This window comes from Lytechinus pictus, chromosome 3, assembly GCF_037042905.1.
Source record: "Lytechinus pictus isolate F3 Inbred chromosome 3, Lp3.0, whole genome shotgun sequence".
NCBI lineage: Eukaryota > Metazoa > Echinodermata > Echinoidea > Temnopleuroida > Toxopneustidae > Lytechinus > Lytechinus pictus.
Genome location: NC_087247.1, coordinates 79,332,098 through 79,404,186, shown reverse-complemented (window position 1 = coordinate 79,404,186; position 72,089 = coordinate 79,332,098). Strand labels below are relative to the sequence as shown.

General features: G+C 35.7%; 3 protein-coding genes across 5 annotated transcripts in view; 1 reads left to right on the top strand and 2 right to left on the bottom strand.

Annotated features, from left to right (window-relative positions):
• Positions 1-12,029: 12,029 nt before the first annotated feature.
• Positions 12,030-26,834, top strand: LOC129256652 (RNA exonuclease 4-like). Of its 2 annotated transcripts, none has more exons than XM_054894813.2 (8): positions 12,030-12,093; positions 13,647-14,504; positions 15,192-15,253; positions 16,611-16,730; positions 17,386-17,585; positions 20,343-20,431; positions 21,595-21,669; positions 22,162-26,834. In XM_054894813.2, the coding sequence occupies exons 2-8, from the start codon at positions 13,701-13,703 to the stop codon at positions 22,330-22,332; spliced, it is 1,521 nt and encodes a 506-aa protein (XP_054750788.1). In that variant the 5' UTR covers positions 12,030-12,093; positions 13,647-13,700; the 3' UTR covers positions 22,333-26,834. The 2 variants fall into 2 exon arrangements, with proteins under 2 accessions (XP_054750788.1, XP_063953846.1); XM_064097776.1 differs by having other exon boundaries at positions 21,595-21,704.
• Positions 26,835-33,109: 6,275 nt separating this feature from the next.
• LOC129258016 (D-amino-acid oxidase-like) lies at positions 33,110-46,877 on the bottom strand. 2 transcript variants are annotated; one of them, XM_064097777.1, is made up of 9 exons: positions 46,573-46,877; positions 40,276-40,476; positions 39,566-39,683; positions 37,814-37,899; positions 37,142-37,207; positions 34,873-34,927; positions 34,624-34,725; positions 34,004-34,078; positions 33,110-33,336 (listed from the first exon to the last, which is right to left on the bottom strand). In XM_064097777.1, exons 1-9 carry the CDS (start codon positions 46,791-46,793, stop codon positions 33,208-33,210), a joined length of 1,053 nt encoding a protein of 350 aa, XP_063953847.1. In that variant the 5' UTR covers positions 46,794-46,877; the 3' UTR covers positions 33,110-33,207. The 2 variants fall into 2 exon arrangements, with proteins under 2 accessions (XP_063953847.1, XP_063953848.1); XM_064097778.1 differs by lacking the exon at positions 34,624-34,725.
• Positions 46,878-69,490: 22,613 nt separating this feature from the next.
• LOC129258018 (D-aspartate oxidase-like) overlaps positions 69,491-72,089 on the bottom strand; it is a 19,957-nt gene continuing 17,358 nt past the window's right edge. Inside the window, exon 9 of the mRNA XM_064096109.1 lies at positions 69,491-70,706. Within this exon, the coding sequence (XP_063952179.1) occupies positions 70,578-70,706 (129 nt within the window). The 3' untranslated portion in view covers positions 69,491-70,577. The remainder of the gene's footprint in view (positions 70,707-72,089) is intronic.

The window sequence follows — 72,089 nt, the reverse complement described above, 5'->3', positions numbered from 1 at the left end:
CTATTGATAAGTTTTTCTAACCTACCGGTACACATTTTTTAATCCTGGAGTTATATACTGAATGAATTTGTTTTGATGTTCTGAAAACTTAAAAAGTGTCCCTTGGCCGCCACCTTGACGGCCATCTTGGATTCTGACGAAAAACTCTTAACAGAACTGTTTAAATCAACATCATAGGAAAACAAATTACAAATGTTTTGAGGGTATTCTGAGTATGAGAAATTAATTGAGTAGGTTATCTTTATTCTTTACGTTTTAAATTAAACAATTATGTTACATTAAAGTGCCAAAATGATAAAGGGAAGGTCTTTTTGGTACAATGAGATGTGTATGGTTGTGTTATTATTCTATTAACTATTTTCACTTTTAGGTGCAAGATTGTAGATTTAGACTTGTATTGGTGAACTAACAATAGCATATTAACCATGCCAAAATGCATAAGTAGAAAAATGTGGTGACGAATCAGTACCAGGGAAAAGGCCTCCTTTAAATTGCATTTTACAACTTGCAACAATCCACTTATATCATGTCAAAATGTAAGCTTTATGGTTCTTAGGGAGGACTTAGCCAAACTTTGACAGACAGGCAGTCAATCTTAGAACTCATTGGCAGGCTCATGTGCTAGATTTGGGCGATCTTTTTTAGCTAAAACTTTGTGCCAATGTGATCTTGAAAGATATATTCCTGATCCAGAAGTTGTAAACTTTGGACTGGAAAAGCATTTTTGCTTGCTGCAAAATTCATAATTTTATTCTCTGTGAGAATTTTCTTGGTTGCCATCCGGGCAACCATGATGGCAGTTTTGGTTGCCAATGTCACCCGGGCAACCGCTAATTTCGAGCCCTGCTTGGAGTGGGGATGGTGGATGGAATTTCCCTCACGTGTGATCTGTTCCTTCTCAAGATTCCTTTGTTTGGCTTTGATACTTCGTAAGACCTGGGTTCCTCACAGACTTTTGATACTTTAGCTGGTATCCAAGTGTGGTCTCTTGGATGTAGAACTCTCACTGGCTGTCCTACATGCAGATCAGAACTTGCATGTCGATAATACACTTCCTTCATCTTGTCTTGCCTATTCAAGAGAAAATCAGTGGTAGTAGAATCTCTTGAGAAACAGTGACTTGGCAATGTGGTTCTGATGGGTCTACCAAATAACATTTCTGCTGGTGATCTCAAGTTACTTTCGACTGGTGTTGCTCTCAGGTTCATCATTGCTAGTCGACTGTCTTGGTCAGTCTGAGAACATTTTGTCAACAGATTCTTGACTGTACGAACCATCCTCTGAGCTAATCCGTTTGATCTTGGATAGTGTGGAGAAGAGGTAATGTGCTTGATATTCAACTTCTTTTCTTCTGCTGCCTTGCTTGATGTTTCTCGCATGTTTCACACTGCTTTATCAACTGGTCGATGTCCTTATTGATGTTTGGCAAGAACACTGTCTCACGAGCAAGTCGTCTCGTACTTTCGATTCCCATGTGTCCTAGGTGAAGCTGTCTAAGGATATCATTCCTCAGTGACTTCGGTGCGATGACTTGACTTTCCTTAAAGAGGACTCCATGTGATAATCCGATGTTATCTCTGTACGACCAATACTGCCAAAGGGATTTCGGTAACTCTTGGATTGTTTTAGGCCAACCATGAGTAACTATCTGCCATAATGATCTGAGAATTGAATCATTAGCCGTTTCTCTCTGAAGTTCTGTCCTCTTGTGTTGTCCGAAGAGTAAGTAATAAGTCGATCGCATAGTATGCGAATCTTTAATCTCAGAGCAGATGAATTTAACTCCAACATCTAACGGTACATCGCATGCTTCCTTGGGATTAGGAAGTCGACTCAACGTATCGGAAAGAATTATGTCTTTTCCAGGTCGGTAATTGACTTGACACCTATTTCCTAGGACTTGGATAAGCGATCGCTGTAGATGTGGTGGTGCACTTCTAAGAGGTTTTTTTCATATAAATTCAAGTGGTCTGTGATTGGTTATGACTGTGAATTCCTTCCCGAACAGATATGTATGGAAGCGTTTGATACCAAACACTAGGACTAAGATTTCCCTCTCTATGTTTGAGTAGTTGGACTGTGCAGTGGAAAGACTTTGGATGCAAACGCAACAGGTTACCTTCCTGAAGCAGGCATGCTCCTAGATCTTTCATTGATGCATCTACCTTGACAGTTGTCTCTTTCTCTGTGTCATAAAATTGTAGACATGCACCTGATGATACTGCACATTTCAGGCTGTTCAAGGAATGTTCATGATCATCGTCCTAGATGAACGGTACTTCCTTGTGAAGAAGTTATCGAAGTGATGCTGACTTCTCCAAGAAATTAGGAATGTATGCTGCTATTAGGCATTTCTGAACATCCTCTTTGTCCTTGGGTAATAGTACTTGGGTAATGTGTTGGCTTCTACCTTGCTAGGATCTGGGTAGATATCTGATCTAGTGCACTTGGAGCCAAAGAAGTTGATAGCTTCTTTCTTGATTGTGCACTTGGAGCTGTTGCCTTCTTGCTTTGCTGTCTCCCTGAATTAGTACAGATTCTTGTCGTGTTCCTCCTCCGTTCTCCCTACAATAGCTGTCATCTGCAATGCATATGCAACCTGGCACCTTCTGGACAATCATATCCATGTGCTGCTGGAAGATGTCTTGGCTATTGCATAAACCAAATGGTAATCTTTGGAAGCAGGATCTTCCAGATGGTGTTCGAAATGTGGTGAGGTCTTGGCATTCCTCAGCCAGGTGAACTGACCAGTAACCAGCCTTTGTGTCTAACTTGGAGAAGTACTTGGGTCTTCCAAAGGTAGGTTGGACCTCTTCTAAGGTTGAAACCTTGTGTGGGCATCTCTTCAAGGCGTTGTTTAACCTCCTTGGGTCAAGACAAATTCTGATAGAACCGTCTTTCTTCACAACAGTGGTCATGCACCAATCGGCGTGGTACTAGATTTTCCTGGTGACTCCTTGCTGCTCCATCTTGTCCAGTTCAGCCTTGATCTTGTCCTTAAGGCGTGCTGCACTTGCGTGGTGCGTCTATGGTAGGTTTAGCGATGTCCTTGACATGAAGCATCGCTTTTGCTTTGAAACTACCAATAGCAGCGAATTGCTCTGGAAATACTTGTTTGAGATCCTTATTACTTGTGATAGGTGTTTGTTTAGGTTTATTGTTAGGTGTATGTGTGTCATAATTGTGCATTGAGTAAATTGTGATGATTCCAAGGTCAGTGCAACCTAACAACCCTAGGATAGCTGAATCCTTGACATCTGCTACATAGAATGTCTGTGTTGACCATTTTGGACTGTAACATTTTATGTCTAGTGTACCTTAACATTTAATTGGAATCTCACCATAAGCTTCGTTTTACTGGTGTTTTGTTTCACTAATGATTCCCACTTTGAACTTCATATTGCCTTGGCGGCACGTACTGTGATAGTGTTAGCATTTGCACTTGAGTAAACTCTTAGGTAGAGCTTATGTTGACCGACTCTGTGGGCATATTATGTCAATGTTAGCAAATGCTACTGTACCTTCTGAATTTAAAACTGTGGTTGGCCCATTTGTGTGTATTGTGTCAAATTATGCAAAGTTGGATGGACTGCCTTTAGACTGATAATTATCATGATCTGTGATAGTATCGTGTGCTGTGTCCATTTCGCTGATCGGTTAGTTCTTTCAACCTTTTGATTTTGATCGTGATTTCTTTTGTTTTGGTTAACGATCATCAGATACCATGTCAGATCTTTGGTCATCTGAACTATGATATAGTTTTCGACTATGATCACTTTTTGATTGACGACAGAATTTCGCCCAATGACCTTTCACTGTGGAGAGCCAATTCCATTAATATTGACCCCAAATTGTTCATAATTGTCTGAGAATGATGATTAAGTTTTTTTTCCTTCATTATGAAAGAAAAAGGAACAGAGTAGTAAACATAACAGATATGAAATATAAATAGAATTTTTGAATTTTGGCTCTTCATAAATTTAGAAAAGAGTTAGACTGTGTTCGAAAATAAACCTGATTTTGGAATACAGGCCATGGATTCAAAATACAGATAAGGTGGGGGTAGCTTTGACATGTTCCTTTCAGTTGTGTATTGATGTGTCAGAACTTCATCTCTATTACCTGCAATGCTAGTGTATCTTATGACTGCTTACAAGACTAAATTTCTTTATGATGTAACAGGAACGCCTTTTTGTCTTTACATCCTACTGAATCATATACATTTCTATTACCATGCACATGTTATGTACCATGTACATTACGGTGTGTTAGCCATACCAACACAATCGATGCGAGAGGCTGATCAAAGCTATTGTATTATTTGAATGACATACCATAATCACTTTGCAATCGTTTTCATGGGTGTGACTGCCACACTGAGGTTGCTTTTTGGCCTCACTTTAGCGCAAAATCGGTTAATACATTCAGCATATTTTCCTTCTATCTGAAGTAAATGAAGATACTTATGGTGGCATGAAGCCTGCCAATATTCTAGTTGATACCTCCTCTTTCATATCGAATGTTGAGATTGTGCATTTATTACTGCTATTCATAATAAATCTGATCAATAACAGTGCATGTGCATTTTTTTACCAAAAACATACAAATTTTGGCCAAAAGTCTTAGTTCTTTCAAAAACTATATCAACCGACATTAAATTGAAGAAGAAAGGGATTGTAGTAAATTCTACCAACAAAATAATAGATAATTTCACTTTTTATTAAGGCCTATTTCCATTTTCTGGGTTGAAAATGTGACAATATACATTAGTATATCCAAGTCTGCGGTATGCAGTAAAAAAGCTAAATTTCTGAAAATTTAATTTTCAAGTTTGAGACATTATAAGTTAGTAAAAAAAAAGATATCAATTTGGAATTTCTTCCACTTAATAGTTGTATATTAGGAAAGTTTTCTAGCAATTTTCAAGGCAATCCCATCATTTTCATTAGATTTATGGTAAATCATGTATTTCGCAAATTTTCAATTTTTTTGAAAAAAATCTCAAAATTGCTCTTTTCTTATAAAAATCTCAGCCGAATTATCTTTTCATCATCAATGAATAGTATCAACATGTAGAAAATTTATTTATCTTTCATATGACAATTCATAATTTTGTGGCAAATGAATGTTTGTGTCGGAATCTATGTACGAAAATCCAATTTCCATGAATATGGCGGCCATTTTGGACGCCATCTTGGATTTGAACCCCATGGGACAATATTTTGTTTTGGGAACATCAAAATTCATTCACTAGACATCTTAAGGATTACAAAAATGTAGGTCTAAAAAATATAAATAATTTATTGGTTGGATTGCTTAACTAAGCTAGTCGTACAGACTGTTTCACCCTAAGGCTCATTAGTAGGGGAGAGAGATAGGGTTCCCATGCACCCGAATGATATATTTTTTTAATCTACATTTTTGTAATCCTTAAGATGTGTAGTGAATGAATTTTGATGTTCCCAAAACGAAATATTGTCCCATGGGGTTCAAATTCAAGATGGCGTCCAAAATGGCCGCCATATTCATGGGAGTTGGAATTTCGTACATAGATTCCGACACAAACATTCATTTGCCACAAAATTAGTGTCATATGAAAGATAAATAAATTTTCTACAAGTTGATACTTTTCAGGGGTGATGAAATGGTAATTCGGTTGAAATTTTAATAAGAAAAGTGCAATTTTGAGATTTTTTTCCCAAAAATTGAAAAATTGCGAAATACATGATTTACCATAAATCTAAGGAAAATAAAGGAATCGCCTCGAAAATTTCTAGAAAACTTTCCTAATACACAAATATTAAGTGGACGAAATTCCAAATCAATGTCGTTGTTAGTCACAAACCTATTATGTCTCAAACTTGAAAATTCAATTTTCAGAAATTTTGCTTTTTTTACTGCATATCGGAGACTTGGATATATTAATGTATATTGTCACATTTTCAACCCAGAAAATGGAAAAAGGCCTTCATAAAATGCAAAATTATCTATTATTTTGTTGGTAGAATTTACTACAATCCCTTTATTCTTCGATTTCAAGTCGGTTGATATAGTTTTTAAAAGAATTGAGACTTTTGGCCAAAATGTGTATGTTTTTGGTTAAAAAAATTGCACATGCACTGTTATTGATCAGATTTATTATGAATATCAGTAATAAATGCACAATCTCAACATTCGATATGAAAGAGGATGTATCAACGAGAATATTTGCAGGCTTCATGCCACCATAAGTATCTTCATTTGCTTCAAATAGAAGGAAAATATGCTGAATGTATTGAGCGATTTTGCGCTAAAGTGAGGCCAAAAAGCAACCTTAGTGTGGCAGTCACATCCATGAAAACGATTGCAAAGTGATGAATGGTATGTCATTCAAATAATACAATAGCTTGGATCAGCCTCTCGCATCGATTGTGTAGGTATGACTAACACACCGTAATGTCCAGTATGTAATGTGCATGGTAATAGAAATGTATCTGATTCAGAAGGATCCAAAGACAAAACAGGTGTTTCTGTTACATTATAAAGAAATTTATTAAATATTGTCTCTTGGAAACAATCATAAGATACACTAGCACTGCAGGTAATAGAGATGTAGTTCTTACACATCAATACACAGCTCAAAGGAATATGTCGAAGCTACCCCCACTTTATCTGTATTTTTAATATATGGCCTGTATTCCTAAATCAGGTTTATCTTCGAACACAAAATTAGTGTTATATGAAATATGAATACATTTTCTACAAGTTGGTATTATTCATAGGTGATGAAAAGGTAATTCGGCTGATCTTAATAAGAAAAGTGCATTTTGAAATTGTTTTTCCCAAAAATGAAAATTTGCAAAATACCTGATTTACCATATATCTAAGAAAAATAAAGGAATTGCCTTGAAACTTTCTAAAAAACTTTCCTAATATACAATTATTAAGAAATTGATTTTTTTACTGCATTTTACAGACTTAAATTACTATATTGTCATTATCTTTACCACCCCTTTTCACCACATTGATAAGTTTTTCTAACCTTCACCTTTTCAATCCTGGAGTCGTATACTGAATGAATTTATTTTGATGTTCTGAAAACTTGAATATTGTCCCTTGGCCGCCACTTTGACGGCCATCTTGGATTCTGACAAAAGAACTCTTACAAATATTTTGAGGGTATTCTGAGTATGAGAAATTAATTGAGTGGGTTATCTTTATTCTTTACAATTTAAATCAAACAATTCTGATACCTTAAAGTGCCAAAAATTACAAAAACCTCTTTCTGTTGACCAATGTAAAGAAGGGGAAGGCATTTTGGAACATTGAGATGTGTATGGCTGTGTTATTAATCTATCTAATATTTTCAAAAGTAGAAAATGTGGTGACGAATCAGTACCAAGGAAAAGGCCTCCTGTAAATTGCATTTTACAACTTCCAACAATTAACTTATATCATGTCAAAATGCAAGCTTTATGGTTCTTAGGGAGGACTTTGACAAACAGGCAGTCAATCTTAGAAGTCATTGGCAGGCTCATGTGCTACATTTGGGCGATCTTTTTGAGCTAAAACTTTGTGTCAATGTGATCTTGAAAGATATATTCCTGATCCAGAAGTTGTAAACTTTGGACTGGAAAAGCAATTTTGCTTGCTGCAAAATTCAAGAGAATGTTATTCTCTTTGAGAAAAAAAAAACATGGAATTTTCTTGGTTGCCATCCGGGCAACCATGATGGCAGTTTTGGTTGCCAACGTCACCCGGGCGACCGCTAATTTCGATTCCTGCTTTGGAGTGGGGATGGTGGATGGAATTTCCCTCACGTGTGATCCGTTCCTTCTCAAGATTCCTCCGTTTGGCTTTGATACTTCGTAAGACCTGGGTTCCTCACAGACTTTGGATGCTTTAGCTGGTATCCAAGTGTGTTATCTTGGATGTATAACTCTCACTGGCTGTCCTACATGCAGAGGTGGTATATCAGAACTTGCATGTCGATAATGCACTTCCTTCACCTTGCCTTGCCTATTCAAGAGAAAATCAGTGGCAGTAGAATCTCTCGAGAAATAGTGACTTGATAATGTGGTTCTGATGGGTCTACCAAATAACATTTCTGCTGGTGATCTAAAGTAAATTTCGACTGGTGTTGCTCTCAGGTTTATCATTGCTAGTTGACTGTCTTGGCCAGTCTGAGAACATTTTGTCAACAGATTCTTGACTGTACGAACCATCCTCTGAGCTAATCCGTTTGATCTTGGATAGTGTGGAGAAGAAGTAATGTGCTTGATATTCCACTTCTTTTTTTTCTGCTGCCTTGCTTGATGTTTCTGGCATGTTTCACTCTGCTTTATCAACTGGTCGATGTCCTCGTTGATGTTTGACAAGAACACTGTCTCATGAGCAAATCAGCTGGTACTTTCGATTCCCATGTGTCCTAGCTGAAGCTGTCCAAGGATATCATTCCTCAGTGACTTCGGTACAATGACTTGACTTCCCGTGAAGAGTATTCCATGTGATAATCCGATGTTATCTCTATACGACCAATACTGCATAAGGGATTTAAATAACTCTTGGATTGTTTCAGGCCAACTCTTAGTAACTATCTGCCATAATGATCTAGGTATTGGATCATTAGCTGTTTCTCTCTGAAGTTCTGTCCTCTTGTGTTTTCCGAAGAGTAATAAGTCGATCGCATATGCGAATCTTTTTCCTAAGAGCAGATGGATTTCACTCTGACACCTAACGGTACATCGCATGCTTCCTTGGGATTACAAAGTCAACTCAATGAATCGGAAAGAATCATGTTGTTTCCAGGTCGGTAATTGATTTGAAACCTGTTTCCTTGGACTTTGATTATAAGCGATCGCTGTAGATGCGGCAGTGCACTTGTAAGAGTTTTTTCCATATAATTTTCAGTGGTCTGTGATTGATTATGACTGTGAATTCCTTCTTGAACTGATATTATAGAAGCGTTTGATACCAAACATTAGGACTAAGATTTCCCTCTATGTTTGAGTAGTTGGACTGTGCAGTGGAAAGACTTTGGATGCAAACGCAGCAGGTTACCATCCTGAAGCAAGGCATGCTCCTAGATCTTTCATTGATGTATCCATCTCGACAGGCCTCTCTCTCTGGGTCATATAACTGTAGGCATGCACCTGATGATAATGCACATTTCAGGCTGTTCAAGGAATGTTCATGATCATTGTCCCAGATGAACGGTACTTCCTTGTGGAGAAGTTATCGAAGCGGTGCTGACTTTTCCAACAAATTAGGAATATATGCTGCTAGGTATTTGAACAATATTAGGCATTTCTGAAATCATCCTCTTCGTCCTTGGGTAATAGTACTTGGGTAATGTGTTGGCTTCTACCTTGCTAGGATCTGAGTAGATATCTGATCTAGTGCACTTAAAGCCAAAGAAGTTGATAGCTTCTTTCTTGATTGTGCACTTGGAGCTGTTGAACACTGAGCCTTCTTGCTTTGCCGTCTCCATGAACAAGTACCGATTCTTGTCGTGTTCCTCCACGTTGATCTTGTCCTTCAATTGATGTGCTGTACTTGCGTGGTGCGTCTGTGGTAGGTTTAGCAAATGTCCTTGACATGAAGCATCTTTTTTTCCTTTGAAACTACCAATAGCATCGAACTGCTCTGGAAATGCTTGTTCGAGATCCTCATCACTTGTGATAAGTATTTGTTCAGGTTTGGGTTAGGTGTTGGTGTGTCATAATTGTACATTGAGTAAATTGTGATAATTCCAAGGTCAGTGCAACCTAACAACCCAAGGATAGCTGAAACCTTGACATCTGGTACATAGAATGTCTATGTTGACCATTTTGGACTGTAACATTTTATGTCAAATTAGTGTACCTTTACATTTAATTGGAATCTCACCATAAGCTTCAAGTTTCACAGGTGTTTGTTTCACTAATGATTCCCACTTTGAACTTTATATTTCCTTGGCGTACGGACTATGATAGTGTTAGTACTTGCACTTGAGTCAACTCTTCGGTAGAGCTTATGTTGACCGGCTCTGTGGGCATATGTAAATGTTAGCAAATGCTACTGTGCCTTCTGAATTTACAACTGTGTGTGGTCCATTGGTATGTATTATGTCAAATTATGCAAAGTTGGATAGACTGCCTTTAGACTGATAATGATCAGGATCTGTGATAGTATCGTGTGCTGTGTCCATTTCGCTGATTGGTTAGTTCTTTCGACGTTTTGATTTTGATCGTGATTTATTTTGTTTTGGTAAACGACCATCACATACCATGTCAGATCGTCGGTCATCTGAACTACGTTATGGTTTTCAACTATGATCACTTTTTGACTGACGACAGAATCACCCCCAATGATTTTTACTGTGGAGAGCAAATTCCATTAATATTGACCCCCAAATGGTTCATAGTTGTCTGAGAATGATAATTGAGTTTTTTCCTTCATTATGAAAGCAAACGAAACAGAGTTGTAAACATAAGAGATATATAATAAACAGAATATTGGCTCTTCATAAATTTAGAAAAGAGTTAGAACATGTTGGAAAATAAACCGGATTTTGGAATACAGGCCATAGATTCAAAATACAGATAAGGTGGGGGTAGCTTTGACATGTTCCTTTCAGTTATGTATTGATATGTCAGAACTTCATCTCTATTACCGGCAGTGCTAGTGTATCTTATAAATGTTTCCAAAAGACTTCAATAAATAAATTTCTTTATGATGTAACAGAAACACCTTTTTTCCCTTTACATCCTTCTGAATCAGATACATTTCTATTACCATGCACATTCTATACTGTACATTACGGTGTGTTAGTCATACCAACACAATCGATGCGAAAGGCTGATCAGAGCTATTGTATTATTTGAATGGCATACCATTCATCACTTTGCAATCGTTTTCATAGGTGTGACTGCCACACCGAGGTTGCTTTTTGGCCTCACTTTAGCGCAAAATCGCTTAATACATTCAGCATATTTTCCTTCTATCTGAAGCAAATGAAGATACTCATGGTGGCATGAAGCCTGCCAATATTCTCATTGATACATCATCTTTCATATCGAATGTTGAGATTGTGCATTTATTACTGATATTCATAATAAATCTGATCAATAACAGTGCATGTGCAATTTTTTTTACCAAAAACATACAAATTTGGGCCATAAGTCTTAATTCTTTTAAAAACTATATCAACCGACTTGAAATCGAAGAATAAAGGGATTGTAGTAAATTCTACCAACAAAATAATAGATAATTTTGCATTTTATGAAGGCCTTTTCCATTTTCTGGGTTGAAAATGTGACAATATACATTAATATATCCAAGTCTCCGATATGCAGTAAAAAAAAAAGCAAAATTTCTGAAAATTGAATTTTCAAGTTTTAGACATAATAAGTTTGTGACTAATGATGATATCGATTTGGAATTTCGTCCACTTAATAATTGTATACTAGGAAAGTTTTCTAGAAATTTTCGAGGCGATTCCTTTATTTTCCTTAGATTTATGGTAAATCATGTAGTTCACAAATTTTCAATATTTTTAAAAAATTCTCAAAATTGTACTTTTCTCATTAAAATCTCAGCCGAATTACCATTTCATCACCCATGAATAGTATCAACTTGTAGAAAATTTATTCATCTTTCATATGACACTAATTTTGTGGCAAATGAATGTTTGTGTCGGAATCTATGTACGAAAATCCAAATCCCATGAATATGGCGGCCATTTTGGACGCCATTTTGAATTTGAACCCCATGGGACAATATTTCGTTTTGGGAACATCAAAATTCATTCAATAAACATCTTAAGGATTACAAAAATGTAGGTTAAAAAAATATATCATTCGGGTGCATGGGAACCCTACCTGCCTACCAGACTACATCAGCGACTGATTAGTATGAAGAACACAATTTTTGGGACAGAATAAAGTATACAGAGCATGTGCATTAGGGTATAACATTGGGTTGACAGAGATGAAAGGGGTTACTGAAGGGGTACATGTGTATTGTTTATTACATCAGGGGTACTTAGGGGTCATTATTACATGGTTACATGTGAGGGGGGGCTGGTGGGGCTATCCATATCCAGCAAGGAGGAACTTTTTCTTATGTCTACAGGTAGATATGAGTTCAGTTCGAGAGTTCAAATTGTTGTTTCTGTTTGCGGTGATGATGAAGTATTTCTCCCATAGGCAGAGGTTGCAGCGTTTTGTGAGTGGAGAGTAGGGTTGTGCATGGCGTACGATTCTCCAGGTTATCTTGTGGGGTGTGCCCTCATCTTTCAGTTTCCAGATATGCTTACTGAGCTCGGTGCTGTGCCTCTTCTCTTTATCTTTAAATGACGCTTTGTGAGATGCATGTCTGGTTTTGAATGTGGTGGCGGTCAGTCCGATGTAGGATTTTTCGTCGTGGGGGGTGGTAACTTTGGCTTCGTAGATCACGTTTTTTGTTGTGCATTTTCCTGGTAGAGGGCAGTCTTCTGTTTTCCGGCAGTTGTCTGTACGACTAGCTTAGTTAAGCAATCCAACCAATAAATTATTTATACTCAGCTCCTACACAGTCGAACACTATTAGATATTGCAGTATATCACTATATACTTACCTACCTAGGTTTAAAAAATATATCAATGGGGTGCATGGGAACCCTATCTCCCTACCAGACTACAGAGTGCTTTTTTTAAAGATTTATTTTGATGTTCAAATGTATGAAATTTATTGCTCCCACATGCTTATCTAGGTTATTTACTTTTAGGAAAGAAATTCATTCATACTGCACAAGTAATTCCTCTCAAAATAAGTTACACTTCCCAAAATGTCATGTTGAATCATGTAAACACTCCTTTCATTATCGAGCCGTCTCATTGTGAAATAGTCTTCAACCTGAACCTCAAAACATAACCTCCCTCTCAAGTTTTAAAAAATATTTAAAAGATAACATTAAGTCCAATTCCCAGCTTAATTTTCCAATACTAAATATATCCGATGTCAATTTCATACATGTATATTCCATTTTTTCTAATGATGTGCATTAATTTTATCATAGTTGGTATTGTTTATTTCTAACTTTAACTATTATGTTTTATGTATGTATATTTTCTCATGTGAATTTTACTAATTTATGCAGGACCCAAGGGAGAGCAATTTTTATGTTAATTGGGTATCCTGTTGAAAGATTGTGAATAAATAAATAAATAAACTGAAAAAAAGGAGCCCTGAAATCCCCATTCATTGCAATGTTAAAGCTTATCCAAAATTGCAGATTTAGGCAGTAAGTTGTGAAAATTAGCCCCCCCCCCCAAAAAAAAAAAAATTGCTTGACAGTTTCCCATATCAGCTGTGCGCCTCTACTGATGGGAGGGGTCAGCCCCCCTTCCAATTGCTCATTTGCTCATTGTCCCCTTCCCCCTATTCGTCCACCTTTCACTAGCTGTTGACAAACAGGTTTGGGCGGGTTTTGTGAAGATTGTGAATGTAATAAATATAGAATAGTTATGTGTAGCTGGGTTTGGATCGTTGATTCAACTAAAGGGAAGAAAAAGAAGAGACTTATACTGATGCTCCTCAATCTGTGTCAGGACAATTTCTGAATTATTTTTTTTAAACTCTCCTTATCTCTCTCTACCACAAATGTTAATGCTCAAGATGTTTGTTTGTTTTTTAATTCATTTCAGGTTAAGTCATATCGGCAACTCTTGCAGTACATGTAGCTGTACTCCTATGTGAAAATGACAGCGGTGCATTCAGTCAAGTCTCAAGTAAAAAATAAAGGAAAACGTTGGGTATACTTCTTGAAACATGATAAGAAGTCAGCATCAAGGACTGCTGACGTTGCTTCTCAGAATCAGTCTCAAATTGAGTATAGAAAAGCTCACCCCAAGAAACGAAAGAGAAAGGGAAAGCCATCTGGAAACATGAAGAAGGCAGATAAATCCACCCAAAACATTTATAACAAAGGAATTTTCGCTTCTGCCTCTAGAAGAGATGTTTTGACCATGATAGCTAGAAACAGAAAAGAGGAAATTTCAAGCCTGGATCATGATGTCAAAAATACATCCATTAAACAAAAACAAAAGGACAAGAAAAGGAAAAGGAAACTTAAAGTTCTCAAACGTAAAGAAAGGGAAAAGACAATGATTAGGAGTAAAAATGCATCATGGACTGGTTATCAAAGTGAAGTAGGCTCTGGCAGCATGAATGAAAAATCAAAGAAGACATCAAGGCAGACATCAATCCCTGGACACTCAGGTGCTCCTAGTCATAAACTAACTAGTCAGGTGACGCTTGAAGATGAGAATCCAATCATTTCATCTTGTGATAATCAAGGGATGAATGAGAAGAAATTGTCAAGAAAAAGGAAAATGAAGGGTGAGCAAGACACAAATGAGACAGAATTGATAAGAATGAAGAAGAAGAAGCAGCAGGTGGTGAATGATACTTTAGATTCTGGTATGTCCTCTGGCAATGATGAACCATTCAAATTACCAGAGGAACCTCAAGATGTAGCTTCTAACTGGAAATCATTAGCTAATGTGAGTATCATCTACATGTCTTTGGCAATCATATAATGTTACTTCTTTTGTTATTTAAGCTATAATTTATACCATGCATTTTACCAAAAAAAATAAATTGTCTGTATGATACAGTCCATTTGAAAAAATGTTAACTATTGTCCTATAAAATAGAATATTTTTAGTATAGTTTTTTTTCCAAATGTATATCTATTTATTGGTATAGGTCTCATCATGTGAATGACAATACGACTGTTGACAGAAGTTTCTGCTTATTATTACATTACGTACGTAACATGTCCTACATGTATTTTGAAAAAGTGATCCTTTTTACGTGTTTTTTTTTGTCGCACATGGTATCCACTCGTCAATGGAAGTGCCCCCCCCCCCAATAAGGGAAGTTCTCCTCAATCAATTAAATATAATTTCTTTGAAATGTATTTTTTTAATGACTTTTTTTAATGCCTCATATTTTCTTCCCCAAAGATTCTTTATCCCTTTTTAAGATATAAAATTTATTTTCCTCAATTCTTTTGTTCTTTTCCAGGCTGTGATCCAAATTATTTTCAGTGTTGTTCATTGATAGATTTAATCAATTAATTCCTCAAATATACTTTACATTCTTGATTTACATGATGATCCACAAATGCTACAATAAGGAATTAATTTTTTTTATTATGATGATCTTTGTTCTTTGATTTCAATTAGAAATTGAAGGCATCTGCACCAAAGAGTCTAAAGATGAAGTCTAAAAACAAGAACAAAGCTCTGTAAGTAAGATGCATTTATTTCCCTTAAAATTAAATGAATAATGAATTTAATAGAAAAAAACTGATGTAATCAAAGGACAGGAATGAAACCTTCAATTACAACTATATTCCAGTCATTGTATGCAGGTATTGATCCCAATGGAAACAAGTACATTATTGTGTGATACTTTCTTATACTCATCGCAATTTTATCTTCGCATTCTACTGAATTAAGAATGTTTGAGCAACCATAATCTAGCTAGCCTATAATCTACATGTAGGAGGAGGCTGCAGTTATTGACTTTGCTGTTATGCTGAACGCAAGCGATACGTCTGATCTGGCAAAGACTATGCATCGTGGCTGCGTTAGTAGCCACCGCCTATACACTCCTGTCTTGCTTTGGATGTTGTTTTTTTATTATCGACTATGAAATGACTCCATTTTTTCTTACGAAAAATTATCATGCATATGTATGAAGAAGAACTAAATCTGACCAATCACAATACGTTGGAAAGAATACATATAAGTCACGTGACATGACATCACTTTCTTCATCCAAAATGGCGAGTACGAGTATACGCAAGAAACTTTTGCGAGAGTTTGGATTATGCTGCCGATAAACTCGGCATTTCTAGTGGAAAATTCTGAGACCTTTAAGAATCTGCCATTCGTAGCATTATTGACGATGGATGGGATGTGGAAAAAGCGAAATCTACCAGGCAATCTCTCTGTGTAACGATAATATCTTTGCTTTTATGATCTCAAGTTGTTGGCACACGACAGCAATACAGGTACAGGTACCAGAACATGTCAAATGACGAGATGAATACATGAATATTGATTAGCCACCGCCTATACACCAGATTAGACTTATCGCTTACATTCAGTATAACAGCAAAGACAATAACTGCAGCCTCCGCCTAGATTATATGCTATAATCTAGCTAGTAGGCTCAAGCCAATGCTTTGTAAAACTGCCCTTATTAGTCTAAGTCGTTAAGCCTACCATTTGTTGCATTTGAAATGTAAACAACAGTCTGTATAAACCTTGTCTCAAGACCCACCCATTGATTATTGTCATAGCAAGCCATGAGCTTTACTTGCCTATTGTTTGATATCCTATTAAATACTTGTATGTTTTTATTATGAAGTAGAAAATTAGAAGTCCAGTCGAGAATTTTATTTTCTCCTTATTTTTATTTCCTCTTCCACAGAAATATATATATATTCATATAATTGATAGAGAGTTAAATTGCCCGACTTCAAATGTGTTTCTGGTTCATACAAATTACATGTAGGTATTTGTTAATGAGCAGTAGCTCTAAAGCTACTTACTTGTGAAATAATTTTAAGTTCATTCACTTTACAATTATTTCAGTGTGAAGAAGGAGAATGAGATATGGTTTGATGACGTTGATCCAGCTCTCTTAGAGTCAGAGAAAGGTTCATCTCAACACAATGAAACTGTTAATGTTACAGATTCTCAGCAAAGTTATAAGTGAGTGTTAACATAATAGTTTCTCCATCTGTTGATTTTTGAAAGGCAATAGCTTACATGTAAATACTTAGTGGACATCATTTCTTCTTACTCCATCGTAACATTTTGATTTTTTTTGTGTGTGTTCAATCTTCATATATGCGTGTATGATATCTGCCCCCCCCCCAGGAAATAAATGCTATTGTGTATTTGTCTTCATTGGTATTGAATTTAACATGTAAGAGCTTAGAACTTATTTGGATAATGAAATGTTAACTTTATCACATGTTAATATTGTTAATATTCTTAGTAATTTATGTGATGGGATAAATATTGATTCATGTAATAAGCTGCACAAGGATTCTGTTTGTAGTATAAATAAATTTCACTCTTCTAATAACTTTGTTCTTTCTTATTGTATTGTTCTGTATACAGCCTCTATACCAAGAGAGGTCCAATACAGGCCTATAAATGAAAGGATAAGTTTCTGATCTTATGGGAGGGCATTCTCTGGGCAATTTGACTAATGTTGTTTGTAATCATGATTTGGGGGTTAGCTTGATTGGTTTTAATTGATCAACATTGTTGGTGTAGTTGCCATTACTGGACATGGATGGACTGATGCTTGTTTTGGGTTGTTAGAACTTACAATGTATAAATCCTTTTCTTTGTGTAGGATTACAAAGTGTATTGCTCTTGATTGTGAAATGGTTGGTGTTGGACATGAAGGTAAAGAGAGTATTCTAGCAAGAGTCTCCATGGTCAATGAATATGGTCAGTGCATCTATGACAAATTTGTCAAACCACGTGAGAAAGTCACAGATTTCAGGACAGAGTTCAGTGGTGTTCGTCCTAAGGATTTATTTAAAGGTGATGGTAAGTAAACGTTACACAAATGATGCAAGGTTTTTAACATCTCATAATCGTACTCATAATCAATAAGATACATCCTGCAACCATCTTCACTTTGAAAGACATATGGCAGCTGAAGGTTTTCTGTCTCCATAAGTCAGAAATGTGCCTTGTGGCAAACTGGCAACCCTAAAATATGTGACTACTACATGTACAGCATGTGTCCATGGAAATTCTGTTTCTATCCTATAATTGCTATTGGCCACAGATAATTTGGAATCCATGGTGGCTTTGATGTTTGTGACTGAGACATTAGTTGGGAGTTTTTATACGCCCGTCCTCGACAGGACGTATTATGGTATCATGCTCGGTGTCCGTCTGTCTGTCCGTCCTTAAACTTTTCCTTTTAAATGCAATAACTTCAGTTTAACCATGGAGCTATTAAACACAGAAGGAGATCCTTCTTCCAATTCCTCTGTTAATCCTTTGTTATTGCTTCCCTCTGGCGAAGGAACGATATCTAACATCAATCGGCGAGCCGCCAGGCGAAAGTACGAGCCCGCTTTAATACGTAACGCAGTAAGCCCGCTCGTAAAATCTGAGGTCAGTGATTTTTAGAAGGTCCCTGCGAGGCACCGCCGTAAACGTAAATTTGTGTAAGTTGAAGGTGAGTGTGATGCTTGAGCTCTGAGCTCGCGCGCTCAGCTCATTCACACAGTACAGGCCTCAGCTAGGGACCGTTTCAGAAAAATACTTGATTTGACGCATTTGAAGAGATAGATCTAGACCTAACTTTTATGATATTTCGTTGATTATGATCTTTAAATTTTATTTATATTAATATTACCCATTGGGTCCGAATGACGGCGTTTTAAATTGTATTCGATTAATTTTCCCTATCTGATTTAGGGCTGATTTACGGGCGACCTGCGCCTGTAAGTGTGAAAGTGCCGTGATGGACCACCCTGCTGTGAGGGGATTAGCGGTGCCGCGCATGGGGCAAAGCGTTCGAGAGAGTCAGTCCTCCTTCTGTAATAGCTCTATGGTTTAACTTAACCAAGGCTCATATGATTTGGTGTATATGATACTAGCATGGATCCCAGGAAGCCTATTGATTTTGAGGTCAAAAGGTCAAGGTCACACTGACATGTTTTCATCTTACCCTTCTGAAGTCCTAGTAAACACAATAACTTTAGTTTAACTTAACCTTGGCTCATATAATTTGGTGTGTATAATACTAGCATGGATCCCAGGAAGCCTATAGATTTTGAGGTCAAAAGGTCAAAGGTGAAGTTGCCACCTTCCACTTTTCTTGCTTAACCAATAACTCCATTTTCCATGTTACAGGCGGGCATATTATGTGCTCGCCTTAGCTACACTCTTGTTTTATCATAAAGCAATGCGCAAGGCATTCTCAATTCCAAGATAAATGCAAAAATGTATATGCATTCAATATGATGAAAAATTACATGTATGTTCAAAGTGAATTGTACTGCATGCCTCTACTTCACATATATTGATACATGCCAGAGTTGTATAAAAACATAAACCACTTACTATTCTCTAAATATTGTCATGAATCATACTTCTCTACTTTAAGGACGTTCCACAGTTAAAGTGAAATCCATGTCATTTTCACCAAACTTTGCACATAGGTACTTTAGAACCTTGATATTCGAATTATGCAAAAATTAACATAAGTCCATGTGCTTGATTTTTTGCTATAGAGCTTCAAAGTTCACCCAAATTGATGTTCTTAAGAATTGCGCATTCAAAAGAATTTGGCATTTTTAGACCGCCCAAGACTACTACAATGAGTTTAAACCTCTATTACTCAGTCAAAATACATGAAAAAGTCATCAAATTTCGCAAGAGATTTAATAATTGTATCGTTAGAATGGAGAATCTATTTATAGTGCTATTTGTTTTCAATTTTAAGTTTAACAGCACCGTCAGTTCTTAAAAATGGCGTAAAAGATAACAAAATCCCAATCTAAAAAATGTAGAATTTTAGTAACAAACTACAAACGTACAATAAATGCTGCACTTTATTAAAAATCCATGTCATTTTTACCAAAATTTGCAGAGTTGTAGAGGAAGGTATACCTAAGAGGTACAAACATTAAAAAATAGGGGTTCATGTGCTTGTTTTTAAACTATCAGCATTTTTATTTGAGCAAATGTGCTGTTTAAAACACTAAAAATGCGCCGAATGCTTAGTATCTATGCGAAAAAAAATTCAAGACCACTCTACCATTTATACAAACTCGGGGTAATATTCGTGATTCTTGGCAGCACTGCAGAGTAAAGTATTTTGAAATTTTAGAGAATATTTTTTTGAATGGTCCATGGAATAATTCAATTTTTTAGCTTCATGAAATAACGCATCGGATCTGCAATTAAAGTGCAGAAGATGAGAAAAATCAGCTCATACCCGCAGCTAATTAATCACCTGTTCATCCATTGTGACGTCAGCGCGCAGAGTGTAAACTATGCTCAGATCATAATGCGCACAAACTTAACTGTGGAACATCCTTAAATGATAATTACATGAATATATGAATTTGATTGCATGACTTGCAATAAGTTTGTATTAATTGGATGGTGCACTACGTGTATATCTGACAGTGCAGTGTCCCTTGTCTCTGCACACAATAATATGTGCACAATTTGAATAAAAAAAGACACACAATCATAATCTTTAATCTGCAATACATACACAAATATTTGTCTAAAAATAAATGATAATTTCCTTGTGTCTTTCATTTCTCTGTTTTACAGCTGATGAGTTCATGACTGTTCAGAAAGAGGTAGCAGATATCATGAAAGACAGGATTCTTGTTGGACATGCTCTCAAAAATGATATGAAGGTAAGTTTATTCTTGATCATTGTAGGGAAGGGGAAGACATGAATTATATTGTAAAGATTTTTTAACATATCTTCATTGTATGAGAGTACAGTGCACACTCATGTTATAAGTTCTATTGATAAGACATTGCTCAACAAGCTCATAGATCCCCAGCCAATCAGATTTTTTTTCCATGGAAAATATTGTAAGGTCAGAGGGGTGTGTGTGTGTATTTGAGTTTTGTCAGACGTGTATCAATCAGATATGATTATTTACGTCTGGGACCGACCTTTAACGTCACCATCCGAAAGACGTGACCAGGGCTCGAACCTCGAACCTCTGCATCAATTTGTAACTTCCCCACATAGCTTGGATTACAGGCGCACGCCACAACGCCCAACGACTGGTGAACCTTTCTTACACTTAACCATCGCCAATGAGCATTTTTTAACTGTACCATTTACCACAAGAAAGGATCACCAGTCTTTCTTAAAGTTGCTCTTAACTTACAAATAGCTTTATGAATCACCCACCTGGGGAGCATTTCATGAAAAGATTTGTCTGACGTTTTATCCGACAAGTCCCATCCTATCCGACAGTTACCATAGTAACAGTGCTTCTCAGCCAATCAAAATCAAGGAAAGTTGTCAGATCTGATAACTTGTCGGACAAAAATGTTAATGAAACACCTTCGAGATCTCATAGAAAAAAACTCTTTTCACGTGATTGGAAAAGAGCAATAATGTACATGGCAAGTGAATTAAAACAATGTTCAGTACCAACAGTAGTTCCTACAAAGAATATTTATCTATCTCCTTTTGCAACAGTGTACATGTGATTGGTTAGATTGGCATCATTTATGTACAGTGGGCTCATCAATGCATTTCCTTAGTAACAAGCATCAATTTTGCAACCTGTGTAAAATGTGCACATTTGTTAGTGAATGAATTCTTCATAAAGTGCTGAATCAAGCATAATTAATGCATAACATTTTCTTAAAGTTTCCAACCATGGATTAAATACCACCTTTATGAATTTGGAATCAGAGAGAAACTGAGTCATTGACCATTTTAATGAAGTTATTCTATTTCATGAAGTTACCAGAGAGATGTGTTTGAATTGTCATTTTACTTTGCCCAATCCTTATTAATTTAAAATTAATATTTTGTGCTTTTCTTTCTCAGGTTTTATTTTTGGGTCACCCTAGAAGATTGATAAGAGATACAGCTTCCTACCCACACTTCAGGGAGCTGATGAAGGTCAGTTGATGATATACCTTGTATATTGAAGAGAGGTAAATGTAGCTTGTCAAACAAATAGATGATTTTGCAAGAAAATATGCATATCAATTTTACGGTGGCTATCATTAGAATACTAGATGTGTTACAGTAGTAATAACTAAGACCATTAGCATGGAGTAGCTCATCGATCAGTTATTAGTCACATTGGAAATATTTCTTTCCAAATTCCGATGGGGTTGTTGGAGATCAGTTTTCTGATAAAAGGATGTTGACAGTTTGAACACCATGAAACACAATAACAGTAATGCATTCTCATGCTCTCATCTACTAAAATTCTTGATCTTTATCATAATTATTGAACAAAATTGATTTCTGAACTATAAAGAAATCAGAATCAAGATTAGTATGTCGCACCTCGATCTGCCATCTGAATTCACAGATGTCTATGTCTCTTGCTGTTACTGTCATTCAGTTCTCAAATGTGAAAGAGAATATTTGATTGTATTTCAGACCAAACGTCCTGCTCTGAAGAAGTTGGCAAAGATAGTACTTGGAGTGACAGTCCAGGAAGGTGAGCATAACTCAGTAGAGGATGCACAGACTGCTATGAGATTATACACCCTTCATAGAACAACATGGGAAAAATCACTTCAACAAAGAAGAAAAGTCACCAAAAAATGAAGAAACTTCTAATCCTTTTAGCCAAGGGTCTATTCTATACATGTATAGTAATCACCATTTCTGTATGTCTGACCCCCCATTTTTTGTCTCACCTGCATAGCAGAGTGAGACTATAGGCGCCGCTTTTCCGACGGCGGCGGCGGCGGCGACGGCGGCGTCAACACCAAATCTTAACCTGAGGTTAAGTTTTTGAAATGACAGCATAACTTAGAAAGTATATGGACCTAGTTCATGAAACTTGGCCATAAGGTTAATCAAGTATTACTGAACATCCTGCCTGAGTTTCATGTCACATGACCAAGGTCAAAGGTCATTTAGGGTCAATGAACTTAGACCATGTTGGGGGAATCAACATCAAAATCTTAACCTAAGGTTAAGTTTTTGAAATGTCATCATAACTTAGAAAATATATGGACCTAGTTCATGAAACTTATACATAAGGTTAATCAAGTATCACTGAACATCCTGCATGAGTTTCACATCACATGACCAAGGTCAAAGGTCATTTAGGGTCAATGAACTTTGGCCGAATTGGGGGTACTGTATCTGTTGAATTACCATCATAACTTTGAAAGTTTATGGATCTGATTCATGAAACTTGAACATAATAGTAATCAAGTATTACTGAACATCCTGTGCAAGTTTCAGGTCACATGATCAAGGTCAAAGGTCATTTAGGGTCAATGAACTTTGGCCAAATTGGGGTATTTGTTGAATTACAGCCATAAATTTGAAAGTGTGTTGGTCTAGTTCATAAAACTTGGACATAATAGTAATCAAGTATCACTGAACATCCTGTGCGAGTTTCAGGTCACATGATCAAGGTCAAAGGTCATGTAAGGTCAAAGAACTTTGGCCACGTTGGGGGTATTTGTTGAATTGCCATCATATCTCTATTTAAGTGTATTGGTCTAGTTCATAAAACGTGGAAATAAGAGTAACCAAGTATCACTGAACATCTTGTGCGAGTTATAGTAGTTTTCAAAATCAGCACTGCTGCTATATTGAATCGCGTGATGCAGGTGAGACGGCCAGAGGCATTCCACTTGTTTCCTTTCTTCACTCATAATTTCAGGACAACAAACTTTTCTGATGGACACGAAAGCATACATCTCATGTCCCACATATAGGGATTACTATCTTCATATTGTATAGAATTGCCCCTTGATTAGACCATGGACCTTGTAACAAATGGACTGGTTATGAAAAGGTCTTTTGATTTAATCATGACTGCCCACATTTCATTTTTATTAGCTCACTTATGCCGTGGCGTGTTGTCCGTCCACAATTTCAAAACGCTTCTTTTTCGTCATTTCAAGTCCGATTTTAATTCTGTTGACAGTTATATGAAAGCACTAGGTGGAGGATTCTTCACAGAATTTTGAAACTCATTAAATATGCTAATTTATGCACATTTTTTCAAAATTCACAAAAACTGCTTCTCCTTTATTTGTTGACCAATTTTGATTTTTTTTCTTCCATCTGGTAGAGCTTCATGAAGTTCATCAAACTTTTACACAGAATTTTGAAATTTTGAGTAAAAAGTTATTTATGCTAATTTATGAGAAATTCATAAATCAAGGGAAATACCTCTTCTTTATTTAATGACCAAATTTGAAAATGGTCTTTCTTCATCATTTCAAGTCCGATTTCAATTCTGTTTGCTTTATATGATAGCACTAGGTTGGGGATTCAAAACTACCCCACAGACTTTTGAAACTCATTAAATATGCTGATTTATGCACATTTTTCAAAATTCACATAAAATGCTTCTGTATTTCTTCACCGATTTTGATTTTGTTTGCTTCCATCTGGTAGAGCTTCATGAGGTTTACCAAGGTTCTACACAAAATGTAGAAATTTTGACTAGAAAATTATTTATGCTAATTTATACGGAATTTGTTCATAAATCACATAAAATGCTTCTTCTCGGTCATTTCTTCATCATTTTCAATTCTTTTTCCTCAATATATGTCACCAATATAATTCACTACAGTGTCAACTGGGCTGAAATTACAAATTGTGTTAAATTTCGTAGCAAGATGCTGGATGAGCTCCACATCATTGATGTGCTAGTTTATCTTCTTGAAGATCTTCTGCAAATTATGATGATGCATTGAAAAACAGCCTATACTGTATGTACCCAATAAATCACGTTTTCACCTACTTGAGAAGTATGCATTGGACTCTATGAATAAAGAATGCAGATTTGATCGAAAGTCAAATTGGGAAGCATGAGATCACGTTTGTTCATTTGCCTTCCAGAAAGATCATCTGCTAGATTAAACTACTTCTGTTGTACATACAGAGGGAGGGCAGCAGCAGTCTCAATGGGAACAAATATCATTCCCTTTTGTTGCTTTAACATTGGTATTTATGGAAATGTGGGGGAAATATTTGTAGGGAAAAGTATGAGCAGTTGACAAGGGTGAAATGCAATGATCACCTGCCATGTTCTCAGTCCATTTGTATTAGGGTCCATGATGAGCCCCTATATCTATTACTATGTTAACTAATGGAACCATGCTGACCTACAAAGCATATATTATTCAGTAGACAATTGTGTTTACAGCATCATAAGGAAAGATAATGAATTACAATTAATTCATTCTGTAATTAATGTACTCATACCACAGCAATGTGCAACTTTGGTTGCTTTAATTCCACAATAAATGTTTTTTGCCCTAGTGTCAGAGGAGCATTGAAAAGACTTGTCAGACATTTTATCCAACTGTTCACAGTGCTTCTCAGCCAATAAACTTGAAGGAAAGTTGTCAGACAAAAATTTATATGAAGCACCTGCCCGGTCTGCCTTCTTTAAATCTAATATCATGGGAGTACAGTTCTAAATCTGTTCTTTGGTGGAATCTTAGGGATTTGACATAGAAGATTCAAATAACACATGATTTTTTTTTGGCATATTTTGGTCTGAATTTTTCTTCCAATTAGGCAAACTATATTTTACTCATGAGAGATCAAATATTTTGCAGGAATTTCTTTCCTTATCAATAAAAAAAATTAATCTGGGATCTAAATTTGAGAATTGTAAGTTTAAAGGTATGTAGTAGTTAAACAAAATAGTATAAGGCAGTATATATATATATATATACAGTGCGTATCAAAAAAAAGTTTACACTTAGAAAAAGTCCTGTAAAATTATACATCTGTAATATCCTGAGGATTTTTTGACATTTTAACATTGGTACAGATCCATTTAAGCAAATGACGATATAACTATCGAAAAATATTTCCGCTTGAGTGAGCACCACTTACTTTTGAAAAGTTAGTGAAAAATGATTTGCGCAGAACTTTGAAATAGTTATGCGAATAAAAGTAGACCTTAATCATAAGGAACACATAGAATTTAGCTAGTGAAATTGATTTGAAGATATCTTTTACCTTTTTAACTTGTTTCCTTGCCCAAAACACTTCGAAGAGTGCCATTGCGCCCACCCCACTCCCCCACACACCAAGGCCATCGTGACGATATTTGCTTTACACTGAGCTGTGATTTTCATGAAATGGCTCAGGCTTGAATTTCATTTTGTTAATCATTGTCAAGTTTGGGAAAAGTGTGGAGAAACAAGTGTTACATGACAAATGAAATGTTAACCCACTTTAAATGATAAAAACTTAGTGAAAAAAATGTTGGAGATGTCTGATACAAGCTTTTGTTTAGATTTAGTTATGTCCTCAGATCCAGCTGGCACAAAAAGGTAAGTTGTGCTTACTAAGTGTTAAAATTTTAATTTTGGTGGCAAAATTGTTACAAAATGCTTGCATGTATCCGTTTTACTTCAATTGACTCAAAGTGCAAGGAAAATATATGAGAAATGTTACGCAGGGTAAGTTTGATTTCGCCTTTTCCCCTTGACACAGCGTGAAAACGAGCATTTCTGCGCAAACAGATTTCTGCGAGCTTTACAAAAATGGACAGTGCTCATTCAAGTGTAACATTCTGCCAACATTTTTACTTTCATTGGATAGATGAGACCCAAACCCAATAATATATGTGAAAAAGTTACCCACATGGTGTTTATTTTTTTATTCCCAGGGCTTTTACAAAGTGTAAACTTTTTTTTGATACGCACTGTATATCATTAACCCAAGTGATTGGGTTAGTTATGCGAGTTTAACCTAGGAAGGTTTGACCATACAGTATTACGATTTTAGAATTATTTCACGCTCTCAAATTCTGTTCATGATATTCAGGCAAAGTATTGTTAAATGCAAATAATTCGTGTTCATCAAATTCAGCTTAAATGTTTGGATTAAACATGTATTTCTTTGTGCAGTGTATATGACTCTCAACATGATTCATTAATCATATCAGATATTTCTCAATCTTCAGCCAGATAGTAATTTGTCAATGCATTATAATAAATATTTACCAATCACTGGTTCTTCATAATTGAATCTGGTACCGGTAATAGAACTTATCTTTATTTTCAAGTAATTTTCAAAATAAATGAATGCAAAGCCATATTGCATAAAGAAAACCATTTTTATGACAAGCTTTGATTGTGAACTTTATCATATTGATATGTTTAATTGCATATTGTCATGTTAACTCTTTGTGGGTTTCGTTCGCAATAATGCACGCCCGTAGACGCGTTAAGCTTGTAATTTTACACAACTACGTATTTCCCTATTGACGTCCTTTTGTCACATAGTTTAATGCACAGAACAATGCACTCACCTGAGCGTTATAGAATTCTGATCTTTGATAACCACTTCGTGGGAAAATTATTGTACTTTCTTTATAAGTTTTACAAGTAAAAAAAATTAATTCACCCCTCAGGAGACCAAGGAAGGTCATTAAAAAAAAAGGAAAATGGATAAAATACTCCTACACACAATACCACGGTCAGGTTCATTGTTTAGTAGTTAAAAACTCATGACACCCATTTGAATGAGATGCTTTTATCAGAGCTTCTTTGGCCTGGCAAAGATTTATTCTCTCTTATTTTCCACCATAGTATGGGCTGTTTTTGTCAGATTATCATGATTTTGGTATCAATAGAAATTTTGTCCAATGAACTTTTCAGGCGATTACAAACAAAGTCATGCCACTAACACAAGGACCAAACTGAAAAGGTCTGAAATTTTGTGAGAAATATATGAAGGGAGAAAAAAATTATTCGTGTTTTATTCATTAATCAAATAAATTTATAAATGACAAGAAAACCCATAATAAAACACTCTACAAGTTTGCTACACAAAATTTCTTTTCAAAATGTTTAGATGAAAAATAATTGCCCTCTAAAGAACAAAGAGTACCGGTATTATTTTATGTAGAAGGGTTCACTGCTAAAATAATGCAACACAAAAGGGGTTTTTGGGTCAATGCACGAAGAGTTAGATAGAATCTGAAAATGAATATTGAAATTAATAAACTTCATTCGTCAATAATGATTTTTTTATTTAATTTATTTCAAACAGTTGATCCAATGAAATTTAAACAATTACACTCTTATGGGGGAGCAAGCTAATGTAGTGTGCAAAAATTACACAAATGTGATGTTGATAATAATACTTGATTGATTTGTTATCAACTAGTAATATCTACATTCAATTCAATGTTTTCTTTATTCACATACAAAATGCACATAATCAAAGATAAAAATAAAAAGATTATTGCTCATGCGCTAAGTATTATGATATCTGCTTATTGCAACACTTCACACTTACTTTATCCAAAGTCTCTAAGCACTCTTCAATAATACACAATCATGTAGACCCTATTCAAATTCTCAATTGATTATTTTTTATATTTGTTAGCAAGAAACTTTAAAGGATGTTAGATGTGTTTTTATATTTCTACTGGCTAGCTTTCAAACTCTTTATCAAATCATTTCTAGGTCAACCAAAAGGAGAATACCATTTCACCCCTACAACATTGATATGAATTTTAAGAAAAAAAAATCAAACAATTATTACACTGAAAATTTATCTAAATTGTATATGTAATAATGATGTCATACACACACCCACACACAGTTAGTCTCCTCCTTGAACATATGAAATTGCTGTTTTCATATTACAGAAATACAGTGGTGCTATAACCCCAACACCAGAAAAGGAACATATGTAAAAGTTTTCAAATTCTGCCATCTTTTATATTTAATTTTGAAGTCAGGTAATAAAATATTACATTCAATAAATTTTAGTTTTCAAGGCTCACTGAACATTGAAGTGTTGTTGTCTACACTCAGCATGAAGGAGTGCATTTTTGGTGTGGTTCACTAACTTTTTATCACCACTGTATTTCATGTCATAGGAGTATATGACATCATCAGCTCTCTCATTTGGATATCATTGTGTTGTGTATGTCAGATTTGTGTAAAACTAAAGGAAAGTTTATTTTACATCCATATTTGATGAAATTTACATTGTTATATTGTTTGATTTTTCACTAGGTGGTTTCAGACCGCCTCAAAGTTTGTCAGTTCCAGGTATTTTCTGATCGTAAAATTTACCCCGATCAGAAAATACCAGGTAATATTGGCAATGTGAAAGCAAATTACGCGTAATCTACCCTAAAGAAAGTACCCACTAAATAGTAGGTACATGTCAAAATTACGATAATTTTCGCGGGGATTTTTCCAAGGTCGCAGGTATTTTGGCAATGTGAAAGCAATTTACGGGAACTTATAGCCCAGCGTGTAGTTGGGCGCGGGCGTCTTGGGTGGCTGCTGAGATAGTGATTTTGAATCTCGCGCCTTGCTTGCTTATCAGACCATACTGCGCATACTCGTAACTTCAGGAACTTACCCCAAAGGGTATGTTTCGAGGCGGTGTGAATGCAAGAATAATTAATGTGTATTCTTTTAGCCTTAAAAAGTTCTCTTAATTTAACGGGGATTCTTGTGATCGAGGCGGTTTGAAACCACCTTCTGTTAAGTCAACTAATGCAACCGAGATTGCTTTTAAAATCTGAAATTTCAATCATGAATTGTCAATATGACATAGGGATATAGGGAATCATATACTAATTAATGTACACATGCAACCAGATTAAATTCTTAATGTAATTATCATTACCAGTGAATAATGAAAGAATATCATTTTCCAGGCTAATAATGGTTTGCCCTTGCCCAAGTTTTAAAGGGGGAGCAAACTGACCCAACACTTTGTGTTTGTGTCTCACTGACTGTGTGTTATGAATAATAGACGGGTCAATATACGACCAAAAATAGCCTTACCCGGAACAAATTGCAACAAATGATTTTCAACGGTATTTTGTGCTATTCGACCTCAGGAATAACATACTAAAAATCTACCAAAATCCGCATCCGGGAAAGTGGTTATTTTTAAGATGGCGTCCAAGATAGCCGCCATTCATTGAAAATTGATACAACTGACACATTATCCACCCTAGAATCCTATTTCGTTCTATATTCCATGGTCTGGGGTACAAAAGTTGATTCAGGCTAGAAAGAATTATAAGCCCTTCAGTATACCAGGCAAATCCAAGATGGCGCCCAAAATGGCTGCCGTGGGCTGAAAATCCACAATTCATCTAAATTTGTTTTTCATTCAATGGTTTTAAGGGTGAAATAGTACATTGAAACAAGTTACAAGGACAGCCAGTGGTCTGGTGTGTCCAAAAATCCAAGATTGCTTCCAAAAACGGAGTTTAAAATGGCTGTTGATAATTAAAATGGACATAGTTCATTTCATATCCGCCTGGGACATAATGATTTTGGTGTCTAGACCACCGTGACGATTTCAATGGTCAAATAAGACATTGGGACAAGTTACAAGGACAGTCAGTGGTCCAGTATGTTCAAAAATCCAAGATGGCTTCCAAAAATGGAGTCGAAAACTGCTGTTGCTACTTAAAAAACACAACATAGTTTGCTCAATGTCCAGAAATATTTTTTTTTTTTCTATACCATGGTTAAATGGGTCAAATAATACATTGGGACAAGTTACAAGGAAAGTCAGTGGGCTGGTATGTGCAAAAATCCTCGATGGATTCTAAAAATTGATTCTGAAATGGCTGCTTATACTTAATTTTAAAGCGGACATAGCTCATTTCATTTTGGACTGGGATATGTGATTTTGATGTCTAAACCACTGGTTTCAAGGGTCAAAAAATATATTAGGATATGTTACAAGGACAGTCAATGGTCTGGTATGTCCAAAAATCAAAGATGGTGTCCAAAAATTGGTCTTAAAGATATGCTGCTGATACTTAAAGCGGACAAAGCTCATTTCATATCGGCCTGGAAAGGTGATTTTGGTGTCTAAACCACTAGTTTCAAGGATCAATTAATACATTAGGGCAAGTTACAAGGACAGTCAGTGGCCTGGTCGGTCAAAAAACCTAAGTTGGCTTCCAAAACTTGATTCTAAAATGGCTGTTGATACTTAAAAGTGGCATAGCTCGTTTTAAATCAGCCTGTGAGATATGATTTTGGTGTCTAAACTATGGTTTCAAGGGTCAATTAATAAAGATGGCTTCCAAAAATGGAGTAAAAAAATGTCTGATGTTACTTACATAAGGACATAGTTTGTTTAACATCTGTCTGGGGAATATGAGTTTGGTGTTAAAAGCATGGTTTAAAAGGGTCAAGTAATACACTAGGGTAAGTTACAAGACCAGTCAGTTGTCTGTATGTTAAAAAATCCAAGATTACTTCAAAAAATTTGGGTGTAAATTGACTGTTTCTGTTTTAAAGTATGCATAGTTTATTATAAATACACCTTGGAGGTATGATTCTGCTGTCTATACTAGAGTTTACAGGGTCAAGCAATACATTGGGATAAGTTCAAAGGACAGTCAGGTGTCAGTTATGTCCAAAAATCAAAGATGGCTTTAAAAATGGGGGTCTTAAAGACTGCTGTTACTTAAAAGTGGATGTAGAACATTATAAATACACCTTGGGGATATTATTTTGGTGTCTACACTAGGGTTTCAAGGGCCAAACAATACTTTGGGACTGGTTACCATGATATGCAGCAATCCATTTTGCCTTGAAATCCAAGTTGGCTTAAGAATGGGTTCTAAAGTGACTACCGTTACATAAAATATCTACCTGTTAGAAATAATCTTGGTACCTACCCTTAAATGCATGGGTTATCATATTGTTTCATGAGTTGGTAAGAGCACCCATTTTGATGAAATTTTAGAAACCCATCATGGATTCTTTGACAAAATGGGGTACTAACCATCCTTGTTACTTGTCCGAATGTATTATTTGACCCTTCATACCACAATTTGGACACCAACATTATTTCTTGCAGATGAATATTGTAGAACTCTGACCACTATTGAATGATATGAGTCGTTTTAGATTCCTTTTTTAAAAACCCTCTTGTGTTTTAGGCAAACTGGACAACTGCATATCAATGTAACCAGTCCAAACGTATTATTTTAATCATGAAACCATAGTGTGGACACCGAAATCATATCTCCTAGGTGGATTTTAAAGGAACTATGTCCATTTTTAAAGTAACAGCAGTCATTTTAGACTCCGATTTTTGGAAGCTTTCTTAGATTTTTGACATACTGGACCGCTGACTGTCCTTGTAACTAATTTTCTGCCTTTTGAAACCATGATATAGGCAACAAAATCATATGACCTTGACGAATAAAACATAACTATGTCCATTTTTAAATACCATCACGGCTAATTGATACTATTTTTTTAAGCCACCGTGGACTTTTGGACATACTTGACTACCAAACGTCCTTGTAACCTATCCCAATTTATTATTTGACCCATTTAACCATGGTATAGGCACAAAAAATCATATTCCCGGATATTTAACAACTATGTTGGTTTTTTTTTAAGTAGCAACAGCATTTTTTACTCCATTTTTGGAAGCCATCTTGGATTTTTGTAACATACCGGACCACTGACTGTCCTTGTAACTTGTCACAATGTATTATTTGACCATTGAAACCATGGTCTAGACATCAAAATCATATCTCTCAGGTGGATGTGATATGAGCTATGTCCATTTTAAGGATTAACAGCCATTTTAAACTCAATGTTTGGAAGCCATCTTGTATTTTTCGACACACCAGACCACTGGCTGCCCTCGTAACTTGTCCCGACGTACTACTTCATCATTAAAACAATCGAATGGAAACCAAATTAAAGCCACTTTAAGTAAGTAATAGATGAATTGTGGATTTTTTAGACTACGGCAACCATTTTGGGCGCCATCTTGGATTTTCCTGGTACCCTGGAGTGCTAATATTCACTCTAACTTGTATGAATAAATTATTTTACCCATTGGATCATGGAATATGAATCCAAATAGGATTCTAGGGTGGATAATGAGTGAGTTATATCCATTTTTAGTGAATGACGGCCATCTTGGACGCCATCTTGAAAATAACCACTTTCCCGGATGCGGATTTTGGTAGATTTTTAGTATGTTATTCCTGAGGTCAAATAGTACAAAATACCGTTGAAAAATCATTTGTTGCAATTTGTTCCGGGTCAAACCATATATTGACCCGTCTATAACTAGAATTAAAAATATACATTTTGAGATAATTATGAAGTTATACAGAGGATGAAATATCCTATCATTCAATCTATTTGGTAATATACTTTATTTCACTTTATTCAAGTGGCCTTTATTACAAGACTACATTGCACAGAATGTTGTATTATGGGTCATAAACCTGGCCAGAATTGAGTAGTTGAGAACTTGAGGTGGGGCTATTAAGGTTCATATTCCCTTTAGAGGGTGGGAAACAAACCTAGTAGACTTCCTCAACCTTGATAGAATTCTTCTTAATTTGCTTTTTTTTTAACCAAATAAAAATTGTCATAAATAATCTATGTTCACTTCTTATTTTGGGCTCTTGTCAAATTTCATAAAACATTTTATTATGTTGATTGTACCCTGTCACAGCTTTGAGGTTAGTCCAATGTAGCGTCTTGCCATGATATCACTTACTAGTCTACATGCTTCTTGACCACATCCCCAATGTAAAGTTATCAATTCTTCTTTGTCATATCCATAGTTGTGGACAACCTAAACAAAATATTGGGAGAAAAATAAAATGAATCATTTATGAAGGTTTATTTTTTTTAAATATAACTTGTATTTATATATGTCTTTCTATCAGCCTATCTCATATTTTACAATACAATGTAAATTGATAGGGAATAATCATATTTAGATTATTAATCTAAAACTAATTGTAACTTGTTTTTAACCTTAAATAAACCATATGAATTTTATGAAAATAGTTTTTCAAAATCCTGTTGAGGAACAATTGAATGTGGTGATATGCACTTTATACACTCCAGCAAAAAAATGCTGTCCTGCCGAGTTCCTACGGGAGTTACCATAAACAGAAACAGAATTGGAAAACTGAAAATATCTGCACTTTATACACTCCATAAGAAAACTGAAAATATATGCACTTTATACACTCCATAAGAAAACTGAAAATATATGCACTTTATACACTGCATTGGAAAACTGAAAATATATGCACTTTATACACTGCATTGGAAAACTGAAAATATATGCACTTTATACACTGCATTGGAAAACTGAAAATATATGCACTTTATACACTGCATTGGAAAATTGAAAATATATGCACTTTATACACTGCATTGGAAAACTGAAAATATATGCACTCAATAGCTCCAGAAGAAAACTGAAAGAAAAATGTGGTTAATATGCTTACCGGTAGGGGACGTCCTTTATGTGTGACTGTCTCTGATTCTAAGTGCAGGTAATTATAACCCAAGAAGTTTGATGCCTTCATAGACAAGAGTTTCATGTCATGAGAAAAAATAAGAGTACATAACCAAATCTTGTATCTATGATAACATAGTGTAAAGTGCTCTCGCGTTGTCCAAGCTTTAGTTTATATTTATTAACACAAGTTATATTAGTGCTGTCATTATTTAATCCTTTTTTTTTTCATTGAGAATAGGCATACTTTATAAATCATTATACAAGTAGTTTTCTCATTGCTTTCCCTTTCTTCCTCCTGACCTTAGGCCTGTTCCTGAAAGAATTACAATCAAATGCAACTTGATTTTAAACCAATGAAATACGCATTTTAGAGACGTGTGATTGATTTCTTTGAAGTAGTATTTAAATGCATTTCTTTAATCAGTTGATCCCAGGGTTGCATCATAAAGCTGTTTGTAAGTTATGCTCAACTTTAATGTATGACTGGTGATCCTTTCTTTTGCTACATCTTACATGTAGCACCTAAGAACATATTCAAGTCATGCGTAAAGTCAAGCACAATTTATGAAGAGCTTGAGGAAATACCACATCTTTAACTCTACTTACTGGTGAATGCTTGGCCTTGTCAGTAGGAAATACTTCTTTCTTATTCAGTGCACTGGTGTTCATACCTGAACAGTTAACGACCAACTCAATTTGGCATGATAACTTGACGTGGGGGAAAGAAGAAAAAAAGGGTCAAAATAATATATGGAGAAGGCGGGAGATGAAGACATAACAGAGAAGATATGCAGGGAATAAAAAGAAGAAAAAGTGAAAAATACATTGATATTTTCATGAGGATCACAATCTCACCTCATTTATCGATGAAATGTGTCCTCTCGTCAATTTTCCACCGCACCTCAGAAATCTTTATAGAAAATTAAAAAAAATGATAAATCTGGACAAAACATCATATCAACAATTTGCAAGATAGGCGAAGCAGTATATAAATCTCATTCTCTTGTACATGTACAGATGGGGGGCCTTGGGGGCCTGGCCATAGATCGCCCCCCCCCCCAAAAAAAAAAAAATAAAATAAAAATCATGACCAAGTAAAAAAGGAGAAAACGAAAGGAAATGCAATGAAGTATGTTATTTTCTGAATATTATCTAAAATCTATCACAAAACTACATTTTTGTATTAAAAAGGTCAAATTTTTGCTTGCTCTCAACTATTTATAAATTTTGCCCCATACACCATGTCTGGCCCCCTAAAAATCTTTGGCTTTGGCTTTATGCTAATGTGTAATGTGTTTCTGGCAAAATAATGGATTTCACTAGAATTATCAGAGAATGTTTATTGATGACAACTTTCAACAATCCTTGTTCTGTTTTAATGACCCCTTGATGACACATACTTTCTCATGATGTAAATTTGGCAATGTTATAAGTGATGACATATCTTTTAAAGAAGTGCACTTAACATGATAATTGATTTTTCCAGAACAACTGACGTCTTTTGTAAAGTTATCTTGGCAACATAATTTATGTCAACATGACAAGATAAATGGCCTGGGAAGAAGAGAGGGGAAAAGAAAATTTGTAGAATATCTTTGCTATACACTCATCTGTTGGCATGAGATTGACTTTCGTATCCGATTCTCTTTGAAAAGTTAAATTGTCTTTCTATTTCACAACATGGAGGAACATTATAATGACATAATTGTTTTTGTATTATGACTGATGTAGAATAGGCTGATTGATCATGGTCTGGCCTCCGCCATAGGATATAAGCTAAGTCCACGTCAATTGTGAGGCCACGCGGTGTGTATAATAAAACTTTCTGCTCTTACCCTTCAGTATATGTGCTAAATTTAATATCCTGAAACAAATAATACAAATTAATAAACCATTTGACAAAACTGAAAGCAACGAAAAACAATTGAGAAATGAGAACAGTTTGATGAAATCAGACAAATTAAACTTTCATATGAATATAGGCAATGTAGCGCTCGGTAAACAAATCAAAGTAATCAAGTAATAATTTGCTTCGGCATTTGCTTTCAGTTTTGTAAAATTGTTTAACATTTCGTATTATTTGTTTCATTTTGTTACATTTAGCTAATTCCGAAGAAGGCTTAGAGCCGGAAAGCTTTGTGACCTGCATCGTCTTTGTTTTACCTATTCTTCACACCATGGACCTGTAGTAGGTCCATGTTCACACTACAGTGCGTCCCAGAAAAAACGAAACCGAGATTTAGCGATGATTTATCATAACTTAATCATAAATAAAATAGACAAATGACCTACCAATGTAAAGCTTAGAATCTCCTCTTTCATCTGATATTACTTAGATAATTCCTCATTCACGCATGAGTGAGCAAAAACAATTTGAAGAAAGGATACCAAAAACTCATTTGGCGGGGGGTATCTGAATTTCAAAGAGAAAATCACATGACTGAAAAGTTCAATATCTGCTCTTTTATTTGATACCTTAATCACAGAAAATGGTCGAGAAGTAAAAAAGTTATGATCCCTCGAAACAATGCTTGTATTTCCATAATTTCATTAAATAAACGTGTTTTCACTGGCTTCCCACAGAAGCTATCGCACGGTAACAAAAGACTTAATGCATGGCTGATCGTCAACAAAACGGAATGTCGAGAGAGTTTGAACGCTAGCCTGTAAAACCTCTTCATTTTATGAAATTATTGAAATTCAAGCCTTATTTCAAATAACCAGAACTTTGTTATTTCTTGACCATTTTCTGTAATTGAGGTATCAAATTAAAGAGCAGATATTGAAGTCTTTAGTCATGTGGTTTTCTTTTTAAAACCCAGATACGGCCCGCCAAATTAGTTTTTGGTATCCTTTCTTCAAATTGTTTTTGCTCACTCATGCGTGAATGAGGAATTATCTAAGTAATACCAGATGAAAGAGGAGATTCTAAGCTTTAAAATGGTAGGTAATTTGTCTATTGTATTTGTGATTAAGTTATGATAAATCATCGATAAATCTCGGTTTCGTTTTTTGTGGGACGCACTGTATCTCTTCGTTCAACTAGTTATCAGTACAAACTCCCACACCTTTGACTTGGGTGAGAAGAAGGGTGAAAACAATATCAATTCTGATGAAAAAATACCTTTCTGTAAGGTATTGCACATATCGAGGAACATTTATCATCGCTGTCGTAAAACTTGTCTTGTACCTGATTAAATAAAAGAATGATGTAGATAAAAAAACAAATTATAGGGGAATTTAAGAAAAACAACATGAGAAGATCTGTATTGAGTTTGGAAATAACATTATACCTGACAAAGCAATAGTGGCCATATAAGAAGCATAAAAGAAGAAGAAAGCACCAAATATTTCCAAAGACATTTTCTGTACAAATCTTCTAAAAATAAATGAATTTGTAATCAATAATAAGAAACTAATCTTCTTTTTTTTTTAAACATGTAAAAGCATGTGATCATAACTCCGTCCACTTGAGATGACATCATAGAATCCTTGCCAGTGAATAGAACAATAAGACCCCTTTTTTGATGTTTTCTAATTGGAAGGTTTCGAAAAGAAAAACCCAACAGCTGATAAGCTGTGATTTCAAATGGATGAAATTGGCTTTGTTGTATTTTGTAGCTTATTAGCTTTCCATAGGTGAATAGGTTATGATTTCATTTTTTCGCTTCCAATAAGGTCTTTAAAATAGAACAGTTTACAAAAAAGAAGCCGTGGAAAAAATGGGGAGATAATTCTTCTGACAGTGAAATATAAAAGTGAATAAATATATTACAAAAAAAACATTTATACTTACAACGAACCGGATTCCATCTTGTTATCGTGCTGTGGGACTTCATGGCATGTGTAACCGGGTAGCAAGTCTTTCCACCAATCAGATACCTTTGAGCAAGATTATCTTTTAACATTACCCTTTATTGTAACCTTGGCCTATTTGTTCCTTTTTAACCCAGCCAAGCACTTTATAGGATAGCCTTCATTATACCATGTGAGTCAATGAAACTTGACACCTCACAAATCCCCAATTTAAGAAAAAAAGATGACATGAGCACGTATTCATTATATATGGCTGGAAAGAGTATTTTCTCCCAAATAATTTGATACCATATTTATGTGGTATATCTCCACGCTTGGATAATTGGTAAGTATTCTCTGCAGTAATGTACATTTTGACTTGCTCCAAAGTACTACTACTAATAATAATAATAGGCATTTATATAGCGCTATCTATCTAGAAATATTCTATTACGAGGCGCACAAAAAAAGAAAGGATGATAAAGTTTGGATGAGTGTCAAAGTGCCAATTATTAATACTGTTAGAAAAGATAAGACTTCAGTTTAGATTTAGTAAGTAAGGCATGTCTCCAATGAATCCAGATGTTAATGATGTTATAATCCTACAAGGGTTGCATTAAAATCCATTGCAAAACACCCTTTCAGTAATTGAAATTAGCGTTGTTTAATAAAAACTTTTAGTATCAATTTTCAAGTTAATTTCATTGAAAGGGGGTTTGCAATATCATGAAGGATTATGACATCAATGGCATCTGGATTCATTCATTGCAGCCATGCCTTACTTTAGCGCAAATCAAACTTACATCTTATTTAAAAATACTTCATATTTATTGAAGCATTAACACGGAGATCTACCACATAAATATGGTAGGCCTATCAAATTATTTTGGAGAAAGTCATATATATGTGTTCATGAAATATTATTACCTTAAATTGGGGATTTGTAAGGTGTCAATGTCTTTTTTACTCAACAGTATAATGTGTATAATTAACAAAGGGTTATTTTTTTAATTTGTATGTTTTCTTATTGATTTCATGATTAAAAACACACCAGATCATATCATTACTGTTGACAAAAAATAAAGAAAATAAAACTAATAATCAGAATGATAAATTATCAGTAAGATATAAAAAGCAGTATGTATCACTCAATGAACTGAACAAAGCGGCAGTTACAATAACCTGAAACGGTGTATCCAAGTTATTAAAGGGTAATGTGATATCAAGGTGATTATTTGAAGAAGACAAAAAACTGAAACCAAAACATTATGTAAATAACTTTCACTGGTTAACTTGGGACAATCAGGATCATCATATGGTACTATAAATGATAATAATAACGGTATATTTACTCAGGGTAGCAACTTCAACTTTTTTTCCCCAGCGGGCCCTGCTATTATTACCCTGGCTTTAGCTCGGCTACCTAGGCGCTCAAGCATTCGATGATTTTTTTTCCTATCGGGTATCCATTCACATCACCTGGGTCGAGTGCAGGACATTGTGGGTTAATTTCTTGCTGGAGGAAAACACGCAATGGCTAGGAATCGAGCCCACATCCCTCAGATTGAAAGACGAGAGTCTTAACCACTAGACCAAGACACCCCTACATTTATCCATCTGTGATCTATCTTTGTTTCAACACAATAGTATAATTTGACTGATTGATATTAGTCATTTGACTTGATTGTAGAACGGACGAAACCTTGCCAATACTATTATGAGCAACAAAAAACAGTTGTTTATTATAACTCACCCCTTTGTTTGTCCATTGATACTGATGATAGTTTGAAACCAGACGTACTCCTGTTTTCATCGAGCTTTTTTTCTGCGTCATTTCATATAAGTGATACCATGTCAGTACTGCCCAGAATCTTGATAAAATAAGTGATTGGATATTAATAACAAGATTGGTGATCCAAAAAAAGACATTCTGTCATTCTGTCTTTTTTGGTGAACTCTTTAAGCAACACTTGATAATCAAATGGAATCGATTTTTTTCTCTTTATAAAAAAAATCATATTGTGGTTTTTGTCAACCCTGCATGGACCGAGACAGGAATAGCCGTCTTTTCTGGTGGTTTGTTTATAATTTTCTAACATTTGATTAAGTATCCCCTGACACATAGGTGTAGCCAATGTAGTTCATTAGATCAACAGCCTGGAGCTGGTCTACCCTGGACCCGTCCCATTTTGAGAAAAAATGTCGAGTAACAAAAATATATTATTCCAAAAAGTAAAAGTGATCACTCATTATGATTGGGTTATTACTTTCATTCATTTCAATGGCTATCCAGTGGATACCATGGATACCAATGAAATGCAATTAAAAATATTTCAATGGCTCATTTGCCATCGAACGTTTTCGACAAACTCGCTTTAGTCCAGTTAAAGAAAAGAAAAAAATATCAATCCAGTATTCCTCCCCGCAAAACCATTATGAGACAAATATTCTGTGTGTGTTTACCTGAGATATCCACCCCTCTCGGTAGTGTCGTCATCAATACCTGGAATTGAATGAGGCATCCATATGACGTCATCATCCAATGGCCACGCCCTCGGTAATGAAATCGTGCTTGAAAGTTCCTGGGTTAACAGTGAAGCAGCTCCAACATTGAGACCATCTTTTATGACGTCAGCAGCAATTGATCGTCCATCCGCATAGACACTGATTAATATCATCACAAGTATAGATTTGAATTGTCAAACTAGACCAAAGATTTCTCACAACATACAGCTATTGATCACCTCGCTTGACAAATTCGTTTGTTTTCCTTATATGTAGTAAGCGAGAAAATAATACACTCTGTTTCACCTTTCTTGTTGCATTGCCTTTTAAAATCATACATGGGCCTATACGAGCGAACGCAGCGAGCGACTGAAAAATAATCACACTCTTTTGGTAGTCTTCCAAAATTCACCATGGGCCTGTGGCGATATATTTTAACCACCTTGCTTGCCAAATTTGCTTCCATATCCATCCTTAATTTGATGCAATGAAATAGAGATGGTGATATCATTCATTTTCTATTACATTCATCTTCTTTTTCAACCAAAGTCTTTCAGTTTCCAACGACCAAAGAAAAGAGTAACTGCTATAATATGCATATCCAGACATTTATTTTTTCTGCAATAATAACTGCTTGAAACAACATTAATTCTAAATGTTGGGCGAATGTAAAACAGGAAAAAATGTAATTGTACGTTTAATGAGAAACGAGTTCTTTTTAGGATGAGGAGGGGGTGCTTAAAGATTTGCCCCGGCACTCATATAACCCCCATGGCCCGTACATACACGCGTCGGTTTCACGACTAACAAATATTTAGCAAAGGAAAACATTTAGTATAAATTAATCTTTTTATTCTGATATTGAACAAAATCCTTAGATTTGGTATAAATTCCGAGTATAAATGAGCCCCCTCCCCGCCCCTCAAAAGTTAATTAACTCTGTTGTTTCAACTCACCAACTATTCATATTTGTGGTAGAATTGTCCTGTGTATAGCATAGCGTATGTTCATTTGAGGTAAGATTAGCTAGAATGTAAAAAAATATTTTGTCCACAAAAAAATACGCCCCCAAAAAGAAAAAAAAAAGAAAGAAGGGGACTTAAGGGAGAAAAAGCGAAGAAATGTATAGCTTTATTGTTTTTTCTTTCTTTTTTATCAAAAGAATAAAATTCTAAACGAGATGTTCTCTCTCTTCATACAACATTTTGCTTCCGCGCTCCGCGCGGAAAAAATATCAAAATTGCCTTTCCCCTTTGTTTCCCACACTTTTTTTCTACTCCGTTTTTCCCCTTCCCAGCCTTGGGAATCGCATTCTTGCCAGAAATTATAAAGTATACATGGGTGTAAAGAGTATGAGAAGTATTTTTTTGAATTGCACTGACACAAAATTTTGGCTCTTCTGTTCAGAGCGGGTAAACTTATACCGTTACTCGATCCCGAAGTCCCCAAATGCTATTTCTTCCGCTTTTCAGCAAGCAATTTTTTGGCAAAGTATCTGCTCAAAGGGGGAGCATTACATTCGTGCCGTTCTATATGCAAACGTTGGTACGATGAAACTTTATTCTAAATTTATATCACTGAACATCCATCTCCTGTCCTGTTTTACGCCATTGATTTGAAATTTTGAATATCACAGAAGTTTCTTAAACATACAAAAGGAAGCGCTTAATATTATGAGCGAAATTACACAATTTTTTTCTTCCAAAATAACTCGTAGAAGTTTCCGTGCTTCGCGTGCATGGGAAAGGAAAAGTCCCTCTTCAAGCTTGCATCATCCGGGTATCATCCCTTTCACATTTCGAGCTACATTTTTCTTCGTATTATTCATAGAAATATCAAAATTAGAGCAGGTTAAAGTTTCAGAGAAATTTCTAAAATTCAGAGCTTCAACGCCATTCGCGGGAAGAAATATTTCCTCCCTGCATATACCCGCAGGGGCGGATCCAGCCTTCGCCAATAGGGGGGGGGGCGGAATTTTTTTCAGCAATATTTTCCCCGATCGGCCGCTCGAAGATGATTTTTGCCGGGATTTTTGGTTTATTTGAAGGGGTAGTCCTAATATAGTCACTTAGCTTCATTTTGATGAATTAACAGAAATATATACTGGTACCATAATCCTTATTTATATAATGCGAGCGCGAAGCGCGAGCTAAATTTTTTTTTGAAATATTATGTTTTTTCCAAAATCTTGAAATTCTGGGCAATGTTTGTTATCCTGAAAAAGATGTGTATGTAAATGAAAAATTACTACGAACGTGAAGCGCGAGCAGAAACGAACTGATGGAAAATGTACTGTTAAAGACTGCTTGTAGTTAGCAATGAAGACGCTACATATTTTAAAAATGAAATAATGCGAGCGCGAGCTGATTTTTTTTTACAATTTACCTAAGGAATTGAAATTCTAAGCACTTTTTGTAACTTAAACATAATAGGTATATAACTAAACAATAATGATGCGAGCGCGAGCGGAAAAATTCGAGATTTAAATCTACTGAACGAGACACTCTATTCAGATTTTGTAAATCATGAAAAGGATGAGTAAGTGGGGATCTTCCTTACATTAATAATGCGAGCGCAGAGCGCGAGCAGAAAATTGTTATATAAGTTTTGAACTGATCGAAAATGTACCTGTTAAGGACTGCTTGCACTTAGCCATGAAGACGTTACATATTTAAACAATCAAATAATGCGAGCGCGAAGCGCGAGCTGAAAATTTTTGACTTTTCTACATAAAGAATGTAAATTTTTAATCAATTTTTGTAATCGTAAACAGGATAGGTATATAACTAAACAATTGATGCGAGGGCGAAGCAAGAGCAGAAAAAAATCGAGATTTAGACCTAGAAACGGGACACTCTATTCATGTTTTGTAAATCATGAAAGAAACGAGTAATAGGGGGTCTACCTACATTAATAATGCGAGCACAAAGCGTGAGCGGAACATTTTTGATATTATTGTGAGAATAATTTTAGAGAACAAGTTGACTATCTGAATAAACATGCGCGCGCGTGTTTCATATTTAGACCTATAATGTAGGCATTCTTAATATATCTTTTATTATGAAAATCAAAGCGAGCGCGAAGTGCGAGTTAAACTATTTGATATTTCGATCTGAAAAAAACAGTGAATTTCAGCTCTATATTTCAAGCACTTCGTATGAAAATTGTGAGGTGGATATGGATCGCACTTAATAAAGAGCTGATATTTGTTATCATAATTACTTTGAGTTTTAACATAGGACCGGACATCCTTAGGACATGCATATGAAAATGATGACTGTCTTCCTATTCCTCTTGCTAAGTGCGAGATGAAACAAAATGGACAATTTAATTATTGAATTAATATCTTATTCATCAATGCCTGAGGGCGCGAAATCTGATGATATTATGGACTGAAAACTGGACATTTCAAGCACTTTTGTAATTATAAATAATTTTAACCATTAATGCGAGCGCAAATTGAGAGCCAAAACTGTTGATGAACTGTCATGAAAAGCGGACTTTAAGTAGTTTGTTGTATAATCAATATTGAGACATACATAACTCGCCAATTAAAATGCGAGCGTGCAGCGCTAGCTGATACGTTTTGACTTTCGGACCTGAAAAGGATATTTTGAAAATTTAATGGAATACACGAAAATAATAGCCTGATAAATCAAAATTTGCGAGCGCGCAGCACGAGCAGAAAATGTTAATATTCAGACCATAAAACTGACATTTTACAAAGCACTTTTTAAAAACAATTTGCAAATCACACAAAATAATGAAAGTTCGATTTCCGAGGTGAAATATGTTTTGTATATTGACTTCCAAACTTGATAATTAAAGGACAAGTCCACCCCAACAAAAAGTTTATTTGAATAAAAAGAGAAAAAACCAACAAACATAACACTGAAAATTTCATCAAAATCGAATGCAAAATAAGAAAACTATGACATTTTAAAGTTTCGCTTAATTTCACAAAACAGTTATATGCACATTCTGGTCGGTATGCAGATGAGGAGACTGATGACATCATCCACTCACTATTTCTTTTGTATTTTATTGTATGAAATATTCTAATTTTCTCCTCATTGTCAAGTGAAACAGCAATAATTGAACATATGGAATTAGCATTGTTTAATACTATATGGTTCAGTTAAGTTGGTCCATATTGTCAAATTTGTAAAAAAATGAAATATTGTGTAATTCTAACAATAAAAAAACAAAAGGAATAGTGAGTGAGGGACATCATCGACTGTCTTATTTGCATGTCACTGAGTTGTGCGTATCACTGTTTTTTTTTATATAAGCGAAACTTTAAAATGTCATAACTTTCTTATTTTACATCCGATTTTGATAAAATTTTCAGCGTTATGCTAGTTTGATTTTTCTCTATTCAAATCAATATTTTCCTGTGGTGGAGTTGACCTTTAAACTCCATATTGAACAAGATATGAAAATCACCTAACAGGCAATGCGAAGCGCGAGCGAAAATGTTATACAGTGACATGAAAGATTCTTTTTATTTTTCAAGTCTTCCCCTCATCTTATTTTATTCACTCATCTTCCCCCTCTTCTTTTTTCCTCCTTTTTCCCCTTTTTTTCCTTTTTTTAGGCTCCGCCAATAGGGGGGCCCCCCTGGATCCGCCCCGCATCTACTCTGTTTTGCGAGTTAAAGAAATCTTATGTGGGTAAAGTTTTTACAATCAAATCTGATGTGACTAAGGTATTGGCATTTTATACCACTTCTTTCTATAAAATGTCTTAGCTTTCGCGCGGTGAGAGGAATTATTTTGAATTCCTCAATCTTTTCCCATTTTGGGGGCACTCATCTTTTCTTTTTAAACAGGTTTTGTTTTTAATCACAGCAAGTCAAATGAATTCGAGTTGATAAGGGTATTAGAGACGCAAGAGACGTCTTCTTTTGATTCAAATTTGATGGAGGGGGAAAACTCCCCCCTCCCTGCACCCTCCTATGGCGCGCCGTTTGACCAATAATTCAGATAAACACTGTTTATCGCCGATAAACAGTGTTTATCGCCGAAAAACACTGTTTATCGAGCGATAAACACTGTTTATCAAGCGATAAACACTGTTTATCGAGAGAAACTATGTTTATCGACTGAAAAACACAGTTTCTCTCGATAAACAGTGTTTTTCGGCGATAAACACTGTTTATCGAGAGAAACTATGTTTTTCGACTGATAAACACAGTTTCTCTCGATAAACAGTGTTTATCGGCGATAAACACTGTTTTTCGGCGATAAACACTGTTTATCTGATTTAAAATGGCGCGCCGTTTGACCAATAATTCAGATAACACTGTTTATCGCCGATAAACAGTGTTTATCGAGCGATAAACACTGTTTATCAAGCGATAAACACTGTTTATCGAGAGAAACTATGTTTATCGACTGAAAAACACAGTTTCTCTCGATAAACAGTGTTTATCGCCGAAAAACACTGTTTATCGCCGATAAACACTGTTTATCGAGAGAAACTGTGTTTATCAGTCGAAAAACATAGTTTCTCTCGATAAACACTGTTTATCGCCGATAAACACTGTTTTTCAGCGATGAACAATGTTTATCAAGCGATAAACACTGTTTATCGAGATAAACTGTGTTTTTCAGACGATAAACATAGTTTCTCTCGATAAACAGTGTTTATCGCTTGATAAACATTGTTTATCGCCGATAAACAGTGTTTTTCGGCGATAAACACTGTTTATCGAGAGAAACTATGTTTTTCGACTGATAAACACAGTTTCTCTCGATAAACAGTGTTTATCGCTTGATAAACAGTGTTTATCGCTCGATATACAGTGTTTTTCGAGGATAAACACTGTTTATCGGCGATAAACAGTGTTTATCTGAATTATTGGTCAAACGGCGCGCCATACCCTCCCCCCTGTGAGTGTTGGCACGCTTCGCATGCACTTACCGCCCCCTCCAAAATAAAATCCTGGCTACGCGGTTGCATGATAGTTAAAGTGACAATCGGCTAACATATTGTATTCAAAAGGTTTTTTTTTTTAACTTTCAAGCGTGAAGGCCTATATTCAAAATAGACACATCACATCGTGTGATAATAATTGGTACAAAAATAACACTAATTCTCTCTCCCACCCTTTCTGCCCCCCCCCCTGACAACTTTGTTCCACTGTTATTTTTTTTAGGCTTATATATTTGCAAGCACAAACCCTGTGTAATTACTCTGTCATTGAAAAGACAATTCATTTAAACAAATTAATTATGTAGAATAAATTCTCACCTCTGAATGTCAGCTGATCTATTTCTGATCACCGATTGGCTTGTAGCTCCAGTGAGAGAATTTGGGATTAATCTCCCTAGCAGCGTAGACGTTAACCCGAAGTCATCAACCAGTTCGACGTGCACATTTGGTATGCTTTCCTGAATGATAATTGCTGTGGACAACCCTACAATTCCCCCACCGACAACAGTAACCCTTCTCGATATCCTTGGACTCGACATGGTCAATCAATGTGATGTAGTCTGAGGGTTGATTTCTGCCTTTTCCAATTATGAGCACGCACTGCCTCACGATCGAGCGTATGACTTCGGATTGTCGAATTGAAATATTGTTGTAAATAAATTACTTAGAAACCAAATAGTATAAAGACAGACTTGTTCTTGTTACACGATGTTTATTATGAAACCTATAACTTCTTCTTCCGCGAAACCGGTATAACTCATTAGCACCTGTTAATGCCAGTGACGGCAGCAAGGCTGGGGTGGGCATGTGGGGGGGGGGGCATTTGCCCCCGCCCCTTCCCCCCCCCCCCCCGATCTCGTTAGGAGCGCTGCCCACCCAAGAGAAATTGTGAAAACTAAAATAAAACCAAAATAAAAGGGAAAAAAGGAAGAAAAAGGAAAGGAAAGAAATGAGGAGTTAGATAAGTTAATCAATAAATAAACGGAGGGGAATGCATAGGGAAAAGAGAGGAGAAAAAAAGAGGAGAAAAGAAAGAAGAGGAAAATTTCGCTCGCGCTCGCATTGCATTTTCGATGAGTATTATCTTGCTCAATAAATATATAGGCTGATATGGAACTATCAAGTTATGAAGTCAATATGCAAAACATATTTCAGATCGAACATCAAGCTTTCATTATTTTTTCAATTTAATTTCAAATTGATTATCATTAAGTGCTCTGTAAAATGTCCGTTTTATTGATATATCAACATTTACAGCTCGCGCTGCGCGCTCGCATCATTTAATTTGTCAAGTACCTATTATTTTCGTGTATTCCATAAAGTTCTCAAAATATCCCTTTTCAGGTTTGAATGTCAAAACATATATGCTATGATATTGGGTAAAATGTTAACCAGCACGAGGGTAATCATGTGTACAACCAGTTTTGGGCAATATGCTTCCCAATGCGGGAAGCATGCATATTGTCTAGTAAGGTTAAAAAATAAGCAGCAATTACTTTAGAATGGGCAAAATTTTCATCACACTGCATAAATAAAAATGCCCAATGTTGGTTGGATACATAATTACCCTCATGGAGAATTTTTACCCAATATTTTTTTAGCTCTGAGCACTCGCAGTTTGATTTGTGAGTAGTGCATACTTCTATAGTAATTTTATAACAAACTACTTAAAATCCCCTTTTCACGATATGTTATCAAAAATTTCGGCTCCCCGCGATTTGCGCTCTCATTAATTGTTAACATTATATATTAACCCATGCATGCTATTCATAATTAGAAAATTGCATAAAATGTCCAGTTTTCAGGCCTAGAACGTCCGTTTATCTGCTCGGAATATAAAAATTTCAGTTCGCTCTTCGCGCCCGCATTATTTATTTGGTGTACCCTTCATGAGTCACTGCAAACAGTCCATAACAGGTCAATTTTCAGGTCAATATATTAAGAATTTCAGCTCGCGCTTCGCGTTCGCTTTTATGAAACATGCAAAAATAATATATTGCCCCAATTAAATCCTGGTGCCGCCACTAGTTAATGCCTTACTCAAACATTTTGTAAGGCGGTAAACTATTGTTTCCTACACCAATTTAGGCCTACCCTTCATAGTCATGATAGTTACATAACGAAGTAGGTTATTTATTTCCTTTCACACCACTATTCGCCTTAGTATCTTTTAAAACTTCATTGTAAATTTTAAATTTATTCTCTATCAAAGCCTGATCAATTACGCCTGCAAAGTTCTCATGTCTGAAGTAATAATTATTGTACCATTTTCACTGAACTTGGACATAATTTTAGGTTTCGTTATTGTTAGATGCCCCAATGGATCATATTCATCATCATGATTGTTGTATTATCATTATATCATTAGTAGTAATGGTGGTGACGTATGGAAGCTTAAAAGTGCCACCGAGATATTGAGACAATTATCTTGGGAAGTCGACATCATGATAGCAAAAGATCAGATGACGAGATCCCGGATCTCATCATGTCAACATCTTTTAGAAGAGATGATGAGATGACAAGATCCCGGATCTCATCGTGTCAACATCTTTTAGAAGAGATGACAAGATCCCGGATCTCATCGTGTCAACTTCTTTTAGAAGAGATGATCAGATGTCAAGATCCCGGATCTCATCATGTCGACATCTTGTAGAAGAGATGATCAGTTGACAAGATCCTACACCATTCATTGCGAACATAACGCGGCGCTAAATTATGGAACGCCAGGCTGGACACAATTCGTCACCAATAGTACATGGTACATCCGCCAATTGATGTGTCCAGATAGCGGAACATAGTGTGATTTTGTTGAAAGAGTAAAAGAAGGAGGAGAAGAAGAAAAAGAACAATAAAAAGAACGAGAGGAAGCAAGCGCGGTTCTACGGGTGGGCTATGAGGAATAAAGCCCCCCCCCCCCCAATGAAAAAAGGACCACAAATCCTCTATAGAAGACAAGTCCACAAAAAAAGGACCACAAATCCTCTATACAAGACAAGTTTCTTTTCTCCACTTGCCATTGGTCAAAACTAGTTTTCGGCTAAATACATTTGTTTATACAGGGCCAAAATTATGGAACTCCCTTCCTTCTTCATTGAAGCAATCAGTTAGCCTTAGTGTTTTTAGAAACAAGTTAAAGACCGATTTACTGAAGAAATACTTAAATCAGTAAACGAATGCCTGCTTGTTATATCTCGTCTAACTTTATAAATTGTATTCTTCCCAAAATTATCTATGCAAAAATAGAGCTCTGCCTATTTTCTTTATATTTTCCTCTTTTCTTCCTTTCGAATTTCAGATTCTTATACTTTAGGTCTAATAGAATGTTTGCATTCTGCATTTCACCTTTTTGTTACTTTTTAGTGTATCTTTTGTAAATATGTATATCTGTACTTTGGTTATTTACTCAAATTTTTTGTTTGCTTGTTCTATGATGTTTTAAATGATTGCTAATATAAGTTTTTAACATTCTGGTGGCCTATGGCCCACAAGCTAAGCTTCTTAGTAGGTCACCACGTTTCATTTCCATCTGTTCTCATGGGTGTTACTAATGTTCCATAAAGAAGTAGCGCATGTATTATGTATATCATCCTGTAATTATTTACTTTTGTTCTTTGCGATTTACTTGTATCCCAATAATTTACTGTTGTTATTGTTGTTGTTTGATATCGGAATTGAAACGAAATAAAGATTCATTTATTCATTCATTCATTCATAGGTCGTGAGTGCTCTTGAAAACGTTTACAATTCAATTTCGAAAATGTTCTCGCTCGGTTGTTAAACGTTCCCTCGCAAAATAATATCTAAGCTTAAAATACATTAATGCTCTATTGATGTGCGACTATAGTCAGCCAATAATTTCCCTGTACGTACAATACAGTAAACTACTGTGGACACACCCTGTTGGATATAATCGAGTGTCAGCAATAAGGAGTGAGAAAATTTTGTTTTCAATGTAGCTCTCCCCTCCCCCGTCCCCGAAAATCAAACTAGGCCTACCAATGTAAAATAGAAAATTAAACCCTGATTTTTTTTTCCTATTTTGGCCAAAAGTGCTGTGAATTTTTGACATTCTTCATTAGTTTCTCTCACGACTCGGTCGCTATCATGTTCTCTGACCTACTAGTAAAGTGCCCGAGGACATGTCCCATTGAGACCTGTAGGCCTACAGCATGGGCGAAAATCATTTTTGAAAAGCACCCTAAACGGGATATCAGGAGCGGTAGTTTTGTTACCCTAAATGCATGGGAGAAATCACTTTAAATCACCCTACAGGATCAGTAGTTTTGATACCCTAAAACCGGAACCCTAATCGGGGAAATTTGTTTTCAATATTAAATTTCATACCGGCCCTTGACGGATAGTTTATCTTGAGTGTTATTTAGTCAAGCAATTACTCGTTCGCTACGCTTTCTCGCGTATGAAGAAGTTGAACGCCTGGAGAGGGTAACAACACAGACCTCCTCATTGCCAGTCTTGTCCCCCTTATCATGGAACTAAATCACTGGTCCAGGGTGTTATACATGTTGATGTGATTTTATTTCGCTCGGTCGCTACGCCCCTCGCATAACAACTGAAACTAATTTATCACCGGGACGTGATGGGCCAATTTTCCTTGTATTCAAATGACCAACGTCACGCATTTATCTAGAAGACCCCCCCCCAAAAAAAAAAAAAAAAAAAAAAAACACCTTTTAGTCTAGAACCGCGCCTGGATAAAGAGAGGAAGAAGAAGAACAACAACAACAAGAAGAAGGAAGAGGAGAAGAAGAATTAAGAATATGAAGAAGAAGAAACAGGAAACGCAACCAACATCTGGGATTTGTTGATGTTTTCGAGTAGCCTAATCACTTTAAACATTTTTTTATTCTTTCATTTTCCAGCATTCTCTGGAAGTCATTTCAATCAGACTCTAAAAAGGAGTTTAATGTGATTGACTTGTATAGTTTTAACCAAAGATCAATGTAAATTGTTGTTGTTGCAAATCTAAGCAACTAGTGTCCCTCTCCCGATTTTTAAAGCCTTGTCTTTTTTTACAAAAACAAAATGAAAAGGTATAATCCCAGTTATTCAAAGCAATGCAAATATATCAAATTCAACACAAAACACTGTGAAAACAAAATCAAATTGGTGCATTTTGATTGGTCTGTTAGATGACACGTGCACAGCAGGGATGTGGGACCGATTTTTGTCCTGGGGGTGCTGAAAGCATGACAATGTCTATTGCATGTCAGAATTCTCTGGCAAGCAACAACAACAAAAATCAGCAATTTTCGGCCGTGACTCTTCACTCTTCCTCTGAAATTCACGGTTGTCCTGAAAACAGATAATGTCGGGTTTATCAGCAATTTTGGGGGCAGTTTTGGGTCTGAAACGGTCACTCTTTTAGGCTACTATGTTTTATATATCTTTTACATGTTTTAGTAGCCCCCATAATATAATCACACTATGTTCCGCTATCTGGACACATCAATTGGCGGATGTACCATGTACTGTTGGTGACGAATTGTGTCCAGCCTGGCGTTCCATAATTTAGCGCCGCGTTATATTCGCAATGAATGGTGTAGGATCTTGTCAACTGATCATCTCTTCTACAAGATGTCGACATGATGAGATCCGGGATCTTGTCAACTGATCATCTCTTCTGAAAGATGTCGACATGACGAGATCCGGGATCTTGTCATCTCATCATCTCTTCTAAAAGATGTTGACATGATGAGATCCGGGATCTCGTCATCTGATCTTTTGCTACCACGATGTCGACTTCCCAAGATAATTATCTCAACATCTCGGTGGCACTTTTAAGCTTCCATAGTGACGGCATGTCTGCTATCGCCCTATCACTAGCAATGTCGACAAAAAAAAACAAGTGGAGCGACTCTGACAGTCTCACATGCATTATGCGATTCAATATAGCAGCAGTGCTGACTTTGAAAACTACTATACAATAATTATTCACAAAAACACCATTCATAATTATAATGATACAATACGACGTTCATTGACCCTAAATGACATTTGACCTTGATTTGATTCCACATCCCAATAATAAAAGTATATACAAGTGTAATCATTTTTTCTTAGCATAATATAACAATAAGCAAATGACAAAATGAATAACATATGCATACATATACTAACAATCTAAATAAAATGTATTTATACCTGCTATTTTTTTAATTATTAAAACAAATAGCAGAAAAAAAAAAATATATACATATATCGACATAATACATTTTGAAGTGTGGGAGACCTCCATCTTAAGCTTAGAAGGAAAACCAGACAAACAGTGCAATGAAAGAGACTTATCTTTGACCATGTGATCTAAGACTTGTCAGTGATACATGATTATCCCTATGTCCACAATTCATAAACTATACCCATGAACTTTGAAAGTTATGACAGCAATTTGATAATTACCTCCAACATGGCTAAAGTTCAGTGACCTTAATGACCTTTCACCTTTGCCATGTGACCTGAAACTCGCACAGGAGGCGCCGGATAGCTCAATCGGTAGAGCGGGGGATTCGTATTCCGGTGACCCGGGTTCGATTCCCACTGGGTGCGCTAGTATGTACGTATGTATGTTTTGTATGTTTTATTTATTTAAATACGGGATAAAAAAAAACCTGCTTTCAGCCGCAAAGCTGTTTTTCAGCAAGTCCGTACATAAAATTTGAAAAACATAAAACAATAAGTTATAAATCATGAACAAAATAATAAATACAAACATATGAACAGACATAAATTACATGATAAAAATAAAGATTTGAGATAACAGAATAAGAACTAAAAAAGCAACAAAATATATAAATATATACACATTTAAAACATAAACAAAAGTACAATCAATATACATGATAAAATATGAAAACAATACAATGGTCAGAATCTCAGTCAGTGACAATTACGGAAAACTAATAGGAAAGATATTTTGGATGCAGTTTTTAATGCCCTTTTGGTAAGGCATTAATCCTCAGTACCAGGTCCTTCGGAGAGGACCTTAAGCCGTCGGTCCTCTGGGTGCTTGCTTACAAGCATTCATGCTTTCTTAGCAATCAGGTAAAAAAAAATCACCGCCACCACCACATGATATTCAGTGATACCCGATTACTCTTATATCCAAGTTTTATGAATCAGATCGATAAACTCTCAAAGTTATGATGGTAATTCAACAAATACCCCCAACTTGGCCAAAGTTCATTGACCTTAAATGACCTTTGACCTTGGTCATGTGACCTGAAACTCGCACAGAATGTTCAGAGATACTTATATGTCCATGTTTTATGAATCGGATCCATAAACTTTCTAAGTTATGCTGTCATTTCAAAAACTTAACCTTCGGTTAAGATTTTATGTTGACGCCGCCGCCGCCGTCGAAAAACGGGCGCCTATAATCTTACTATGCTATGCATGCGAGACAAAGAAATGAAGAAAAAAATTATAGCAGGGGCGGACCCAACCTTCACCAATAGGGGGGGGCTGGAATTTATTTTTTCAGCCATATTTTCCCCGATCGGCGGCTCGAAGTTGATCTTTTTTTGTTTCTTTGTAGGGGTAGTCCTAATAGTCACTTCTAAGCTTTATTCTTATAAATCAGCAAATATATAATAATCTCGCAAGTCTTATTCAAAAAGTGCGAAGCGCGAGCTATTTTTTTTTCTTATATTTTGTCGTAAAATTTAAACATTCTGGGCAATGTATGTGATCCTATACTTAATCATTATTGCGAGCTCGAAGCGCGAGCAGAACTTTTTTTAATGTATGTTTTGATCTGATCAAGGATCTGTTAACGTCTGTTTGCAGTTAGCCATGAAGACGTTACATATTTCAACAATCAAATAATGAGAGCGTGAAGCGCGAGCTGAAAATTTCTGACATTTCTACCTGAAGAATGGAGATTCTAAGCACTTTTTGTAATCGTGAAAAGGATAAGTATATAACTTAACAATTTGTGCGAACGCGAAGCGCGAGCAGAACATTTTTGTTATGGTGATCTGAAACTGGATAATGATTTAAATCGAGAACAAGCTGCGTATCTGAATAATCATGCGCGTGCTTGTTTCAGATTTCGACCTATAGGATCTGGGCATTCTAAATACCTTTTTTATCATTAAAATAAATAAAGCGAGCGCGAAGCGCGAGCTTAAAATATTTGATATTCCGATCTGAAAAAGGGTAAATTTAAGCTTTGTATTTCAAACACTTTCTAGGAAAATTGTGAGGTGGATATGGATCACAGTTAAAAAAGAGCTGATAGGTTTCATTATTAGTAGTAATGGTGGTGACGGCATGTCTGTTATCGCCCTATCCCTAGCAATGTTGACAACAAAAAAACAAGTGGAGCGACTCTGACAGTCTCGCATGCATTACGCGATTCAATATAGCAGCAGTGCTGACTTTGAAAACAGCTATTGAATAATTATTCACGAAAGAAAACATTAACAAGTGGAATGCCTCTGGCCGTCTCACCTGCATCACACGATTCAATATAGCAGCAGTGCTGATTTTGAAAACTACTATAACTCGCACAAGATGTTCAGTGATACTTGGTTACTCTTATTTCCACGTTTTATGAACTAGACCAATACACTTATAGAGATATGATGGCAATTCAACAAATACCCCCAACGCGGCCAAAGTTCTTTGACCTTACATGACCTTTGACCTTGATCATGTGACCTGAAACTCGCACAGGATGTTCAGTGATACTTGATTACTATTATGTCCAAGTTTTATGAACTAGACCAACACACTTTCAAATTTATGGCTGTAATTCAACAAATACCCCAATTTGGCCAAAGTTCATTGACCCTAAATGACCTTTGACCTTGATCATGTGACCTGAAACTTGCACAGGATGTTCAGTAATACTTGATTACTATTATCTCCAAGTTTCATGAATCAGATCCATAAACTTTCAAAGTTATGATGGTAATTCAACAGATACCCCCAATTCGGCCAAAGTTCATTGACCCTAAATGACCTTTGACCTTGGTCATGTGATGTGAAACTCATGCAGGATGTTCAGTGATACTTGATTAACCTTATGTATAAGTTTCATGAACTTGGTCCATATATTTTCTAAGTTATGATGACATTTCAAAAACTTAACCTTAGGTTAAGATTTTGATGTTGATTCCCCCAACATGGTCTAAGTTCATTGACCCTAAATGACCTTTGACCTTGGTCATGTGACATGAAACTCAGGCAGGATGTTCAGTAATACTTGATTAACCTTATAGCCAAGTTTCATGAACTAGGTCCATATACTTTCTAAGTTATGCTGTCATTTCAAAAACTTAACCTCAGGTTAAGATTTGGTGTTGACGCCGCCGCCGCCGTCGCCGTCACCGTCGCCGCCGCCGTCGGAAAAGCGGCGCCTATAGTCTCACTCTGCTATGCAGGTGATACAAAAATGGCTTTTAACCATGATCATGTGACCTAAAACGTGTGCAAAACAATAATTCACCCTTCGGTCTATGTTTCATGATGTTTTTATTATAATAATAAAAACATCATGAAACATAGACCGAAGGGTGAATAATAATTATTTTCAATAAATAAACTGATGTAGTTGATTAAGATAACTAAGAGATTTTGTGCATTAAACTTGGCTCTACCATCTGAAAAAAGTTATTTTATACTTCTGATTTTCACACCATTTCAGACATACTCCCACTATTACGCAATGTACTTTATCAAGTTCAACAAACACATACTCTTTATCAAGAATTATGCCATTTTGGGTGCAGTAAAATCAAACACCAATATTACGACACTTTTTAAAATGAATTTAATATACTTCATTGATGTTCATCAACATAATTCATACACAATCAAAACATAACATTGAAAGGTAACAAAATATTATTAGACCTCTAAGAAGAACAAAGACAATGGCTCTGTCAATCAATATAATCAAGAATCATCCGTATCTTTTCAAGTGTTTATATCGTGATAATATTCATAGTTATTTTAATATACAGTGTACAGTAAATTGTTCTGATTCTTTTCCGCTAAATAAAACCAAACCAATCAAAATATAGGCCATTATACAAATTAGATTAACCATACCGTAGTTAAATTAGTTCGTGTTAATACGAACATTGGATTCCCGAAGAAAAGAAAAATAGAGGGATCGGAGGGGGGCAATCGCAGCCCCCCCCCCCCCCCCCCCCCTGTGCGGCACAAGAAGGAAAAAAAGTATATACAAAAAAGTAGGAGATGAGAAAAAGGAGAAGAAAAGTGAATTATATAAGCAGGACCCTGGCTGGAAACGATTTTTTTAACTGCATGGGATGCTGAAGTAAATTTTAAAAGAAAAAAAAAAGGGTTTTCACTACAAATGGAGATCCATTTGGTCCCGAGAAATTTGTTTGACAAGCAAAAAAGTTTTACTACAAACTGAAGGTCATTTTGGTTACATATTTTAATTTTTACACATCTTTCAGAATACTTTGGGGTGCTGCCTATGGAGATTAATATACGCAGCACCCCAGAGGCAATTTTTTGGATGCTTTACCCCCAGCATCTCCGCTTCCCAGGACAATGGAAATAAGGGGACGAGAATAATTGGGAAATAGGTAAAAACTTTCAGTATATCAAACTAAAAATATCGCGAGCGCTTGAATTTTGTATAAGTTCGAATTCAAATATCAATTTTACTTTCTTCCATGTATGTTTACATATTTTGTTCAAATATAGTGAACACCATATTAAGAAAATATATTTCAACGATACGAGCAATCGTCCATCACACAGATAAATTTTCTTGTAAAGGACAACCATTACACAGTACATATGTTACTGTAAGAAATTCGGATAATCTTAAGCATCTTAATTTGTGGTTCCGTGTAGATCTAGCTCCCTTGAGTGGTCATGATGAAAATAGAAACATGGTTTTGAGATAAGAAAGTAAATAGAAACCATTGTCCTTTTATGAATTTGATGATAAGAGTAAACAAACTCCACCCCCACGACATGATAATGATGAATAACTAGTGCGTTTTACAGCATGGTCCTACCCAGCGGGGCAGAGGCTTTTGCCCCAGACACTTTTGAATCCTACTTTTTAATTGCACATTTTTATAATCTTCCATCAAATGTGTTCATTTGATTATTAAGTTTAAATTAAAATACCCTGGTAATTAAGCCAGGTTATTTGTAAGCAAATCCTGTGTGAGTACATTATCAGCACCACGTATACAGTTCAATCAAGAAATACTGTTGCAAATAGAAGATACTGAAATAAATTGTATGGAGATATATTTGCTTGCATATATATTTTTTATCAAGAACATAATAGTTATAGTTTGGATTTTATTATCTGTGATTTCTTAAGGATCTCCTCAGTCATCTTAGCAGCTTCCAGTGCACAGCCCCAATGAAGAGTGATTCCTTGACCACTATGACCGTAATTATGGATGACCTGATAAAAGAGATGAAAAACAAATAAAAAACCTTCATATTAATTAGAAACTAATGCTCCAACTTGAAACAAACTTATTACATAAAGTCACATTATATTGACAAGTCAAAGCATTGTATTAAATTGAGTCATTTAAAATCAATAATTCTTTTCAGAGCTTTTACCATGTTTACTGAAATATGAGACAAGCCGTCCTTGTTTGGACTAACTTATATCTACATGGTGTATCAGCAAACTTCTATAATATAAAATCTTTTCAAAATAAAACTGAGGGAATTTTATTCTATCAGCTTACCTACTGTGCAACCACTAAGTACTTGTATACATTATGTTCATATATGATGAACAGAAAACATAGATTATTCATCCAAAAATTAGATGTATAACAGAGGAGTTTGCCTCTGTTTCACTCACCTCAAGGACCCGTTATACAGTGCGTCCCACAAAAAACGAAATCGAGATTTAGCGATGATTTATCATAACTTAGTCATAAATACAATAGACAAATGACCTACCAATGTAAAGCTTAGAATCTCCTCTTTTATCTGAAATTACTTAGATTCAGGCGCGTAGCCAGGGGGCGGTCGCCCCCCCCCAAAAAAAAAAAAAAAAAAAAAAAAAAAAAAGAAGAGAAAAGGGGAGAAAAAGAAAAAGCGAAGGGAGAAAAGGGAAGAATTTGTTTTTTCTTTCTTTTTTGTCAAAAGAATAAAAACCTAAACGAGATGTTCTTCTCTCTCTTTATACAAAGTTTTGCTTCAGCGCTCCGCGCGGAAAAAATATCAAAATTGCCTTTCCCCTTTGTTTCCAACACCTTTTTTCTACTCCGTATTTCCCCGTCCCGGCCATGGGAATCGCATTCTTGCCAGAAATTATAAAGTATACATGGGTGTAAAGAGTATGAGAAGTATTTTTGTTTAATTGCACTGACACAAAATTTCGGCTCTTCTGTTCAGAGCTGGTAAACTTTTATACCGTCACTCGATCCCCGAGTCCCAAAATGCTATTCCTTCCGCTTTTCAGCAAGCAATTTTTGGCAAAAAAACTGCTCAAAGGGGAGCATTGAATTCGTGCCGTGCTATATGCAAACGTAGGTACGATGAAACTTTATTATAAATTTATATCGCTGCACATTCATCTCCTGTCCTGTTTTGCGGCATTGAGTTGAAATTTTGAATATCACAGCAGTTTCTTAATCATACAAAAGGAAGCGCTTAATAACATGAGCGAAATTACACAATTTTTTCTTCCAAAATAAGTCACAGAAGTTTCCGTTCTTCGCGTGCATGGGAAAGGAAAAGTCCCTCTCCAAGCTTGCATCATCCCTTTCACATTTTGAGCTACATATTTCCTCGTATCGTATTATTTAAGAAATATCAAAATTAGAGCAGGTTAAAGTTTCAGAGAAATTTCTAAAATTCAGAGCTTCAACGCCATTCAGCAGGAAGAAATATTTCCTCCCTGCATCTACCCGCATCTACTCTGTTTTGCGAGTTAAAGAAATGTTATGTGGCTAAAGTTTTACAATCAAATCTGATGTGACTAAGGTAGGCATTTTATGCCACTTGTGTTCTCATTTTTGTCTCGCCCACCAGAGGTGAAGGCGAGACTTAGGGATCCAAATGTCGTCCGTCCGTCACAAACCTAATGACACCTAACTCCACAACCGTAAGTCACTTTTCAACCAAACTTGGATGGTAGATGGACTTGGGGGACCTGCATGTTATGAAGCAGTCGGAGGTCACATGGTAAGGTCAAAGGTCATTTTGAGGTCAACGTTAAAGTTTACATGCAAGACTCTCTTATGACACCTAACTCCGCAACCGTAAGTCACTTTTCAACCAAACTTGGGTGGTAGATGGAAATGGGGGACCTGCATGTTATGCTGCAGTCGGAGGTCACATGGTAAGGTCAAAGGTCATTTTCAGGTCAACGTTAAAGTTTACATGCAAGACTCTTATGACACCTAACTCCGCAACTGTAAGTCACTTTTCCACTAAACTTGGATGGTAGATAGACTGGGGGGACCTGCATGTTATACTGCAGTCGGAGGTCACATGGTAAGGTCAAAGGTCATTTTCAGGTCAACGTTACAGTTTACATGCAAGACTCTCTTATGACACCTAACTCCGCAACCGTAAGTCACTTTTCAACCAAATTTGAATGGTAGATGGACTTGGGGGAACTGCATGTTATGCTGCAGTCAGAGGTCACATGGTAAGGTCAAAGGTCATTTTGAGGTCAACGTTAAAGTTTACATGCAAGACTCTCTTATGACACCTAACTCCGCAACCGTAGGTCACTTTTCAACCACACTTGGATGGTAGATGGACTTGGGGAACCTGCATCCTATGCTGCAGTCGGAGGTCACATGGTAGGGTCAAAGATCATTTTCAGGTCAACGTTAAAGTTTACATGCAAGACTCTCTTCTGACACCTAACTCCGCAACCGTAAGTCACTTTTCCACTAAACTTGGATGGTAGATGGACTGGGGGGACCTGCATGTTATGCTGCAGTCGGAGGTCACATGGTAAGGTCAAAGGTCATTTTCAGGTCAACTTTAAAGTTTACATGCAAGACTCTCTTATGACACCTAACTCCGCAACCGTAAGTCACTTTTCAACCAAACTTGGGTGGTAGATGGACTTGGGGGACCTGCATGTTATGCTGCAGTCGGAGGTCACATGGTAAGGTCAAAGGTCATTTTCAGGTCAACGTTAAAGTTTACATGCAAGACTCTTATGACACCTAACTCCGCAACTGTAAGTCACTTTTCCACTAAACTTGGATGGGAGATAGACTGGGGGAACCTGCATGTTATGCTGCAGTCGGAGGTCACATGGTAAGGTCAAAGGTCATTTTCAGGTCAACGTTACAGTTTACATGCAAGACTCTCTTATGACACCTAACTCCGCAACCGTAAGTCACTTTTCAACCAAATTTGAATGGTAGATGGATTTGGGGGAACTGCATGTTATGCTGCAGTCAGAGGTCACATGGTAAGGTCAAAGGTAATTTTGAGGTCAACGTTAAAGTTTATATGACTCTCTTATGACACCTAACTCCGCAACCGTAAGTCACTTTTCAACAAAACTTGGATGGTAGATGTACTTAAGCGACCTGCATGTTATGCTGCAGCCGGAGGTCACATGGTAAGGTCAAAGGTCATTTTCAGGTCAACATTAAAGTTTTCGTGCAAGGCTCTTATGACAAGTGTTATTCCATCCCAGTCATTTCACAATGAAGTTTCGATACAATTCTGTTGCGTGCCCTCGCAAATCACGATATTTCTGGTTATTTTAATTAGTGGGCGAGACACAAAATCGCTTTTGCCTTGTTTTTTATAAAACGTCTTAGCTTTCGCACATCGCGCAGTGAGAGAAATTATTTTGAATTCCTCAATCTTTTCCCATTTTTGGGGCGCTCATCTTTTCTTTTGAAAACAGGTTTTGCTTTTAATCACAGTAAGTCAAATGAATTCGAGTTGATAAGGGTATTAGAGACGCAAGAGACGTCTTATTTTGATTCAAATTTGATGAGATATCAAAAACTTCGCGCTCCACGCGGTAGGGGGGAAACTCCCCCCTCCCTGCACCCTCCCCCTAGGGAGCGCACTTCGCGCGCTCTGTAAGTGTTGGCACGCTTCGCGTGCACTTGCCGCCCCCTCCAAAATTAAATCCTGGCTACGCGGTTGCTTAGATCATTCCTCATTTACGCATGAGTGAGCAAAAACAATTTGAAGAAAGGATACCAAAAATTAATTTGGCGGGGGGGTATCTGAATTTCAAAACGAAAATCACATGCCTAAATAGTTCAATATCTGCTCTTTTATTTGATACCTTAATCACCGAAAATTTATTTATTTATTCATTTATTTATTCGTTTCTGCATGTCATGACAATGAACATAGTGTGACCATTACAAACTTGAATACATTAAATTTTACATAATGATAATGTATAATTATGATCATTTACATAACTGATTATACCGAGGTTGTAGACATGCAGTGGTATGACAATATAAGCAGATGCTTGAGATGTTGTAACACCTTTGGATATATGAAATACATACATAAATATAAAAAAAATACTAAAAAGTAAAAACTAATGATTACACAAAATGAAAAAAAAAAAAAAATTATTATGTGCCATAACTATTTACAAATATTTTAAAAGGAGTGTGTGAGGCGTAATAATAATTGAAATTATATCAATCCTTAAGTTTAAAATGTACAGTACAACAAAAATGTGTCTTGCTAAAAAATTACTTAGAGACAAGTATGCGTTTTACCGCACTTTTGAAGGAATGCACTGATAATGGTCGCACGGGCCTAATCACAACTGGCAGGCCATAGATATTCATTCGAGCCAACCCATTGCTCAATTTTTAAATTTGATATTGCTGATTGACAAAAATGAATGAATATGACTGACAATCTAACACTGATTCTAGGGAGGGTACCTACTGAACTTACTTTTTCCAAATTGGAAAGATATCTCACCACTATGGAACTATATTTTTACTGGCGGAAGAATTAGGGTCATTTTACTCTATCAAGTGATGAATTTGGTCCCGGCAGGTGTAGTCTTCATAAATGCTGATTAATTTCAAAATGAGCCGGTCGAGGTACCCTTTTCTGGTCAGATATGGAATGTCAGACATTTATCCTATCCACTGGTAGTAAACATTCAACCCTCGAATTTCCTCCTTATTTTTTATGAATTCTTTTTAAGTGCCACTTTAACACACGAGTCTATGGAAAATGCATTAGGCCTGTGAGCCCTATTATATTTATTGTACTATAGTAGGTATAGTCCAGGATAGAAGAGGCATAACCTTGTTTTTTTTATATATACAATATTTTTTTATGGTTTCTTGTCAATTCGAGGGTGCTGATTACGAATCTGAATGATGCCACTCGTGTAACCTTGAGCATTTTCCGAAAATTGGCAAAATCCAATATGGCCGCCAAAATATGCAAATTAGCCATGAAAATCATAAAATTGTCCGCACATTGGCTATGAAATACATGAAATTGTGTGGCAGGAGTGAAATACTATCTGAAAAAATAATTTTTGACAAAATATTTATTTTCCTGATATTAAAAATGGCCGCCATAGGCCCTTGTATACTCTATCATGTACAATATGAATAGGGAAAACTAATTTTCACAAAAATGAGCACTAAACTGCAAAAATTCGCGATGAATGAACGAAGTAATATATGCAAATCATCATTAGTAACAAGATATATCATATATTATGTCATATATGGGAACATTGCTGTATTTTGATATCTAAAATAGCCGCCACTGGCCCAAACAGTATTGCATACAATGACAATGGGGGCCAACAAATTCACAAGAGTGATCACTAAAATGCTTATTATGAAGATTAAACGAGTGGAATACTGACTAAAAACATAATAGTTAACTAAATATATTATTGATATGCCATGTATGTAATGAATGTTGTATTTTTATATTCAAAATGGCTGCCAAGGGCCCTAAAAGTTTTATGCACAATGAGAAAGAAGAGAAAAGAAATCACAAGAGTGAGCACTAAAATGCATATATATGTAATAAATTAATTGGATACTGTCTAAAAACGTAATATCTAACGAAATATACCATTCAGGTTTCAAGTTTGTGTTAAATACTGTACTGTGACTTTCAAAATGGCCGCCATAGACATTAACTTTATTATGTACAATGCAAAGTGGGAAACCAATATTCACAAGAGTGAGCACCGTAAATGCACGTAATATTGATCTGTGAGTAAAATATTGTCTGAAAGCATAATTTCTATTAAGATATATCATTTATTCTGCCAGTTAGGTGATAAATATTGTTATGTTAAAGTCAAAATGGCCGCTACAGGCCCTTACGGTATTATGCACAATGTGAATGGGAACAAATCATTTCAACATAATTTGGCTTTGCATGGCCAAATGGTGATGTATGAGTGAAATATTGTCTGAAAACATGATTTATAACAAAATATATCATATCTTATGCAATTTAGGTGATAAATACTGTATTTCAACATTCAAAATGGCTGCCATATGCCCTTTTTGTGAACATTATTTGTCTCCACTCAAATTGCATATTACACGATAAGTGCCTATGGTGGCCATTTTCAATTTAAAAATGCAACATTTATCACCTTAATTACACAACATTATGATATATCTCGATAGAAACCATGGTTTTAGACAATAATTCACCCTTACATCACAATTCACAATTGTATGCAATATTTAGAGTCAAGCAAAGCCAAATTCTGTCAAAATTATATGTCCCATGTTACAATGTACACAGTACCTTTAGGACCTATGGCAGCCATTTTGGATTTCAAAGTACAGCATTTATTACCTCCACGACCAATATGTGATGTATTTAGTTAGAAATAATGTTTAAGACAATATTTTTACTCGTACATCACAGTAATATGCATTTTATGATTCTCACTCTTGTGAAAATTAGTTTCCCTGTTCGCATGTTACATAATTTAGTTATAGGGCTTGTAGAGATTATTTTGAATGTCAAAATACAGTATTTATCACCTATATGGCAAAAGAAATGCTATAAAAAATGTTTTCAAATAACGTTTTACTCATACAACAGGATTATATGGATGTCATAGTGAAGCAAATCCAAATTCTTACAAAATTATATGTCCCCATTCACATTGTAGATAGTACTGTTAGGGCCTCTACTGCTATAGGGGCCATTTTGAATTTCATAATACAGCATTTATCTCATGCATGTCAAAAGAAATGATATGTCTTGCTATAAAACATGTTGTCAGACAATATTTTACTCGTAGATAACAATTACATGCATTTTATGTTTCTTACTCGTGTGAAAATTAGTTTCTTCATTCGCATTGTACATAATAAATATAGGGGCTATGGCGGCCATTTTGAATTTCAAAATACAGCATTTATCACATAAATTGCATATTAACAATTATGTTTTTAGTAAGTATTCCACTCGTTTATCTTAATAATATGCATTTTAGTGCTCATTCTTGTCATTTTTCTGGCCCCGGCCATTGCCATTGTACATAATACTCTTATGGGCCAGTGGCGGCTATACAGTGCGTCCCAGAAAAAACGAAACCGAGATTTAGCGATGATTTATCATAACTTAATCATAAATGAAATAGACAAATGATCTACCAATGTAAAGCTTAGAATCTCCTCTTTCATCTGGTATTACTTAGATTATTCCTTATTCACGCATGATTGAGCAAAAACAATTCGAAGAAAGGATGCCAAAAACTCATATGGCGGGGGATATCTGAATTTCAAAAGGAAAATCACATGACTAAAAAGTTCAATATCTTCTCTTTTCTTTGATACCTAAATCACAGAAAATGGTCAAGTAGTAAAAAAGTTATGATCCCTCGAAACAATGCTTGTATTTCCATAATTTCAATGTTGTGTTTTCACCGGTTTCCCACATAAGCTATCGCACGGTAACAAAAGACTTAATGCATGGCTGATCGTCAACAAAACGGAGTGTCGAGTGAGTTTGGACGCTAGCCTGTAAAACCTCTTCATTTTATGAAATTATTGAAATTCAAGCCTTATTTCAAATAACCAGAACTTTGTTATTTCTAGACCATTATCTGTAATTGAGGTATCAAATTAAAGAGCAGATATTTAACTTTTTAAAAATGTGGTTTTCTTTTTAAAACCCAGATACGGCCCGCCAAGTGACTTTTTGGTATCCCCTCTTCAAATTGTTTTTGCTCACTCATGCGTGAATAAGAAATAATCTAAGTAATTTCAGTAGAAAGAGGAGATTCTAAGCTTTAAAATGGTAGGTCATTCGTCTATTGTATTTGCGATTAAGTTATGATAAATCATCGATAAATCTCGGTTTCGTTTTTTGTGGGACGCACTGTATTTTAGACATCAAAATACAGCAATTTTCCCATATATGACATATCTCGTTACTAATGATGATTTGCATATATTACTTCGTTCATACATCGCGATTTTTTTGCAGTTTAGTGCTCATTTTTATGAAAATTAGTTTTCCCTATTCATATTGTACATAATAGTGTATACAATGGCCTATGGCGGCCATTTTTAATATCAGGTAAATAAATATTTTGTCGAAAATTATTTTCTAAGATTGTATTTCACTCCTGCCACACAATTTCATGTACTTCATAGCCAATGTGCGGACAATTTTATGATTTTCATGGGTAATTTGCATATTTTGGCGGCCGTATTGGATTTTGCCAATTTGCGGAAAATGCTCAAGGTTACACGAGTGGCATCATCCAGATTCGTAATCAGCACCCTCGAATTGACAAGAAACCATCAAAAAATATTGTCTATATAAAAAAAACAAGGTTTGGTCAATTTTCTATGGGGCCTATCCTGGACTAGTATGGAATTCCAAACATCAGGTCCATAATGCCTGATAGATTTGTGAGCCAACAGCGTGCGAGGGTTATACAAATTTATATTAGATGTAAGTCTTGTGTGGTAGGTATGGATAGCATTATTTTGTTGGAACATAGTGGAAAATCAGGTAGGTAACATTTTGGCATTAAATCGATACATAAAAAGGGAAGTTTGAAGAAAATGGACAACATCAACAGTAAGACATTTTAGCTTTATAAAGAGAGGGCGTGTATGATCACGGTAACCAACTCCAGCACAAATACGAATTGCTTTCTTTTGCAACAGAAGAATTGGGTTTGTGACACTCGTTGATGTTAATAAGAGTATTGTACAGCTTCAGGGGCGGATCCAGCCTTCGCCAATAGGGGGGGGGGGGGCCGGAATTTTTTTTCAGCAATATTTTCCCCGATCGGCCGCTCGAAGATGACTTTTGCCGGGATTTTTGGTTTCTTTGAAGGGGTAGTCCTAATAGTCAATTCTTAGCTTCATTCTGATGAATTAACATAAATATATACCGGTACCATAATCCTTATTTATATAATGCGAGCGCGAAGCGCGAGCTAATTTTTTTTTGGAAATATTATGTTTTTTCTAAAATCTTGAACATTCTGGGCAATGTTTGTTATCCTGAAAAAGATGTGTATGCAAATGAAAAATTACTACGAACGTGAAGAGCGAGCAGAAACGAACTGATGGAAAAGGTACTGTTAAAGACTGCTTGCAGTTAGCCATGAAGACGCTACATATTTTAAAAATGAAATAATGCGAGCGCGAGCTGAAATTTTTTTATAATTTACCTAAGGAATTGAAATTCTAAGCACTTTTTGTAACTTAAACAAACTAGGTATATAACTAAACAATAATGATGCGAGCGCGAAGCGTGAGCGGAAAATTCGAAATTTAAACCTACTGAACGAGACTCTCTATTCAGATTTTGTAAATCATGAAAAGGATGAGTAAGTGGGGATCTTCCTTACATTAATAATGCGAGCGCAGAGCGCGAGCAGAAAATTGTTATATAAGTTTTGAACTTATCGAAAATGTACCTGTTAAGGACTGCTTGCATTTAGCCATGAAGACGTTACATATTTCAACAATCAAATAATGCGAGCGCGAAGTGCGAGCTGAAAATTTTTGACTTTTCTACACAAAGAGTAAAATTTTAATCAATTTTTGTCATCGTGAACAGGATAGGTATATAACTAAACAATTGATGCGAGGGCGAAGCAAGAGCAGAAAAAAATCGAGATTTAGACCTAAAAACGGGACACTCTATTCATGTTTTGTAAATCATGAAAGGAATGAGTAATAGGGGGTCTACCTACATTAATAATGCGAGCACAAACCGTGAGCGGAAAATTTTTGAAATTATTGTGATCTGAAACTGGATAATGATTTAAATAGAGAACAAGTTGACTGTCTGAATAAACATGCGCGTGCGTGTTTCATATTTAGACCTATAATCTAGGCATTCTTAATACATCTTTTATTATGAAAATAAAAAGCGAGCGCGAAGCGCGAGTTTAAACTATTTGATATTCCGATCTGAAAAAAAAACAGTGAATTTCAGCTCTATATTTCAAGCACTTCGTAGGAAAATTGTGAGGTGGATATGGATCGCACTTAATAAAGAGCTGATATTTTTTATTATAATTACTTTGAGTTTTAATATAGGACCGGGACATCCTTAGGACATGCATATAAAAATGATGACTGTCTTCCTATTCCTCTTGCTAATACCTTGGTCACATTTGCTCTACGGCGGCCGTACGGCGAGTCGAAAGTAGCCGTTTTATTAATTTTAATTCAAACCACCTATATGTAGTTGGTACAAAAAATGTTAAAACGGCTGTTTTCGACTCGCCGTACGGCCGCCGTAGAGCAAATGTGACCAAGGTATTAGTGCGAGATGAAACAAAATGGACAATTTTTTTGTTCTTTCAATGATTTTTTATTTTTATAACTTCATATACATATAACAAACATAATCATTATATATTGTACATATTATATACAAAATGAAATAAAATACAAAACAAAGCATGGTAAAAAAGGGAAAAAATAAATAAATAAAAAGAAATAAATAAAAAGAAAACATTTCAGGATTGAATGGACAATTTAATCATTGAATTAATATCTTATTCATTAATGCCTGAGGGCGCGAAATCTGATGATATAATGGTCTGAAAACTGGACATTTCAAGCACTTTTGTAATTATAAATAATTTTAACCATTAATGCGAGCGCAAATCGCGAGCCAAAACTTTTGATGAACTGTCATGAAAAGGGGACTTTAAGTAGTTTGTTGTATAATCAATATTGAGACATACATAACTCGCCAATTAAAATGCGAGCGTGCAGCGCTAGCTGATACGTTTTGTTTTTCAGACCTGAAAGGATATTTTGAAAATTTAATGGAATACACAAAAATAATAGCCTGATAAATCAAAATTTGCGAGCGCGCAGCACGAGCAGGAAATGTTAATATTCAGACCATAAAACTGACATTTTACAAAGCACTTTTTAAAATCAATTTGCAAATCACACAAAATAATGAAAGTTTGATTTCCGAGGTGAAATATGTTTTGTATATTGACTTCCAAACTTGATATTTAAAGGTCAAGTCCACCCCAGGAAAATGCTGACTTGAATAAAAAGAGAAAAATCCAACAAACATAACACTGAAAATTTCATCAAAATCGAATGCAAAATAAGAAAATTATGACATTTTAAAGTTTCGCTTAATTTCACAAAACAGTTATATGCACATCCTGGTCGGTATGCAGATGAGGAGACTAATGACATCATCCACTCACTATTTCTTTTGTATTTTATTGTATGAAATATTCTAATTTTCTCCTCATTGTCAAGTGAAACAGCAATAATTGAACATTGAACATATGGAATTAGCATTGTTTAATACTATATGGTTCAGTTAAGTTGGTCCATATTGTCAAATTTGTAAAACATTAAATATTTTGTAATTCTAACAATAAAAAAACCGAAATAGTGAGTGAGGGGCACCATCGACTGTCTCATTTGCATGTCACTGAGTTGTGCGTATCACTGTTTTTTTTTGTAAATAAGCGAAACTTTAAAATGTCATAATTTTCTTATTTTACATCCGATTTTGATAAAATTTTCAGCGTTATGCTAGTTTGATTTTTCTCTATTTATTCAAATCAAAATTTTCCTGTGGTGGAGTTGACCTTTAAACTCCATATTGAACAAGATATGAAAATCATCTAACAGGCAATGCGAAGCGCGAGCGAAAATTTTATACAGTGACATGAAAGATTCTTTTTATTTTTCAAGTCTTCACCTCACCTTATTTTATTCACTCATCTTCCTCCTCTTCTTTTTTCCTCCTTTTTCTTTTTTTTCCTCCGCCAATAGGGGGGCCCGGGCCCCTCGGCCCCCCCCCTGGATCCGCCTATGCAACTTGTAAAGTATTTTATAAGGTACATGTACAAGGTACTTAACTTTATACAGTATACCTAAATTGGTTTACTGATGCGTTTCATGTGATCATTCCAGTTAAGTTGATCATTGATGTAGACCCCAAGGAACCTCGTAGACGTCTTTCTTTCAAACAAAGCATTGTCAAGTTTCAATCTTAAATCATGATCAGCACATGACTTTCTGCCTTTAAAGTGTAACTGTATACGATTAATCTTTTTAACATTCAGTGATAACATATTACCTTGAAACCAATTAGATAGTTCCGGAAGTTCGACATTAATGGTGTTTTCTAAGATATCAATATCACGGTGTGATAGGAAAACACTTGTGTCATCTGCAAATAATGGCCAAGTAAAAAAGTTCTGTTCCCTCGACACAATGCTTGTATTTCCATAATTTCATTAAACTTGGAGTGTTTTACCGGTTTCCCACAGAAGCTATCGCACGGTTAACGAAAGACTTAATGCATGGCTGATCGTCAACAGAGTGTCGAGTGAGCTGAACGCTAGCCTGTAAAACCTCTTCATTTTATGAAATTATTGAAATTCAAGCCTTATTTCAAAATAACAAGAAATTTGTTATTTCTTGGCCATTTTCTGTAATTGAAGTATCAAATTAAAGAGCAGATGTTGAACTTTTCAAAAATATGGTTTCCTTTTTGAAACCCAGATACAGCCCGCCAAGTGACTTTTTGTTATCCTCTCTTCAAATTGATTTTGCTAAGTCATGCGTGAATGAGAAATAATCTAAGTTTGTCGATTGATAAATCTCGGTTTCGTTTTTTTTTGTGGGACGCAGTGTATACTGCCCTCTACTGATTTTTCTCTGTATCTGGCCAAAGAATTGTAAAACAAAATTGAAATGGCTAATTGCTCTATTATCCTAAATGATACTAGATACATTTACAGGCAGGTTGAAGACCGAATTACAAAGTCAAACTAGACCGAATATAGCCTACGCTTACTTCATTATTAGATTGCACCATTAAGGGATGTTATGTGAAAGGGCCTAACAATAATAAGTTATCTTACGTACTTGTAACTGTTTCGATCCACTTGTGATGGTTTCTTTCTCTAACCTCAATCCAGTTGATCTGTTTGGACGTACTCCCACCCAGTCTCTCTTGAATTTTGCTCTCTTTGAAAAAAAATATTTCAAAAGAAGTAATACGAAGCCATGGTAACTTTAAGTATTGTAGATCAGTGTAGCACAAGTCTATAAGCATATGAATTTCAATTCAATTCGTAACAAGAATATAAAGGTCTGTATCGTGCTGCTGTTGTACTACAAAATGGTGTATCTACTTTGGTTTGAATCTACAGCTGTACATTGTACACTGTTGATGTGGGTAGTTGAGTATTCCAAAGCTTGCTAGTTTCAAAGACCGTCGTCTCTCGAACGTCTCCTGAACGCCATTTCATGATAGAAAATCTTGCTAAAGATGTCAACTCTCATTGAAAGAGCCAATCAGGAAGCAGAATTTTCATTGTTTTCATGGTAGTTGACATTATAGCAAAAGTTGCCTATCATATCAACTTTTTATGAAATGGGGCCAAATCATGTCCGACTATGGTCGCACGAAAATAACGATTTTTAGAAACTGTTTGGAGACTGATGAAAACTAATCTCCATGGAAAATTTGTATTTCTTAGACATACTTATAGGCCTAGCATGGAAGGTTTTATTAACCCTCGGTGTGATTCTCATACTAATACCTAGTATATAAATAATGCACGTAAGCGCGTGCATGCAGGGCCAAATAATATGCGAGAAGAGCCAATGGATATACTGCACCGAGGTCCGCAGGACCGAGTGCGGTATATCCATATTTTGGCAAGTCGAGCACAGAGTTCATTATTTAGGTCCTCTCTGCACAATAATGCGTGCATTGCCTGTTTTATACACCCCCACATGTTTGCCCCGAATGCTTTATTTGATCTAAATTCTAGATAATCCTAGATAATTCCAGACCTCGCACTATCCTGCACTCTGACGTCAGAGAACAGGATAGTGCTTTTGGATGTCATAGTGCAATTCGCTGAATATCATGTGATCTGACTTGGACCAATCAGATTACAGAACATTCTTGGGAGTTGTATGATCCCACTGAAAGGATTCGCATCACGATCGTGGAGTAATCGTAGTGATCATGTCAGATCTTGAGTTCAGTCGTGGCAATCAGCTACCAATCGTAACGGATCGTGTGAGAGTGCATGGGAACGAGGTGTTATGATAAATGGGTTTTTATACCCCCGCCAAACGAAGTTTGAACGGTTACATGTTATATTGCATTCAGCATACGGTCGCGGTCCGTTGCAAGTTTTGCGCATCACAGTACTTCCTCTGTTCGAAATACTTCATCAGTTTTTAACCAATTCTATATAGTTCCGGGGGTAAAGATGGGTAAGACGTATTTTGTTCATGTGTTGGAAACTGTTGCCATGGTAACGGCGAAGGGCGGGGTATTAATCACCTTCAGTGATAGTTCTAGTTTATATGGGATATGATGCTGAAATAAGA

Bases quoted from the DNA above. Each gene is read 5' to 3' on its own strand.
- LOC129258016 (XM_064097777.1), bottom strand. From the start codon at position 46,793: ATGTCGAGTCCAAGGATATCGAGAAGGGTTACTGTTGTCGGTGGGGGA. The intron at 39,684-40,275 runs GTAAACACACAC...TATTTTATCAAG, and splicing joins GAGAGGGGTGGATATCTCAG to ATTCTGGGCAGTACTGACAT. The intron at 33,337-34,003 runs GTAAGCATATTA...TATTTTGTTTAG, and splicing joins ATAAAGGACGTCCCCTACCG to GTTGTCCACAACTATGGATA.
- LOC129256652 (XM_054894813.2), top strand. From the start codon at position 13,701: ATGACAGCGGTGCATTCAGTCAAGTCTCAAGTAAAAAATAAAGGAAAA. The intron at 16,731-17,385 runs GTGAGTGTTAAC...TTCTTTGTGTAG, and splicing joins GATTCTCAGCAAAGTTATAA to GATTACAAAGTGTATTGCTC. The intron at 21,670-22,161 runs GTCAGTTGATGA...ATTGTATTTCAG, and splicing joins ACTTCAGGGAGCTGATGAAG to ACCAAACGTCCTGCTCTGAA.